The following is a 72,089-nucleotide window of genomic DNA, read 5'->3' as shown; positions in this document are numbered from 1 at the left end:
TTTCTTTTGATTTATAACTTACCTATATTTGCATTTAGCTCACATATTTGTTTGTAATGCATGTTTTAGTTTAAAGGTTTTTTCTGAATGGCAACATTGTCCAAAGAGGGGGGTGACTATTTCATTATTTCTAGTTATAATAGTGTGGTCAGCTAGTGTTTACATTGTCATTCATTGTATGTCATAATTGCTCATCAAATAAATACTCTTGACGATATGCATTCTTTTCAATTTGTGTTTATTTGTAGTATGGGAGTTTTATTATCGTAAAAATTGTTATATCCCCTCTCCTCTACTGTTTTACCCCTTTGTCTGTCCCATAAAATTTCCTTGTCATTTTTCTAAGGAACTACAAATCATAGCTTCCTGAAATTTGATATTACATTTATGACGACATGCTTTACTGTCTGATGCATTTTCAAATTATTGGCTTTATTTTGGGCCAAGTGAGCTAATCTTATCGAAACCAAACTTTGCCACACATTAAAATCAAAATCAAAACTACACACAGATGACCTGATCTTCATCATGCTTTCAATATGAAGTTTGGCGTAGGCTTTGCTACAAGTCTGGTCACAATTGGAAGAATTTCTCAATAACTAGTGGCAATATAAAAAGTGACAGATATGCATAAGAGCATTTTCATACTAGAGGTAAAAACATAAAATTGATACCTTCAACATTCTTGAACCAGATGCTCCGCAGGGCGTAGCTTTATACGACCGCAGAGGTTGAACCCTGAACGGTTGGGGCAAGTATGGACACAACATTCAAGCTGGATTCAGCTCTAAATTTGGATTGTGATTAAATAGTTGACACAGCATAGGTTTCTGACACAGAATGAATGTGTTCTAATGAACTTAAAATTTTTGTTTTCTCTTAGAGCAATTCACTATGCTGTTGAATATTAATCCTCTCAAAAAAATGTTTGAAGAAATTTTCTTTTTTATTTATGAAATTTCAAATGAGAAAAATTGAACCCAATTTTTTTAATCACATCCCCCTTTCCTTTATTCCAAAACTAATCTCAATTAAAATTTCTAATGGAGTTTGCAACAATAACTACTCATTTAAATACATCATAAAATATTAAGATGTAAAAAAAACTGCTTGTTATCACTGAATGGTAAAGATTATTTTAATTTATCAGTTGGTAGTAAAAAGTGAATATACATTGTATATTGTATATAACAAAGATTTAAGTTGATTCTGGACAAAGAAAGATAACTCCAATTAAAAAAAAATATTGCTATTGCACAATATTTTGCAATTAGATATTTCTTGCTTTAATACTATTCTGGACAAAGAAAGATAACTCTAATTAAAAAAAAATTTGCTATTTCACAATATTGTGCAATTAGATATTTCTTGCCATTGCGCAATACTGTGCAATTGAAAAGACTTGCTATTGCACAATACTTAATATAATAATTTTAGATCCTGATTTGGACCAACTTGAAAACTGGGCCCATAATAAAAAATCTAAGTACATTTTTGGATTCAGCATATCAAAGAACCCCAAGATTTCAATTTTTGTTAAAATGAGACTAAGTTTAATTTTGGACCCTTTGGACTTTAGTGTAGACCAATTTGAAAACAGGACCAAAAATGAAGAATCTACATACACAGTTAGATTTGGTATATCAAAGAACCCCATTATTCAATTTTTGATGAAATCAAACAAAGTTTAATTTTGGACCCCAATTTGGACCAACTTGAAAACTGGGCCAATAATCAAGAATCTAAGTACATTTTTAGATTCAGCATATCAAAGAACCTAACTGATTCATTTTTTGTCAAAATCAAACTAAGTTTAATTTTGGACCCTTTGGACCTTAATGTAGACCAATTTGAAAACGGGACCAAAAGTTAAGAATCTACATACAGTCATGACAGTTAGATTCGGCATATCAAAGAACCCCAATTATTCAATTTTGATGAAATCAAACAAAGTTTAATTTTGGACCCTTTGGGCCCCTTATTATGTTGGGACCAAAACTCCCAAAATCAATACCAACCTTCCTTTTATGGTCATAAACCTTGTGTTTAAATTTCATTGATTTCTATTTACTTATACTAGTAACGTTATGGTGCGAAAACCAAGAAAAATGCTTATTTGGGTCCCTTTTTGGCCCCTAATTCCTAAACTGTTGGGACCTAAACTCCCAAAATCAATACCAACCTTCCTTTTGTAGTCATTAGCATTGTGTTTAAATTTCATTGATTTCTATTTACTTAAACTAAAGTTATTGTGCGAAAACCAAGAATAATGCTTATTTGGGCCCTTTTTTGGCCCCTAATTCCTAAACTGTTGAAACCAAAACTCCCAAAATCAATCCAAACCGTTCTTTTGTGGTCATAAACCTTGTCAAAATTTCATAGATTTCTATTAACTTAAACTAAAGTTATAGTGCGAAAACCAAGAAAATGCTTATTTGGGCCCTTTTTGGCCCCTAATTCCTAAAATGTTGGGACCAAAACTCCCAAAATCAATACCAACCTTCCTTTTGTGGTCATAAACCTTGTGTTAAAATTTCATAGATTTCCATTCACTTTTACTAAAGTTAGAGTGCGAAAACTAAAAGTATTCGGACGACGACGACGCAGACGACGACGCCAACGTGATAGCAATATACGACGAAAATTTTTTCAAATTTTGCGGTCGTATAAAAAGAGAATAAATTGGATGAAAGTAGCAACCTCTGAAATGCCTAGAAGGTAGTTTACAGCAAGAGACGACAAATAGCCCTGACCTGTGTTATTGCATACAAATTGATTGAGGAAACATGTATACTAAAGAATAATTCATCATTCCCTTTCATATAAAATTTATTTAACCAATTTTTTTAACTATTGGCAAACAGGATCATGATTCAGATGGAAAAAAAATGCTTAAAAATAAAAATGGAATTGGGGAATATGTCAGAGACAACAACCCAACCAAATAGCAGGTAACAAGTGAAGGCTACCAATGCCCTCCACACTTCAAACATCAAAACAGAATTACATTGCTTACGTACAGATGAGTGGTCTAAGTTACTACTATAATCACTTGCCAGTCAACACCAAGGTTGTGAGTTTGAACCCTGGAATTTGATTAACCATTGGTAAACAAGTTCATCAGGTGTAAAAAATGCTTGCCTTCCACAACGCATCATAATCAAGCTCCAGACCAAACAAAATCATTTTAAAATGGACAAAAGTGTTCAAACAAACAGACAGAGAACAGCGGTTACTAGACTCGCTTTCCAATTAGCATCACTTTTCAATATGGCATTTCTAATGTTTTGCAGGTAAACAATAAATTTCCTGTTTTTTAGCTCACCTGGCCCGAAGGGCCAAGTGAGCTATTCCCATCACTTTGCGTCCGGCGTCCGTCGTCGTCCGTCGTCGTCCGTCGTCGTTAACTTTTACAAAAATCTTCTCCTCTGAAACTACTGGGCCAAATCAAACCAAACTTGGCCACAATCATCATTGGGGTATCTAGTTTAAAAAATGTGTGGCGTGACCCGGTCAACCAACCAAGATGGCCGCCACGGCTAAAAATAGAACATAGGGGTAAAATGCAGTTTTTGGTTTATAACTCAAAAACCAAAGCATTTAGAGCAAATCTGACATGGGGTAAAAATGTTTATCAGGTCAAGATCTATCTGCCCTGAAATTTTCAGATGAATCGGTCAATCGGTTGTTGGGTTGCTGCCCCTGAATTGGTAATTTTGAGGAAATTTTGCTGTTTTTGGTTATTATCTTGAATATTATTATAGATAGAGGTAAACTGTAAACAGCAATAATGTTCAGCAAAGTAAGATCTACAAATAAGTCAACATGACCAAAATGGTCAGTTGACCCGTTTAGGAGTTATTGCCCTTTATAGTCAATTTTTAACCATTTTTCGTTAATTAAAGTAATCTTTTACAAAAATCTTCTCCTCTGAAACTACTGGGCCAAATTAATCCAAACTTGGCCACAATCATCTTTGGGGTATCTAGTTTAAAAAATGTGTGGCATGACCTGGTCAACCAACCAAGATGGCCGCCACGGCTAAAAATAGAACAAAGGGGTAAAATGCAGTTTTTGGCTTATAACTCAAAAACCAAAGCATTTTGAGGAAATCTGACATGGGATAAAAATGTTTATCAGGTCAAGATCTATCTGCCCTGAAATTTTCAGATGAATCGGTCAATCGGTTGTTGGGTTGCTGCCCCTGAATTGGTAATTTTGAGGAAATTTTGCTGTTTTTGGTTATTATCTTGAATATTATTATAGATAGAGATAAACTGTAAACAGCAATAATGTTCAGCAAAGTAAGATCTACAAATAAGTCAACATGACCAAAATGGTCAGTTGACCCGTTTAGGAGTTATTGCCCTTTATAGTCAATTTTTAACCATTTTTCGTAAATTAAAGTAATCTTTTACAAAAATCTTCTCCTCTGAAACTACTGGGCCAAATTAATCCAAACTTGGCCACAATCATCTTTGGGGTATCTAGTTTAAAAAATGTGTGGCATGACCTGGTCAACCAACCAAGATGGCCACCACCGCTAAAAATAGAACATAGGGGTAAAATGCAGTTTTTGGCTTATAACTCAAAAACCAAAGCATTTTGAGGAAATCTGACATGGAATAAAAATGTTTATCAGGTCAAGATCTATCTGCCCTGAAATTTTCAGATGAATCGGTCAATCGGTTGTTGGGTTGCTGCCCCTGAGTTGGTAATTTTGAGGAAATTTTGCTGTTTTTGGTTATTATCTTGAATATTATTATAGATAGAGATAAATTGTAAACAGCAATAATGTTCAGCAAAGTAAGATCTACAAATAAGTCAACATGACCAAAATGGTCAGTTGACCCCTTAAGGAGTTATTGCCCTTTATAGTCAATTTTTAACAATTTTCATTAATTTGGTAAATTTATGTAAATTTTTACCAAATATAGTTCTCTGTTACTAATGGGCAAAGTTCATTATAGATATAATTGTAAGAAGCAAAATCGTTCAGTAAAGAAAGAACTTCAAACACATCACCATCACCAAAATACAATTTTGTCATGAATCCATTTGTGTCCTTTGTTTAATATGCACATAGACCAAGGTGAGCGACACAGGCTCTTTAGAGCCTCTAGTTTTTCACAGAAAAGGTCATGTCACAAGAGTATTAAATTCAGTCCTGAAATAAAGAGATAACAAAAGTTGAAAAACACAACCCAATATTTTTGAAATAGTAGACTTTATTCAGATTCTTTAAAGCAAAAATCAACAAAACAAGCTAGAGGCAAGCCTCCTAATAATAAAGATACAATATGATTATTATGACATAAATAAGGATCAAAGGTCATATTACACAGACAACTTAGTAATTTAATATCCTGTAAAAGTTACAAAACAATATACATGGACTTGCAAACGAAAAAAAAAAAGATCCCACAGTTGACCATAATTCTATTAACTGCCCTATGTAATAGTTTGGTCAATGATAAATAATGATATCACAGATATAACATGTATGGGTGTACACCTGATAGAACTTCCTGGTCTAACCTTTACATTGGTTTGTACAAAGAGCACTTTTCAGAATTGCAGCACATTGTTATGGACAATTGAGTGTGAATCACTTAACCATGAAAATGAGGTCCATGCTAATTCAACCATGAGATAAGATCTTGTACACTTAAACTAAAATTATTATTTTAAGCAAATTGTTACGGTGCAGATAAACTGTCTCGCATATCGATGTAAAGTTGAAAGTCTTTAATTTGAAAGTTTTACTACTAGTATCACATAAATTTAACATTATCAATGATCCATGTAAATAAAGTCAAGTTCAGACAGATATGTACACCTTTCAATCCCACCAGACACCAAATATATTAAACCTACTGTTTATAGTATCTGAGACGGGGAAACCAATCTAATTACAAAGCTTAACGTTGACAATAAACGAAGAAAAAAGGTCAAGGTCATAAGCTATTGCTTATAAGTGTTAAAGTATCTATGAAAAAGACCTTACCACAAAAAAATTGACTGCTAAATCATGTAATAGAGTCCATGAAATTTTCAATTCAAACATGTACACTTCACAATCATTCCATACACCTATAATGTTTATAATAACCTTCAGTATTGATCTATTTAATGAGGTTTAAGTCGATTGAAACTTGTATAATGGACAAGTAGACCTTATAAGGATCCTTTTTTCCAAATATTGAGACCCTATTACTCATTACAGAGAGAAATTCACATGAAGAAAAACAAGTATGTGTCCAAAGTTCACAGATGCCCCACTCGCACTATCATTTTCCATTTTCCATGGACTGTGAAATTGGGTAAAAATCTAATTTGGCATTAAAATTAGAAAGATTATATTATAGGGAACATGTGTACTAAGTTTCAAGTAGATTGGACTTTAGCTTCATCAAAAACTACCTTGACCTAAAACTTTAACCTGAAGCAGGGCGAACAGACGAACGAACGAATGAAAGAACAGACGAACGAACACACGAACGAACGGACCCACAGACCAGAAAACATAATGCCCCTCTACTATCGTAGGTGGGGCATAATAAAACTGATAAGCTTTTTGAAGCAGTTGCTGAACCAAAATATTGAATTTGACACATGGATATATGACAGAAAAGAAACTTTAACATAAGGCATCTGGATACCTTGGTATGAAGCATTCAGGTCTCCTACCTTGTAAAATATAAAGCTTCATAAAATAATTCATGCCGTCTCTGCAGCCATATTTGCATATGTATGTCTCACAAAGTCATAAACTAACCTTTCCTATCGAAGGTCAGTGGTTTTCACTGGGCACACCAACTTCCTCCACCAATAAAAACTGGCCGCAACGAAAAAGCCCCAAAAGGGGTGCTTAAAATTGGCGTTGAAACACAAAAAATCAAAATCAAATCGTCAAAAATATGAAAGGTTAATAATAGAGGAACCAAGAAAATCTTACCTTTCACAGATGGACATGTACACCTAACAATTACTCCAGTCAAATTTCATAGTTAAAGGTTAGACCAGAAAAGATACACTTAGAGTACAATAAACTATAAACTTGACAGCTCTTTTGGTTAACTTTATTAGATACCCCTGGTATATAAATATATATATATAATTTTTTTCAGTAAGGCAATAATATTTAAAAAGAAACTTAAAATTTTAAAATCATTTTCATATAACCTACTTCATAATTATGAAAAATATAACTTCACATATATAATTGAGAGCATAAATGTTTTTGAAAGAGCTCCAAAATTTGATGCCATAACTTTAAAAAAAAAAAAAGAAAAAAAAACCTCCAAATTATTAAGTACCGCTGTAAGACAAATAAGACCACTAATGTCTTGTTTTGGCAGAATAAAATGTCACTCATCAATAATACTTTTAAATTGAAATGTACAATTAGAACAAGAAATGATATTCAATTGTCCAGCATTTTATTCATAATCAATTATCTGAATAGTTAGTACATTTTTAAATACAAAATCGAATTAAAAAATAAAATTATTAAAACATAATAAATTGTAAATTAAACATATTCTTTCCTTGTTAAAAAAATAAAATTGCCCGATTTTAGGGAATGTTTATAAATGTAATTTTCTCTCAAATGATTATAGTTGGTATTGATGGGGGTACCAACAAAACATTTACAACTGATTTTTTTTGGTCAGTTGGTTAGATTAAATGTCAGACCATAAAAATAAATTTCCAAAAATTTGATGTATGCTTTTTATAAATAAAACTAATTTGTAACTGTATACATCTGTAAAAATGTTAAATTTAAAGACAATCTCTTAAAAAACAAATTTTATTATCACATTTGAATACAATGAGTGACAAACCCTGTCAGGCATAGCACCCTGTATCAGTTTAGTACAGCTTTGTAAACAATATCCTATTTTAATCATGTTTTAGAGCACTTTGATCTTCCCATTATAATTATATGCTATGGTTCTGTGTATATATACCCACAGTCTTAAACATTCATCATATCTATATCCTTTTTAAAAATAAAATTACATGTCCAATATATTTTGAGTCAGGTTGAAATTGCTACTTGTAAAAACATATTTATATAATTCTACCAAACTCCAGGTTCATTTGTGTCAAACATTATGATATAATGAGCACTTACTGGCCAAACTATTATGACTATTTGTCTCCCTTTTCTAAATTTCAAGCATGCAAACTGGTATTGGTTTTCATTATAAATACATTTTCATCCCTTTCTTAGATTCTACATAAGACTATACTAAAGTCAGGTCAAAGTATATCATTGCCCTTTGATATTTCATTTTTTATTTGAAATTTTGCTCCATCAATAAAAGGTGAAGGTGCAATTTTCTTATAATAGTTTTTATATTGTACAATTGACAGTAGTTCAATATTTTTTTTAAACCTTTACATGCAATAAACAGTTTTCTCAAACCTGTAGCATGGGGATTTCCTGGAATTAAAACTATACATCAACATATAGTAACAAGTTAGTATAGAAACAGATCTAATTCATAAGAGACATTGGCAATGAAAAACAAGCTTGACCAATCAGCTTGATTACTAAACATTCATATAATGGTCAAAAATAAAACTATAAAATAAATACTGGTTATAGGTATTTAAGCATCATGATTCATTGCAAATATTTGTAGCTTCAGCAACATAGAACAATACAGACACATCCAAAACAAAGTTTTATTAAACACAGTGGTTGTTTGACAAGACCCAAGTTTGGTCTTTAACATTGCACCAAAAACATTACTTTAATCATTATAATTCCTTTCAACTTTTATTGCCAAATGATTATGATACTATAAAATTGCAGATCCAGTGCAAAAATGTCGACTATCATAACATATTATAGCATAATTAGAATACTTGGTCAAAATACGAGTAACAGCCTTAACCCCTAAAAGATAATTCAAGCATTAAATATCTTAGGAAAAGACATCACACACTTGAGAGCGAAAAAGTTAGCTGAATTAAACCTTTAACCTTAATAAGATTAATTTGGTTTCAGTATTAAAAATAATATACAGACAACCAAACATATTTGGCTATGAAATTTCATGCATACAAATTAATTTTGAGATGTTTGTATGTCTGCACTCATTTTCTGGTATCTACAACTAACTACCAAAACATTAGTTATCCTCTAGAAAAATGAATATATTGCTTTTGGATAATGCATGAGTAAAAGAAACACATTATAACAGATAAACATGTTTATACAAAAAGTTGTGAATGCACTGACCAGTTCTTTTTGATTGATTCCTGTATAATTATTTGTTGTACAATGCCAATGGTGAAAATATTGTTATGAATTAAAGCTTTTGATCTGTTGATCCTGAGTAACTGATTATGTATTCAACAATAAAAATGCTATAGAAATGATATGTACTAGATGATAAACATGACTAAGATATATTGTTGTAGTATTCTGTTGTCCAAATCTATTTTTGTGTGTGTGGTTATGCTTAAAATCCAATCTTGAAAGGTGGCAGACACCCCTAAATCTGCCTCAGAGAATGCTTCTACAAACTTGAACAAAATTGTCAACAACTTTTTTGTGTGTTTATTTCATTCTAATTTTGAATGTTTCATTCATAACAAGGATCTGGATTTTTTTTCATCTAATTTGTCCTAAATCCCAATTCCACATTTAGGACAAACACATTCAGTTTAGGACATGACTGATAAATATGACCGCTTCCAGACCCTTGATCCATAATATGTATATATAGCTAGAAGATATTTTAAACTTTCATTAGACAAAAAATAAACAAAATAACTCACCCCAAGCATGTATTTATAAATTTTTGTTTAATTTGTTTTTGAAATTCAGTATACAAAGTGTTTGGCATTTTTATACCTAATTACCATATTAATTTATATTAAATGTTGGGGAAAGATGCACCACCTTAATTCAATAATGTTCATACATAAGTTTTCTTTTAGCAACATTAACTATAAATCTTTGTTCTTAACTACAAAACATTAATCTACAAATAATGCCCCCTTTTTACACAAAAGTCGGACTGATTTAAATGTTTCTATTATGCCATGAATGGCAGTATTTTTGAAACTATAATAAATGAATAAACAAGAATGTGTCCTCAGTACACGAATGCCCCACTCGCACTATCATTTTCCATGTTCAGTTGACCGTGAAATTGGGGTAAAAACTCTAATTTGGCATTAAAACAAGTGAAACTGCGAGCTACTGCTCACTGATGATACCCCCGCCGCAAGTGGATAATATTAATAGTGTAAAAATATGCAAGTGTTCGGTAAACAGGAAGTTGTCGAGTGATGAATCTGAAAACGCATCACACGGTATAGCTGACTTATATTAATCCTGAAACCAAATTTCAGAAATCCTTGTATTGTAGTTCCTGAGAAAAATGTGACGAAAATTTTGAACTTGGTTATCATGTGTAAAATCATACAAGTGTTCGGTAAACAGGAAGTTGTCGAGTGATGAATCTGAAAATGCATCACACGGTATAGCTGACTGATATAAATCCTGAAACCAAATTTCAGAAATCATTGTATTGTAGTTCCTGAGAAAAATGTGACGAAAATTTTCAACTTGGCTATCATGTGTAAAATCATACAAGTGTTTGGTAAACAGGAAGTTGTCGAGTGATGAATCTGAAAACGCATCACACGGTATAGCTGACTTATATAAATCCTGAAACCAAATTTCAGAAATCCTTGTATTGTAGTTCCTGAGAAAAATGTGACGAAAATTTTCAACTTGGCTATCATGTGTAAAATCATACAAGTGTTCGGTAAACAGGAAGTTGTAGAGTGATGAATCTGAAAACGCATCACACGGTATAGCTGACTTATATAAATCCTGAAACCAAATTTCAGAAATCCTTGTATTGTAGTTCCTGAGAAAAATGTGACGAAAATTTTCAACTTGGCTATCATGTGTAAAATCATACAAGTGTTCGGTAAACAGGAAGTTGTAGAGTGATGAATCTGAAAACGCATCACACGGTATAGCTGACTTATATAAATCCTGAAACCAAATTTCAGAAATCCTTGTATTGTAGTTCCTGAGAAAAATGTGACGAAAATTTTCAACTTGGCTATCATGTGTAAAATCAGACAAGTGTTCGGTAAACAGGAAGTTGTCAAGTGATGAATCTGAAAACGCATCACACGGTATGGCTGACATATATAAATGTTGATACCAAATTACAGAAAGGGTGGATGTGTAGTTCCTGAGAAAAATGTGACGAAAGTTTCATGGGACGGACTGACTGACGGACGGACTGATGGACGGACTGACGGACTGATGGACGGACTGACGGACAGACAGAGGTAAAACAGTATACCCCCCCTTTTTTAAAGCGGGGGTATAATTAGAAAGATCATATCATAGGGGACATGTGTACTAAGTTTGAAGTCGATTGGACTTAAACTTCATCAAAAACTACCTTGACCAAAAACTTTAACCTGAAGCGGGACAGACGGACGAACGAACGGACAGACGGACGGACGGACGGACGGACGGACGCACAGACCAGAAAACATAATGCCCCTCTACTATCGTAGGTGGGGCATAATAACTTCTTTGAGTTTCAGTCTAAACTAAAACCATGTTGTACAATAATCTTCAATTGTGCACAGATTATGAGAATTATCTATTTCACAAGGATGATCCACATGCTACAATGATAAAATAAAACAATACAATATACTTAATATACACATGTCTAGATTTTCAGAAAACACATTTGAGAAATTATGGATAAAGAGTTTTTGGCTAGTCCAAGATTTCACAATATCAGTGTGAAGCTCTTAAAATAAATTACAATATTTTCATACAAAAGAGTTAAATCTTCTTTTGTTAAATTAAAAAAAATATATATTGAAGAAGTTCATTACTATCACAGTTGTTGATGCTTACATATGACAAAGTTTCAAATTAACAAATGAATTCTCAGATCTTGGTTGTAAATCAATAAATTAAAAGTTTTTTTTGTAATGTTCATTATCAATAAAGGCAATTGTATGTTCTTACTTGTTTATATTCATCAAGTTTAATCAACAGCAGTTTTAAATCATTTCAATAGAATAAAATAAAGATGATGAATTTTCTAAATAAAAATAAAGGCTACTCTTATGATAAATATATAAGAAAATGTTTAAAGATTAAAGGCTCTATTGCAATGAGGTAAAAATAGTTGTTTTGTATAACAAAGAAAATATAAAAAAAAGAAGAAAAACAAAACAAAAAAGAATACCCATAACCTTACTTGGTATATCAATTTTAAAGCTAGTTTTAAGAAGAAAATAAAAATCACACTTCAGAATAAAAATTAAAATGTTCGGTCATCTTATTACACTTGTACATGTAACAAATCAGCATAAAAGATATGCTATATGTATAATTGATATAAATATGATATAAGGTCAGTCAGTTTTGGCTGAGATTTCTAATAATACTTATAAGGTATAATACTAAATTATACTAACAAATAATGTCAACATAATAAAACAAAAATAAATGTTTATAAAATTCTATTGAACAGTAACTTTTATAACATCTCATTTTGATAAATTAACTCTATGGTGCAGTTAATTTTTTGATAATAATCATAAAGCAATTAATTTAAATTGAAAAAAAAGTGATATGATAACTAGAATTAAACCTAAACATCCCCAACAAGTAGTAACTTATATTCCATTACTATTGAGGCCTTCCAATATGTTGGCTAAGGAAAAGAGTTTAGACAAATAAATGAAATACAGCCAGTTGTGTCCTAATGTAAATTGTGGACTAAAAAAGCAGTATATTTGATGTAAAATGACTAATATGCCTTACACATATCATTAAAATACATTTTAACTATCTAGTGTAATTAGAATCCCAAACTGTGTATCGACTGTTCAAGGGAAATAACTCTTTGTACTAATACTATGATTGGTCGTCAGCATAGTTTTCTTCATCGTCATCTCCGTACATTTCCTCTTCAGATGATTCTTCGTTCATGTCATCGATATCCTCTCCACCACTATATAGATTTTCATCTTCATCTCTCCTGTGTAATGTCTGTCGTCTATGTACTGGTTCATCCAAATCGTCATCGTCACCACTATAATAAACACAAGTTATTTTAATAAGGTTCAGAAATATGGATATGTTTTATAGGTCTATTCTATCAGTATAATTCAATTCATATATCTATACTCTTAAAGGGGAACTAGCTATGAGATATATAAAAAATCTTAATTAAGATTTCTTTGGTTCAATCATTAATGAGTGAAATAGTGAAATAATTATCCGCTAAAAGCAGCCGGTATGGTTCAATGTTGCCAAATTAAGCTAAGAAACATTGATGATGATTTATTCACTTGCAAGTGCCCCCACCATACAATTAAAATTGGAAAAGCCTTAAGCATTGTACATAAGTTTCATATCATTTGGTTGCGTCAAACTAAAATTAGAGAACGGAAACCAAAGTTTGGATGTATCGATGGATGTAAAGACAGACATGGATAAAAAAATTAATGCTTCCACTGCTACAGTAGGGGCATAAAAATTACATTGTCTAAAAAAAAATTTCTAGGATTCAGAAAGAAGCAAACAAACAGGAGAAATTCTTTCAGGCTAAGCGCATAAGTAATAAAGATGAAAGTAAAAAAGATTCGGAAAACACGACATTTAATTTTGTGAAGTCAATAATACTCTACTAACACTACTGAATGAAAACATTCAGAAAATAATTTTGTTAATAAATCTACTTCCTATATATTTTTCTATGTTAAAATAAATATTGTGTGCACAATTAGAGAGACTGATACTTAGTTAAGATAGTCTAGGAAAAAAGATATCTGATACTGTGGATTCATTATCTTTCATGGAATACTAATTTTTTAGGTAAATGTAATCAATGAATTTTAATCTTCAACAAAATACAAATTTTCTATATATACGCTTGTATACAGAATTTTCAAAAACACAAATTTGAGTATCAGGGAAAAAAAATCTGTTTACATAAATTCATAAAAATGTGTACACATGAAAATTAAGGAATCCACAATATATAGTAAGCATAATTTGTCATTTCTCTTTCTTAAATACATAAGCATTGTATAATGACACTGATATTATGTAATTTACTAATTTTGAAGAAATCTTATTCAAATTTTAAAAGTTCCTGTTTAAAACAGTATAAGAACTAAATGAGAATAATAAGCAATTTTTCTACAAAAATACTAAAGTTTTCTTGTCCTTAAGCCTTAAGCTTAAAGACACAGCAGTAAAAGTTAAATCAGGCAAAAAATAATTGTTTTCTTATGTTAAATATACATCCTTTATCTATGGATTGAGAAATATATAAAACTTTGTTTCTAAATGACAGATGCAAAGTAATGGCATAGTTCAGCAGAAACACACCGATATTACCTTTTCTTACTGTCGGCTTTCTTCCTGTAATCAATTATGTGTGTTATTTGTACAATTAGTTCACTGATATACAGTAAAATCTTGTTATAATCTCTCCTTTTGGTAAATTCAAAAGTTTAGTAAATCCCTTATTTATCAGGAGGCTTTTCTAATACATATCATATTGTTTTTATAAATTTTAAATTATAACTGCATTTAGCAACTTGGTTTCCTTATAAGCTTTCAGATTAAAAAAAAAAAAAAACTCCCAAAAAACCCATCTGTTTGCATCTAATATAACAAGAATTTACTGTCAATTATAACAAAATGTCATTTCCACAATAAAAGTACGCAAAATATTTGGATTAAGTCTAAAACCTAATGATTAATTACACAACAAACCAATTATCATAAATCAAGTATAAAGAGAAACACAAAAGTGGATAAATTGTACGGGATGTAAGTACTATACATACAGTAGATCTGGATCCTGAGCTGTCGCACCTAGGTTCTGTTGTGAGTCTGACAATGGTGGGAAAGATACCATATTCTCAGTTGTGTATTTGGTACGAGTTCTAATCAGGGCCTCACTGAACTTTTGTCCCATGTCTTCCATCATCGAGGTTGTAATATGTTGATCCTACAAAAAGAACTAATGTTTTCATGATAATTTTTTTGGGGTGAAAATCAGAAACTCATTTAGATTCAAAGATTTGTTGATGAGAAACAACCGAACAGCATAAATTAACCAATAAAGACATCTTTAACTGGCAAACTTCATTATTTCATGATAGAAATACTAAATTACCTTAAACTTTCCATCACGATCAATACCACAGTATGTACTCTCCATAGTGTAACTCCTCAGTACCCCAATCTGCCTCCATACTACAACCCTGGCTGTTGTTTCCTTAGCTTTCTCAACAAGAAAACTACAGTTCGGCCAGGAAAACACTGGAGATGTTAAGTGTAAAATCCTTGGCAGTGTCTGAAAGTTGAATAATGTTTTATTACAGTTACATATAAATCCTATTAAACTCCAAAACACACACAGTCGTTATGAAAGACAAAATATATTTTAATACAATCAATGTAAGCAAGGAGCTGCTCCTATAATTAGCCCTTTAATATATGCAGCTAATATTTTTAAAACCCAATCAAATAATTGTATTCAAACTCCAATAATATTTATCTTTATTTGAAACAACATCATTATCTTGTCTAAAGGACATTGAAAATATTGTAACTGGGTTCCTGAGCAAGGATCCGGAAAATTTTTCACATAATTTCGGTCATTTTCATATAACTTAAAAGTTGGTGCCCCTTTTCAAAACAAGATTGTCAAAAATTCTCATTACATCATGAATATGCTCATACTCGTAGCATCAACAAACTTGTTTCACTGTTGCATCACATTTACTTCATGATTTATCCTTCAATTTTCCTAAAATCGATCAAGAGCAATTAAGGGAAGGCAACAGTTTAAAATTGAAATGATTTTAATGACTTAAAACGATAAATTTCCAAGTCACACTTAAGTTTCTTTCGATTATGAAGTCGAAATTCAAACCGGATGTAATGCGACAATACTAAAACGAACAATTCCGGACTCATTTCCGGGATTAGTTTTGTTTATCAAATTCACAGGAAATCATCGTCTTTTTAATATTTTGTCTATAATAGTGTAATGATATTAATGAAAATAGTTGCACTTGCTTTATTTAGCATGAAATCATTTTGAATTTACGATTTAGTGTATAATCTTTGGAAGAGAATTTCAAGCATGCGTATTACATAGTAAAACGCATGTGTTGTGAAAAAATACTTATTTCTACGTTAATTAAATCAAGTTTAAATTTAATTTTAAATCAGAATAGACATTGTCTTAGCTGAAAAGTAATTAAATAATGAAGACAGTTGTTATAGAATTTTAATTTATTTACAATTTAGTTCTGAGCTTGTCAGGTGTGAATTAAAAACACAGGTAATGAGATTATCGATCATTAGCCAATATTCCCCTCAGGCATAACAAAAGTTATTAGGAGGGCCCTCAGGATTATAACACTATACTGGAGTGGCAGTTTTATAACAGGAAAGGGATAACAAAACAAAAAAAATAAGTTTAAAATCGAAATTAAGAAAAACGATCTTAACGAAATGACCGATGTAAAAAAAAAAAAAAAAGACCGAAATCCCAACAATTCATTTAGGACTTTTGAGTTTCCAAATCAGTCATGACTGGCATATATGACCGTTTCCGGACCCTTGTTCCTGAGCATAATAAACTGAATACTAGTCCACCCTTTCTAATTGTATGGAATTACAGATCATGTTTTTCTATTGCATAGGTTTTAAAAAATTCTCAAAATTCAGACAAAAACTACATAGAACATGCTCAATTCAAAGTGACAGAAGAAGAGTCTTTTTTTCTCCATTGTAAATTCATATAATCCTAATATTATCTGTGTATAAAACCCAAGGAGCAGTCTTTTTCCTGATGGGTCTATACCAGACTGCCTATGTGAAGATTTCTTAGCACTAACAGGTGATGTTGCAGAACATGTAGGACCAACAATAAAGACATTGTCAGCTTCTGTTTGGTTTAGTAATCCACTGTAGCTGTGTACTGTTTACCTTACGACGTTTGACAGGAATTGACTTTTTTTAGCATAATGATTTCTATTTTTCTGACCTTAACGTTTTATAATATTCAAATTACTTCATCCAAGCTGGACATTGAGAAAGTGAATTTCTCAAGTCGTATCAGCCTGGGGTTTGTTTTTCTAATCATATCCTCTCAATTGTTTTCAAATGGTTAAATTCATTACTGTAGAATTGCTGACTATACAATTATTAGTTCGAATAGGTGATAATTAATACTTCAAAGACTTGCTAATTTTTGGGGTTCGTATGGATAGTAAACCTGGCAAATTGTTACAAACCCCTGTGTTTGATCGTTTTTAAAATCATCGTTTGTTCAAAGTTTGTAAAACAAGTTCGTCGTCGTCGTCGGGAAATGCGGTCAATTTATTTCGTCTCATTTCATTAATATATATACCTGTATATATTTTTTTAATTAAAAAAATAGATGTCAATGTTGAAATCTTTGTTTATTTTGATTTTTCAAAGTCGCCATTTTGTAAATTTATTAGACTGGTCCCGCAGAGTTACTTAATACAACGGAAATAATTCATTCAGAAATAGTAAACAAGTCGATCACGTATCCGAAGTGAAAAATAAGTGGGAAATTTGATAAAAATTATGAAAAATATATAACGACGCGCTTGCGTTGGTTAGCGCTGCAGTCAGTGCAATTGAACAGCAAGAAATTGTGATAGCGCTGAAAAGCGCAGCGCTTAAACCGCCTGGGGAGAACACTGGAAATGCATAATGTAATTTAAAAAAAAATGGTAGGTGAAATACTATTAAATTGAGACTGGAAATGGGGAATGTGTCAAAAAGACAACTCGATCAAAGAGCAGAAAACAGCCGAAGGTCACCATTGAGTCACCAACACAGTGAGAAAATCATGCACCAGGAGGCATTATTTACAAAGTTAATAATACCTTATAAGCATTATCTTCCATCCTATTTCCTGTAGTTGCTGGGTTTACTGAATCATTTGGTATCCATGACATGGTAGGACTACATCCATACAGGAATATGTTCTTCCTTCTGGAGTGTCCATGGTAATCACAGTATACCTGTAAAAACATTGTAAAATTACTCCTATGAGAAATCATACTAAATTTTCGACTAATTGTGGGATTAAAATGGTCCTGAAGAAATTCTGTGTCATTTTCTTGGTCTGTATATCATATTTGTGAACATTTATATGTTTCCTTTTGAAAATTGTAAGTTTCATTGGAATTTGTCTACTTTTCTTGAAGGATCCATAAAAAAATCATCCCAAATGTGGACAGGGGTTTAAGAATATGGTGACCTGGACAGCTACTTATAGTAGAAAAGCCTGTTTTGATGTTTGGCTGTGAAGAATTTATTTAAAATTTCATCCCTGACTCCATGTTATTAATCAGTAACAAACTTAAAAAAGAACATTGCAGTGGTAACTATCTTTTAAACCCATAATAATTTCTAGGAAATCAATCTTAAAAGACAAAAACAACAAAATACAGATAGACAAATGGATGAACATCTATGTGCCACATTTACATGTATATGGTTAATGACAGAAAAGGTTGGTAGGTAGATGATTTTCGACTTACCAGTGGAGATTTATTTATCATCTGTAGATACTGTAGAAGTCCCTTGGTATGGTAAATAGTGGGGTGTAACTTAGGACAGGGATTGTCCCATCTTCTATTCAGATCTTCTGCTGCTAAAGAACATCTATGGCTAGAAATATTGAAACAATTTTGAGAAAATTATTTTTTCAAATAAAAACAAAATTGATATTCAATATAAATGGCAAACAACTTTATCCAATAAATATATTAAAAATAGTAATGCAAAAAACTTATCACAATCAAATTCCATATAAAAGTCAATCTATTTTTAAATCCTTGTATTGCTCGCGTTCTGATATGCGCAACAAATCAGAGCAGGAGCAATTCAAGGATTCGATTTTAGTTAGACTTGGCATATATTAGAAAAATCAAATTAATATATGCCAAGTCCGTTCAATGAAACAAGGACTTTCTAATAGCTTCTTGTTTTTTAACACTATTTGCACAAAACAGTGTAATGAAACAAAATTATCAGATCAATACTACAAATAGTTCCTTTTTTTAAAAGACATTGGTTTCTGAATTTCTCAAATAGATAAACACCTTCTACCATGCTTACTCTGTGTATTGTTATGTGATTACTTTTCTACATTGGCTAGAGGTATAGGGGGAGGGTTGAGATCTAAAAAAAAGAAACAAGTTTAACCCTACCGCATTTTTGCGCCTGTCCCAAGTCAGGAGCCTCGTGCCTTTGTTAATCTTGTATGATTTTTAATTTTTGCTTCTTGTGTATAATTTGGACTTAAGTATAACATCCATTATCACTGAACTAGTATACATATTTGTTATGGGGCCAGCTAAAGGACGCCTCTGGGTGGGGGAGTTTCTCGCTGCATTGAAGACACATTGGTGGCCTTAGGCTGTTGTCTGCTCTATGGTCAGGTTGTTGTCTCTTTGACACTTTCCCCATTTTCATTCTCAATTTTATTATATAAATACAGATTATCAGGTTGTCTGCTTATTGATATAATAAAATATCAGCTGAGAGTCACAATTTGAAGCTTTTTGGTCAAATGAGCGTATCAAACAAGTTCCAAAAGGCTTCATATTGTGTCAAGCAGCTGATATTTAACAATATAAATACAATGTATCACAAACCAGATAATCGATTTATCAGGTTGTATTTTGCATGATATAAACAAGTGTTTTCTTTGTTTCACCATCAGACTGGAAGATGACTTGATAAAGTAAGGTAAAACTTATCAACTTTGGTCACATATCATGATGTCACTGATATGTCCAGGTCAAAGTTATCAAGGCTATGTCAATATATAAATAACACATATCTGAGAGGGTGATAGAGCAGATTGGTACCCAGAGAAAACATTGTCAACTGCGGAGAAGCCAAGGTTGACAATGCTTTTTCGAGGGGTATCAATCTGCTGTATCACCCTCTCAGCTATGTGTTATTTAATTTATTATACTGAATGTCCTTTTATTGTCTTTTACAGATTACTTTTATAGTAAAAATACTTCTAAAAGTATTTTCTATGACGTTGCATACTGTATATAACAACATTACTGGTATTAGAAAAAAAAAGAAAGTTAGGCAAGATGTTTATTATTTTCATTTTGACAGTCAAATAAAAAAATCTGAGCCAAAACGTAGAACTCAAACATTGGAATTAATTACTTGATGTGATTTCAATTCATTGTACTTTTAATTATCGATCTTTGATTGGTTTGCACGAGAGGGTAACATTAAATTGTCACCCGCTCAGCCATGTGATAGAGTAAATTAACACCCTCGCATTAGCCAATCAAAATCTGGCATTTTAAGGTGAAGTATAATAATGTATTTTATGCCACAAAGAAGAGAGATGCAATTTTTTTAAGAGCTGAGCAGAGTGATACTTATAGTGGAATGACCAATAAATAGACATACTTTCCATTAATGACTCCATCTGGGTTTAACATAGGCACAATTTTAAAAATGAAATTTTCTCTAAGTTGTTGAGCTGCTGGTTTCTTACTGAGCAAAAAGTCAATGGTTCCTGAAATCGTAAAATAAAAATCTTATCCTCAAGCAACCCATACAGATATGCTATGAGTGCAAAGCATTTACATCACAAACACCTACAACATTTTTTATATGAGCGTCACTGAAAAGTTTTTAGTAGTCAAAACTTGAGTGTGGAGTACAAAATAATAAGCCTGGTATCTTTGATGAGTGTAAAATTATAAGTTTTGGCTGCTCTATTTAGCCACTCAAAACAATAGTATGACGCTTTATAAATTAACATACATCTTGTACTAAAATTAAAGATTTGAATTAAACTTGTCAGGCTTAAGTTTTGGCTGTAACACATTTTAAACGTAAATAAAATAGTAAAATAACTTTAAACCCATTTTGCAAGTTTGCCAACTTATACATTCTGCATTTAACATGATGTGTTCATTCAATTAATGGAAGTAAAAGGTACACAAACATTTAAAACACAAATCAAATTACCTTTCATAACCCAGCTAGAATTACTTTCTCCTGGGTGAACTCTTCCAGAAAGAAAGATATAAGGTCTACTTCCTGAAATAAAAGCAAAGAATGTATTAATATACGGAAACTATTATACACTATTCATATGGACTCAATTAAGTACAGATTTGATCTTGGTATGTTGCAGAATGGAGTTCGACAAGCAATGTTTGTATACTTAGAATAGATTATATTTTCATTATATGATCAAACATGATCAGTTTCATTTGGTTGGTGTGTTTTGCAATGGTTTACAACTACAAAAGACTGCATATAGATTTTAGTTGTAAAAGCTACCACAAATTGTTAGCACAGTGTCTCCCTTACATCCCCTATACACACACCTACTCTGGTGTCCTAGAGAAGTTTTCTGGTTTTTAAAACACATTTCTTCTTACATATAACTACATGTAGGATTTCTGTATGATGATATGAATCTCTAATCCGTATAACCATGATAACTACTAATTACTTACTATAACCATGATAACTACTTATTACTTACTATAACCATAATAACTACTTATTACTTACTATAACCATGATAACTACTTATTACTTACTATAACCATGATAACTACTTATTACTTACTATAACCATGATAACTACTTATTACTTACTATAACCATGATAACTACTATTTACTTACTAAGTTCTTCTACATTATCTCTACTATATGACTTTGGCTGAGCTGTGACAGTTAATACTGGTACATTATTACCACTAATCGTCTGACAAAATGTTTGGTTACGGAAAAATATCTGTGAATGATCAGTGGATCTATCCCATATTTGAATATGAGTCTGAAAGATAAAATATTACATTATTGAACAGCAGTTGCCTCTTACAAATGTATTTAAGTTTAGAATATAAAATATATAAAAATTATAAGCAGAAAAATTGTACCACATATGTATAGATCTTGACCTCAATTTCAAAGTAATGGTCCAAGGTTTACAATCCAAAGACCATTGCTCTTCACATTTTATGGTTAATGAGTAATATTGTAATACAAACAAGACATCATTGAGATGGAAGCCATCTCTGTGGGCCCCAATGTGAATAAAGTGTGGTAAATAATGTGTATATTTGTTTAGGGGCCAGCTGAAGGACGCCTCCGGGTGCGGGAATTTCTCAATACATTGAAGACCTGTTGGTGACCCTCTGCTGTTGTTTTTTATTTGGTCGGGTTGTTGTCTCTTTGACACATTCCCAATTTCCATTCTCAATTTTATCTTTACCATAGGACATGGGTTTTTTAACTGAAACCTAGTTTTGACCTTGACCTTTGTACAAAGAAGTCATACATACATTATGACACACCCTCTGGTGTTGGTTAACATACATGTCAAGTATAAACTTTGTAATCAGAACGGTTCTCATGATATAGAGCGGACAAGATCTTTACCATAGGACATGGGGTTGTCAACTGAATATACATGTCAAGCATAAACTTTGAAATCATAATGGTTCCCAAGATATAGAGCGGACACTATCTTAACTATAGGACATGGGGTTGTCTATTGAAATCAAAGTTTTTGACCTTGAACTTTGACCTAGAAACTTGTACATACATTATGACACATCCTCTGGTATTGAAAATATACATGTCAAGTATAAACTTCGAAATCATAACGGTTCTCATGATATAGAGTGGACATGGTTTTTACCATAGGACAGAGGGTTGTCAACTGAAACCAAGGTTTTTGACCTTGACTTTTGACCTAGGAAGTTGTACAAACATTATGACACACACTCTGGTGTGGTTAATATACATGCTTAGTCTAAAGTATGAAATTATATCGGTTCTCTATATAGAGGACACAATTTGTAAGGATGGAAAGACAGAGGGATGGACAGACAGACAGACTGATCATTATAGGGTGTCCACCATTTTTTTTTTTAAATAAAAATTCAGATGCACTTGACTTGTTGTAAGTTAGTGTAATTTTCAGATCATCATTGAAATTGCTATGAAAATATTTGCCCGATTATAAATATAGGCTACATACACCAAAAGATTTTCCATTAGCAACTTTTTTTTCTTAAACTCACCTGTAATGTTGTATATGTGTATGGGAAATGGTATGCCATGTAACATATGTCTTTGTTATGTTTGAATTTGACTGTGAATGTTGCTGTAAAATATGTCTTTCCCTTAACCCCTCCAGTAGCTTGAGCACTCCGTGTAAAATGGTTTTTATAATAGCAGATATCTGTCCCCACTCTTGACCAAAATGGCCGTCCTTCTATAGACTCTGTCACAGAAAACATCACTGGTTTCATTCCTGAAATTAATTAATATATGTTCTGCTTGAAACTTTTCAAAACATTTTAAAAGCAGAATTTGTAACAGTTACTGTAAACCAACTTATTTTCCTGGATACTTTATTTCACATTTTGCTCTTTTAGTCGAATTTGCGACAATTTACTTTCGCAAATTTCAAAATTAGTTGATGTAGTTAGATAAAGAAAGATCCAAGTTTTACTTTTTGCTACAATTTATATTCGCGTTATGTTTCTATGAAAATAAGCTGGTTTACAGTATTACTAACAATTTGTTATCAGTCTACAAAACCAATACTGGTTTCTACAATATTTAATCTGAATAAATACTATCTTTTCTATTAATCAAAACAAAATTGGTATAAACAACTTTGCAAAGTATTAGTAGCTTTACTGGTAGGTACATTGTACTTTGAAGACTAATGTGTAGATAGTTACTTTGTTGTTTACTTTGCTAACTTTCAAATCTAGTTTGTACTAAATCTATACTTACCAAAGTTAAACTGACTGTTAAGTTTCTCACAGTTGACAATATTAAATCTGTATGGTATATCTGCTATCATGTTACTAACTTCAAAGTAGAACCATTGATGGTGGTGGTTCGTGTTGACATCAGGGTTCAAGATTAAGTCATATTCGAACTCCCTCACCTAGAAATGCAAAGAAAACAAATTTTCACTCTATTTTTTTTAGTTTTTAACATAATTGTGCTTAACCCATGCTTATACATGTTATAATAAACCAATGCTGTTATTTTAATTAAGACAGTATTTGCCTCCTCAAAATGGTCAATTTACTGGCCAAGAATTTGAAAATAAAACACAAATGTGTCCATATTACATGGATGCCCCACTCCCACCATGAAATTAGGGTCAAAACTCTTTGGCATTAAGATTAGAAAGATCACATCACAGGGAACATGTGTACTAAGTTTCAGGTTGATTGGCCTTTACTTCATCAAAAACTACCCTGACAAAAAACTTAAACCTGAAGCAGGACAGACGGATGGATGGATGGACAGACAAAGGACGCACAGACCAAAATCATATTGGCCATAAATGGGCCATTAAAATACAATATATTTATCTAATAACATGACTACAGTTAAATTTTGCAAAAGCCAATTTTACTGTATAAATTTGGCATTTTAGGTGAAATAAACAATTTCAAAATGTTTAGTATGTTAGTGATAACACAACCAACATTTCTTAACTATTAAAAGTGTTCAGATCATGTCATCTTTTTCATCTGTTAATATGAATTACACAATTTTGAATGGATTGAAAAGTTTTATAAATTTTGCATCTTGAGGAGAATGTTAATGGCCCTTATACTTTTGATTAAATGCTAGAAACCCCCAACCAGTTTATTTATAGTGAATGAATTTCTACATTAACTGAAATATTGTATCACTATATATCGTGAAGATATTTTATTAATTATTACAATAAGAAAATAAATAATTTTACCCATATTGCTTTCCTGAGATTCCCACATTCAAACTGAGCATTAAATCTAAGAGAATTAGCTCCCACTGCATCCAACTGACTTCCAATTCTGAAGGAAAAAACAAGTGTAAGATTAATTAATTGTATAAAATGACACTTCAAATTTATTTAACATAACACTTTAGTCTCTTCCATCCTTAATACTCCCCTATCACCAACAAAATGAAATGGATCTCAATTTTTTCTACAGTATCAATACAATATTAACATGTTGAGAAAACTTGTACATTCATGACATCTTTGATAGTCTTTGTTAAATTTATGCACAAATTTTCTGAACTGATATGAATTTACAACTCCACACATTGTATAGATGTTTATTATGCAGAAAAAATAATTCACCTCTAAATGTTTTTTATATTTTTTATATGCTCATTTACCGCTGATCTATTAATAAACTAACCTAAGTTCATCCCTGTTACTCAGATTAGAATTTCTGTTACAATAAGTTGATCCACATCTTTTTATAGTAGCATCCACATCATAAACATCTCTATCTATCACATGTTCTGGGTGAATCATTCTGTCTATATCCTCAAATACTTTAGCTCTGTCAAAACATATACATCATTGGAATTCCTTATCATAGGTAACTCACAATCTTACTACAAACCATGCCTTCTACTAATTTAATACTTTTAAAAATTAATGAAATCTCCCATGAAAGACTATTAATTTGAAATGGAAAAATTCAAGTGCAGAAAATCTTATGACTTAAAAGTTTGAAAGTTTTCTACACCAATATTTTATCAAAGAATCAACATTAACACACAAATTCAATCATTTACAAAACAACATACCTTTGAACACCAAATTTTCTCCTGTATAATGGCTCCAAATAAGGACAACCTCTAGCTCCAATAAGATCAGGGTAGCCTATTTTCTCAAACCTATACGCTCCTTTAGTAGAACAAGCCTTGTCCTGATACACTAACACATCATGGAAATATGAATCAGTATCATCTTCTTCACCACTACTCGATCCTGTCTCATCAACGTCTTTTTGATCTTGAGAAATATTCATACCTTCAAATTCACTTTCAAACTCTAGTAAATCTGGATAGCTTGTCGTACTTGTTTTCTTTCCTACTTTTTTATTAGTGTTAGAGGATTTTTTTCCTGCTTTTGATTTCTTGCTGGTCTTTGGTTGAGATATTAATGTTTTTTTGATAGCACCTTTTTGAGGCAAGTCTAAAGAGAAGAGACTAGATCCTGTTTTCATGTTTATAGCTGTAGCTGAATCACACCGCCCCGTTCGATAATTGTCGGGATAGTCTGATTCATAACTACTATAACCACTGGTCCGTGAAGAATATAAGAAAGTTCCCTCCTTTTGATACAGAGAATGTTTAATTTGTTGAGCTTCAGATGACATTAAGTTTTCAAAGTTACCAGTTGGTATATAAATAGATGTTGGTGGAAGAAGTGATGGGTCAAGGTCATCATCTTCTTTAATCTAAAAAATATCAAAGTGATACTTTGCCACATCTTTTTCAAAAATTCTACAAATATAAGTCATTAGACAGATCTAGCAATTCTGTTCATATAAATAATATTTTATAGTTTTTAATCACATACAATAATGATAAACTATTCTTTACAAGCAATAACCTAGCTTTATAAGGTGAAGGAAATTATTTTTATTTAGAAGCATTTGTAACTAAATTTTATTGATATTGCATATTGTTAATTAGTTTTTACTTGGTTTTGTAATTTTAATCATTGAACTATAAAATGAAATTAATTATCATAATTTAATAAAATGCTGGATACAAAAATGCAATTTATTGAGAAAGCAAAAACCCATCCCTACATTCCTAATAATAAATATATAGCAAAATTTATGAATTTACAGCTCTAATTCACATCAGAAATCAGCTATGAGTCTGCAAAGTTTCATATGTCTGGTCAGTTATGTTGGAATTCTATAAGGAACTAGTATATAACTTCTGGAAACAACTTTTTAACTGATTCCACACTTTGAAATCTGCTTTGGGACAAATTTAGTTGTTAACCTTGATCAATAACCCCTTTTTATAATTGCTAATAAATTACTCAGTTTTTTTGGGGTTTTTTTCTTCACATGAGCAATGCAAACCAAGTTTAGATGTCATTTAAAGGAACACTAGTGATAGCAATAGACAACATCAGTCCTTTAAACTTTAATAGTTAAGTAAAAATAATTTGTCCAACAGTAATATCATATTGTACCTCAATTTCAAATATTTCAGGAAAGTATTTATCATACATCCTAAGATCATCAGGATTTCTTTTGAAAGGCTGTGGTGCTTCTCCTTGATCATCCTCAGTCTCTTCAGAGTTATCTGTCTTGAATCTCTCGTCATCACTGTCGATATCGTCATCATCCTCTAAAGAACTACTGTCACTGTCGGGAGTCTCGCTGGAACTTCCATAACTCATACTGCCTTCTACAAATACAGTTATCTCATTCAGATGTTAAATGTAATTACAATTATCCCAAAAATGAAGAGCTTGCCCTCCTTAACTACTTTGCATTGTGAGTTATTTAAACATAATTGAAACAACAATGCCAATGTTTACCATAAAGGTACAACTATACCTGCAAAAATTTACAATTGGTCTATATGCCATTAGTATACCATTTCACAATTCACTCCAAAGCAAATATAAAATGACTCTGCATGAAGTAATAAACTAAAGGAAAGTCATTTTTACAATGCTCACTAAAATTTTCACACACCTACATGGTGCCTACAGTAGTACTGAGTTAGAAATAATACATAATTTTAGATATTTTATTTTTTAAATTCATGTGAAGTTAACCGAGACATTAATTTGGTAAGACATGGATCCAATATTTCGTTGATGTAAGTGCAATAACTTCAGTAAATTTCAAGACAACATTCTAGTTTAATTGGATTTTTAAGGAAATGCTAATTCTTTGTCATGTTTTTGCACTAATCTAATTTTAAGAGAAAAAAAAAGACATGTTGTTTATATATTAAATAAAACAGTAATTAAATAATCTCCATATTTCAATAAATATACTTATAAAGTATAAAATTGTTATGTTACCTTGTCTGGTACTTTCAGGGTAAAGTTCAGATTCTGGCAAATCAAATTTGACTGGACTTCTAATATCACATGGTAGTTTATTTCTAGGGCAACATTTTCTCATTATCACACTGGCCAGCAGTATCAAACTTTCCATCTCTCGACAATCTATAACATCCTGGGCAGTATCATATAAAATTTGTATCCCATTAGCGTCTGCTAATGCTTTTCTTCCAGATTCTGTCAATAAATAAAAGCTTCATTAAGAACAAGGTATACCAAGAGCTAAAATCACCAAGAAATTTTTACTTATACTGTGGATTCATTCATTTCTATTGGACCAATTTTCCTGGATTGAGGAAATATTATATTTTCTGGATATTTGATGGTTTTGCCAAAGTCTGCATACAAGCCTATAGAAATTTGCATTTCATTGAACATTTAAATCATTGGCTCACCTATAAACCAATGAAATTGGTATCCACAGTATCTAAATTTCAAAAAAATCAACTTGGTATATTTCTAAGTTAAAAATACAACACTGACAAACTGATTTAAATTTTATAAAAATCTCATCCTGTTTGCATCTCATTGGCAATTGAGCTTTTACATGTATTGGGCAACATTTCAATATTAAAACTATGTCTTTAAGGTGGTACCCAACACCTTCACTAAAATTAATTTGGCTCGTTTAATTTTCATAAAATTTTGACAAACATTTTCTTTGACCCTTTGACAAAAAGATAAAAATTTCAAAAAAAATTTGAACCAACCATTTTATCAGAAAAATTACACTGGTTATATAGCAGTTTGACAAACACTAATTTTGATCATTGAGAAGCTTAATATTCCCTTAACAACACAACGTAATTAAAACGTTTAGCTTATTTTACAGAGTTATCTCCCTGTAGTGTTAAGTACCACCTTAATTATATGGCCATCAAGATTGCTATTCAAGTGTTGAGTTTGGGGATGTTTTAAGGATATTCAAGATAGCGTTTCTTAATAGGGTCACCATGTCTGTGTTAAGCATCTATGTAAAGCCTGTTTAATTTTAACATACATTTTACCAACAAAAGGTACCTTCAAAATGGGGATTTTCATGGAACAGCTCTAAGTAAGACTTAAGTAATACATGTACTTACTAAGGTTGGTGATATTTTTAAGGATATTCAGTATAGCTTTCCTGATGTTAACATGTCTGTGTTTAGTATCTAATTGGTGCCAGTCTTGGTAGAGACCCAACAAATGTGGTACATGTTCTCCCCCTATAGTTCTAGCAGCATTGTTCCCTATAAATTACAAAACAAATTTCACATTAACACATAACAAATCAACAGAGTATAATCAACAGTACACATATTTCATATTTAAAAATCATCAACTAGCTGTAACTCAAATGACAAATTCCAGCAAAATTCAGTTGTTTTCAACACCTATTTCTTAAACGATTTAGGCCATTACCATTTTCACCTTCTGGTCCCTTTTTGGCCACTAATTCAAAAACAGTTAGGACAATAACCCCAAGAATCATTCCCAAACTTGCTTTTTTAGTATGAAACCTTGTGGTTCAATTTCATAGAGATTCATACACTTATTCTCAATTTATTGCTCTAGAAACCAAATGTTTTTGGATGACAATGACAGTGACGCCGACAACGACATCACAATACCATTATACAGCCACAAAACATTTGCAGTTGCATGAATACTACATTCTTTTGCATCACTTTTCATGAATACTTACCAGTTAAATAACTTATTAAATTTGGTTAAGTTATATAAAATACTTACTAGATTTGGTTACATTATATACTATTTCCAGGGCTAATTTGAGGACTGTAGTATGTTTTCTTCCACACTGCTGAATCACTCTGAACATAGGAGGGATAGCATTGTGCTTTCCCAAATATGAGGCATTTACACCTACAATACATAATAATTAAATTTAAATGTTTAGTTCAATATATTGCCACAATTCCTTTTTTAATATGATTGATGTGCTTTGGTTTTATGAATAGACGAAAAGGATTTGTGTTTATCTTGTATATCTTAGTTCTGACCAGTCTGTTAAATTTAGATAGGACAATATCCTATAAATCATTCAAGAAACTAATTCTTTCTCTTAACCCTAATATATACTGGACTTTTCAACTCTGGATATTTAAATTAAAAAAACTTTAAGTTTTGCATTTGAAAGTTCAAAAATTCAACAATCTTGAGTGGATAACTATCATAATCAACAAGGTTGTATGGTAAAACCTATCTTATCTTTACTAATAAGCCTTTATTGATTTATTGGCACTGAATTGTTTTTCAACATTGCAATCTACATCTAGTCTTAAAAATAATTATAAGGAGATGTGGGTCAAACATCAGTGAGACAGCACACCAACAAAGTCACACAACTAAATAAAAGCATCCACACTGTACAACAAGTTAAAGGTAAATTACAGAGACAACTGACGTTAGCATCTATGAGTTTTGAGAGAGCTGAAGATCCTTTGAAAAATAAAGCAAGAGAATTCCTGTGTAAAAAGAGGGAAAAAATATATAAAGTGAGCTTTTCCTGACACATGATTTTTTTTACAAAAGTAAAAATATGATTACTTACTGTTGTTGGTGTATGATTTGAACACTTGTAACAAACATTGCAGGTTTTTAAACTGACATATATTACTCTTTATCAGCGATAGAGTAATCAGCAGTGTTCTGTGTAATCGAGCTTTGGTCGAAAATTTTCTGTCTGAAAATATAATTCATATATGTGGGAAAATTACAGCTTGTACCAAGTTATGTTTAGCCTGGAGAACCATTTCCTAAAGATTTGAAAAATCTGCAGGCAACTTAAACTTGAAACATTATGTTGACTTTTTTTGTTGTCATTCATAGTTATCTAAAATGAAAATAAAACTTTTTTTCACCATTTTAAGTAATAAAAGATATAACAAGTAATATTGCAGTTTTTTATGATTGTGCAAAAATAATGAACTTCTGACATATTAAATCGAAAATTTAATTCACTTTGCATAATATTTAATTTATAAGATATATATAGAATGGTGTATTACCTTTGCTAGACAATTTTGCCAGTACTTGGTGAGCTAGGATCAACAGATCATCATTTGTAACATTATCCTCAGTTTCTCTCACCATGCATTGTAATAAAATATTGGTAGTGTTAGCACTGACTAGGGCACTAGATCTCTTCCCAACCTCTACAAATAAATAACAAATGATAAGATCATTAATGTCTTAACAAGCATTCTATAAAATTGAGAATGGAAATGGGGAATGTGTCAAAGAGACAACAAAGATGAATGCATAATATTGGAAACTGTTTTCAATTCAGGAAAATGTTTGTGTTTGTTGATAAATGTTACTTACTTGTATTTGAAGAAGCTTTTTCTTAAAACTAAAATCAATTCTTCATGTTCTTAGCATATGATAACAGATTTTAAAATTTTTGAGATTATGGTATAACATCAAAATAATCAAAGTACATGTATACAGTATTTAAGATGCACAAATCATGACTTCAAATGCTCATGTTTTAAGGTGGATAAAAAATGGTGTTTTAGACAACAAAAGGTGCTGATAACAACAATAAAAGCAAAATAACACATGTTCTTTGGGGTGCAGTTTGGCTTTTAAATTTTAAGTTGATTAACCAGCTGGCCAATGACTTTCTTTTATACAAGTCACAAACTGGTGCTTTTTTTTTAAATTACATCATGAGGTCCCGGGGGTTACTGACTATCTGTTCAGGTATAACTGTGCCGACAGTATTTGCCAAATCATACCCTGTTCTAACCAGAAAACATTGAAAAACATACCCCGTTCTAAATAGAAATATTGAAAAACATACCCCATTCTAGACAAAGATGACAGTTGTTAAAATATGGACCCTGTTCTAACCAGCAGAACATGAAAAAGCAACCCTGTTTTTTCGGCACACTCATACCAGTAAAAATATAGGAAGTAAACACCCCCTCCCCCAGCATGAGGTACAGTTACTTTTTAAAAGGCTTGAGTCTATAAAAAATAATATATCATAATAATATCTGTTTTTTTGGACCTCTTAAAATTGTATTTTCTATAATTTCATTTTGACAATCTGAAAGCATGTTCTAATCAAATTACCTGACATTGAAGGTCTTTCTATTAAGGTTAGGTGCTAAGGATACACTTAACATAAATTTGATTGAAAATTGTCTTATATGTGTCAACTGAAAATGACCAAACAAGACCTAAACAAAATGGGAATTACTACTGTGTAACAATACTACCTGGATTAACTACTACAATTAAATAATACTAATTCATAAGCTATATAAATTCAAACATCTAAGTCTTCATAAACAATTAGATTCACAACTGGAACTCATGTTTTCCCCATATTATTCCAACAGACATACATTGTTTCTTCACTATTGGTCAAATTTTCTATATTAAAATCTCTTCTTAAGTGAATTCATACTAGATAGGTTCACGAAAATTTGCCATGGATTTGTCAGGTATTTTTTTTTTAGAAATAAAAAATAGCAACCAATCAAATACTATTCCAAACTGCAAAGTATCAAGACTAGTATATATTAACCTGAACTATTGTTTTTTCCAAACAGATCCAGAACTTTATTTGATTGTAACTTTAAAAATCTCCAGTAAATTTGTCATATAGAACTTTAAACTTACGAGTTTTTCCCAATAGTTCCAAGAGAATATGTATTATATTTACAACAACTGCTCGATCTGAACAATTCTGAAATGATACAATTAATATATATCAATATTAAATATTGATTAATACCAAAAAAGCTGTTGTGACTGTCGATAGTGTAGAAACTGGATGGTTACAATATAGATGTATCATGCAAACAATTATATAATTGAAATGCTGAAGATATCTTTCAAAGAAAAAATATTAAAAGTGTGTTATTTTTAGTTTTGAGTCTTGGCGTAAAAGGCGTTGGAGGAAGTAAAATTCCATTGAAAGTGTCATTATATTTAATTTAATATATTTGATTTACATCCTTCTTCGGACAACACTATTAGTTATGTAACTAGCACACAGTGTGAAAATAATACAATAAACAGCAGCAAAAGACAACAATACAGGCTTTGTTGGGATTATGTTTCAATTTTGGTTGTTTGTATGAGATCAAAACATAAACAACGTACTTAAATACTGAATTAAATGCCAGTATATATTACTTAACTGATTGATTGTGTTTGATTTGAAATGGATGTTACACTCACCCTTAAAGTACACAAGATTAAATCTAGCTGTGCTGCATTCTTCAGAACTGTATCTCTGTGAATTTTTTCTGAAAATAAAAATGTAACCTAAATTAATTTGAGACATTGCTCATTATAAATGATTTAGTCCTATCCTCTGATTTATGCATGTACAAAATTACTGACAATTTTTTAATATATAATTTCCTCCTATAGTTAACAGATCAAAGTTTTTGTATGATAATGAATGATAAAAGTTCCGATATAAATTGTTTCTACACCTATTGTAAATAATAAACATCATTTAGATGAAGTCACATGTTGTGCTTACAGAAAACACCAATTTTGTATTTTAAACTGCAAGTTGATGTAGTATGCCTCTTTCAAATCTAAATGCTAAAGTCAATAAAATGGACTTGATGTTACACTATTGTTTCATATAAAGGTTGGTACCTATTAAATCGTTAAATCAGTTGAATTTTTTTGCACCTGTTGTAAGTCAGGAATCTGATGTTCAAAAGTTGTTGTTTGATGATGTGGTTCATAAGTTTTTCTCATATCTTATATAGATTAGACCGTTGGTTTTCCCATTTGAATGGTTTACACAGTCATTTTTGGGGCCCTTTATAGCTTGCTGTTCTGTGTGAGCCAAGGCTCTGTGTTGAAGACTGTACTTTGACCTATAATGGTTTATTTTTACAAATTGTGACTTGGATGGAAAGTTGTCTCATTGGTATTCATACCACATCTTCTTATATCTATGAATAAATTTTAGGTTTTTTAAATACTATGTTTGAATACAATACCTTGTTGGTTAAGTAGCTGGTATATTTTAGATGTAACATATCTGATCTGTTGTAGGTCGTCTGTAGAGGATGGGTTCTTAGCAGCCTTTCCACCAATCTTATCCAACTGTTGGAAAAGTCCTATCAGTCTGGACCTTTAATAACAATTATATGTAATATAAACATGTGCGAACAATATATATGCATAGTAACCTTTCCACCAATCTTCAACACGGAGCCTTGGCTCACACTGAACAGCAAGCAATTAAGGGCTCAAAAATGACCAAGTGTTAAACCATTCAAACAGGAAAACCAAAAATGTTGTATTTTTAGTGTTGATGACAATATTTATTTTATTAGAGACTGATAAGTTTATTCACATCTTTTGGGACTTTGGACATTTAAGCTCTTGACATATTGTACATTTATATACATTTTTAGTGTTGTGTTAAAGTGTTTCTGACTCCTTGATACATATGTTTAATACATGTATCTGAAAATAAGTAGGTATAATTGGCTACTGCACACAAATGACATCACTGCTTAGAAGTTAGAATATGGTAAACAAAAAGTTGATGAGCAACAAATCTTAAAACCTGTAAACATGAAGCCTGACACGAAAATTCAGGAAACTCTTACTTTTAGTTCCCAAGAAAGTTCTAATCTATAAACAGAAGTTGGAACACCATAGAAATCTGTCTATGCAAAATAATGTATGGTGTACACCATAAACCTGTCTTTGCCAAACCCTGTATACATGTACACTACAAACATGTTTTTGCCAAAAACATCTCTGAAACATTCCAGCATGTTAATTTGTATAAGGACACACATGGATATTCACTAATAATTTATATAAAACAACTACAAAACATACTTGTCTATTTAGTGTACAATATAACAGTAAACAACATGTTGGGTCAGATTTTGTTTGGTACCAATACTTACCCCACACTTCTTTCCATCACAAGGACGCTTTCTTCAGTTTGATATTACATCCTCATATATAACACAAAGTTTTACTGAATGACCTGAAATATCCAATTCTACAAGATTTAGATTTAAAGTGTTCTAATCATGCTAATAGAAACAAACTATTAGTATTTCATCCCTCCATGTAAAGAATGGTTAAAAGGCTGATTGATATATTGCGTATCTAAATTATATTAATTTGAATTTTTTTTTTTTAAATAACCAATTTTTTCATTCACATCTGTTATAATTTATTTATTTAATCTAAATTGTCATTAGCACTTGCTGAAACGTAATTCAATATGAATAATGCATTAAATAAATTGTCTTAACTTGATCACTAGTGTTCTGACAGGTTTGTTGATCTACATTTACCTGTACAAGTGATTACTGATCTTAATCTGATATACATTTTTGTACCTCAGGTATTAAAACTGTAATCAGGAGGACCACAAAAAGTCTTAAAGTTTATGTGCAATTGGTTATTATTGCAAAAAAAGGCAATCGCTAGAAAAAAACGTAGAATAAATTTTAACATTCGCAATGACAGAAAAAAAATAAAGGATAGTTATTCGCTGTAAGGATCATTTGACTGTGGCTGGAGATATTTCAACAATCATATAACAGGTCATGGAGATCCCTGAAATTTGGTATGAGTGTGTGTGCATGTTCCAGGACAGTCTGAGCAGTTGTATTAGTTTGTTTGTTTTTGTGATTGCAATAATTTTATTTACATTAAGGTTCATCATAACAAATGGACAAATATGGCTGTATTTTCACCTCAAAAACTACTCTGTGTACAGACTTACCTGTGCTGTTTGGAAAGTTTTAATGCCTAGCATCCATTAGATATATAAAAGTTAAATGCATTTTGTGTTTACGAAAGATAAAATCTTTCTCGTTTTTGATGGGCTTTTTTTTTCCTTTCTGCAAAAATAAATAAACACCTGAATTACTTTGATACTGTTCACTCACTGACTCAGATGAACTCTTTAACTCACCTGTAGTTGTGAAGATACCTCTTGTCCATGTCAATTAAGGGCAATCAAAACAATACAAACCATTTTTTTTACCTGAGGGAGCATCTCATAGTTGTACCACAACTTAGTTAATTTTCACACCTTTTGCATGAAGGAAAAAAATGCCCATCAAAATCCAAGAGATTTTATCTTTCTGAAACACAATATGCATTTATCTTTATTATATCTAGTGGATGCAAGGCATTAAAATTTTTCCAACTCCACAGGTAAGTCTGTACTCAAGAGTAATTTTTGGCATGTAAATACAGCCATATTTGTCTGTTTGTTATTTAAGTAAAGTAATCTTTATCTTAAGTCGGGTTGCATATATGTAACACTCAGAAACGTGTCCTTCCCCCCCAAACGTGTCCGTTTCCCCCAAACATGTCCACATCAACGTCACTGAACTGCAAAAACAAGTTGTGTTGTCAAAGGGGGCCAAAGCGTGTCATTTGTATAAACGCTCAAACGTGTCCATTCTTTAATAAACCCCCAATCGTGTCCAATCCCCCAAACGTGACCATACCAAGCTTTTTATTTTACTGGAACTATCATTCGTGTTCATATTATAAAAACGTAGGTTATTTGTGTATTTTTTTTTTATTATTATCATTGTATACTCATTTTACGATCTTTTACTATTTCATTAAAAGATCAAAATAAATTACTTAAATTCTTTTTCTGTTCGCATTAAAATGTTTGTAGCATTTCACTCTTTATTATGTGCCATACGTTGTATTTTGGAAGGCAACATTTTTTCTAATTTCTGCAACTTTTATTTGAAACGGCCTTTATATTACATAACAGACATTGGAGTAGTTTCTTACTGAAGTCATAAACAAATCGGTCTTTACTCGCATTTATTTTTTTTTAGATTAAAATCCAAACTAGTGGTCATCCCAAATAACCGTAAAAATTAATGCCAAATTTTAAATTCCCGGTTTGATAATATAACCTATCTACAGTATATATCGTTCAAATAACGAATGAAATATTTGGCACTGGACGTTATTTCTCTTGTTCGTGTGTCTTTAGTGACGCTCGTAACTTAAAATTTATTAAAAATTAGAACTGTTAAAAAAAGATGGGAGGTCAATTCGACTGAAAGCCCGGGCCCACCGTGCAATATTCTGATTAGTATAAAAGGCATCATCGGAGTTTATTAGTATAAAATAATTTACATAGTAAACGATTAATTCAACTGTACTAGAATTATTTGTATGTTTTCGCTTTAAATGAGCATGAACTACTTGCAACTGGACAATAAGCAAATTAAGTCGTTAATGCATATGTTACATATTAAATTTTCAGTAATGATAATCATTAACAACCGGCATTGAACAAGTTAATGCTAATAAATTACAACTTCATCAACTGTGTCCCCCATCAAAGAACTGCCGTGAACGTTATTGATGTTGCGTTTAGGACATGTATTAGCGCTTAAAGACGCGAGACGTTCTGGTGTTTAAAAACGGACACGTTTGGGCGAATAACAATAGTATCGGGCACGTTTGGGGGTTCTAAAATCGGACACAATTGGGGAATATTGAATATTATGGACACGTTTGGGGGGAAGGACACGTTTGGGAGTGTTACATGTATACATAATAACAAAGAACATGAGCTCTTAATAGCTCTTTAAGCGACTGATATTAATAAACAAAACATACATGTAATAACATCAGAGTGATGAACCTTAATTGTATGGTATCCGGTCGTTCCGGCCCCAAACCGATTCGGCCCAAAGTCAATCCGGCCCAAGTCGATCCGGCCCACGTCGATCTGTCCCCAAGTCGATCCAGCCCCATAAGGCCAGGATTTTTTAATTTGGTGGTTTACGGATCCGCCGACCCGATTTTGCCGATTTCCAGAATAAAAATAAAATTGACTTTTCATGCTTTTTTATTTTCACCGACTCTAACAAATACATTATCCCTGAAAAATAATTAAAATCTTCTTTTTTGATGGTATGAAATGCATTAATCACTAAAAAAAATTGATAACACTTTCTGTTGTGAAAAAATAAAACTTCCAGTTTACGTTTCTAAAAATAGACAAATATATAACTGACCTTGAAATGTCGTTTACGCAAATGATTTTGCGGAACGAAATCTGTGTTCTAAATCAATTACACAATAAGTTCGTTTCCCTTATTTGTCATCAGTCCGTAAGATGCATAATCTCATAGAAATAGACTTGTCCAAATGTGGACAGGTGGAAAGCACCAAGTAAAAGTTCTGAAAATCAACAAATCATTTAGAATTTTCTTGTTTCATAGATAATAAAAAAAAAAAATATCGTCCATTTGGATAAAAAACGGGAATACATGACACAAGATTAACCCGATATTCTCGTTTTTCCAGTGGACGAGTCTATTACGTTTTTGACACGTGTGTTGAAACTTATTGTCGTACGACGTTTTTTACATTTTTTTTTCTTTATCAGTTTAAGTGCTTGAAGATCATTACTCACCAAGTTTTCTGGAATTGATTAACAGCTACGTGAATTTGTTTTTCTTGTTTGTGAAATGACGATTAATTTCGTCTTTGTCTGTGAACACCCCCCTTTTTACGGGAAATTATTAGACAATGATTATGTCATGCAATCTTTATGACAGCTGAGCAAGAATATTTCATTGAACTAAAATTTAAGAAATTATGACAAAATAGCATAACAAACATATTGTTAGAAAGGTGAAATAAATATTTATTTTGCATATTTTCTGACTTGAAAGATATTTTTTTTTCTTTTTTTTCCCGACCGACCGACCCGACTTTTTCATGGGGAAAATCCGTAAACCAACAAATTAAAAAACCGTGGCCTAATAAAATATGAATTAATTATATTGATTTTTGAGGAATTTGTCACAAATTTTAACAGTATAAATGGAATTTGAAAAAAGTGTCTGATGATGGATGACTACAGGTCAGTGAAGTATTGGAGTACCAGTTAAAGAACTATTTTAAATCGATACGAAAATGAGTGTTATTGTGTCTGTTTGTATTGCAGTTTCTACATTTTTAAATTATAAAGTTATTTTCCATGATAACTTTTACTTTGAATTTCATGGCGATTTTTCTTTTATTCAGTTCACACACAGAATAGCTAAATAAATATTTACAATCCAATGGACTTATAAAATTTAACGCATCATTATTCAATCAAATCATTAGTCTATAATTGGTTTGTTTATTCAACAGTTGTCTGATGATTGTGAACTAAGGTAATGCCACTCGTAATCACTTAATTCAATCAAATCCTGATTAAATAAAGTTACGTAATCAACAAGGTCTTTATAGTTTGATCTTCTGGTCATTGCTGGTTGGTGTATATAATAATAATTATTTGTATTTTTTTTTTCAGGTTACATCATAGGCTTCTATAACATATATAATGTTAGGAATATAAAAGAATATAAAAATATTCTATTCTATTCTATTCTATAACTTTTGGTTTTTTTTTGTAACATCGAATATAGTCAATATATTTTTCTTATTTTGAATAGTTGTGTGTAGATGAAAAAAAAAAAAGTAATATGAGTATCCATTATTCTTTATTTCAAGAAAATATCAAAACAATGACACAGAATGCATGTTTCACTCTCTAAAATATAATATCAGCACTCTTTTATAGAAAGGATTCGGCAAATCAATTTGAGAAATTTTAAGAACTTGAAAATAAAAACAAAGTTTGTATGTATCAGCTTGGGGATCGGCTTGTACCGTTCATGTATGTAACTATTTGTTATTACATGTTACACAAGATGAAAGACTTGTTAGGATCACAGTCAATTGAAAGAAAATGCTAATTACTGCTGATTAATGTTGATGTCTGAATTCTTTTATGTAACGTTTTAATTTAATTACCCAATAATCTTGAAAACTTGTAATAAAAACATAATCAACCTAGTTGTTTTATACTCATCAAAAGAAAATATTATTCAAAGGACTTTTTAAATTTTTTTACGGTACACCTTTAACATTATAATAAAAATAATAAACATTTATGAATTCCAATTAATATATATATATTTATTTTTTATTCCTTAGAAATATTTTTTATTGGGGCCGGATCGACGTGGGAAGGATCGACTTGGGACGGATTGACGTGGGGCCGGAATGACCCGAAGGCCTAGAGTATTTCTAATGTACATATACAGAACGACAATACAGACAGTTATGTTGAGTTTGCAACTTAAAAGGGGAAAACTTTATGTGTACCTCTTCAGATTTATAAACAAATTGCAAAAATATTGTAATTACATGCAGAACACCCACATAAAAACAAGGCCTACAAGGTTTTTTTTAAAACTTTGACAGTGTCAAGATTAGACCGCTTATTATAGTGACTCGTATTTTTTCGTCTCATAAGGTTAGGATGCTTTCCCACTACATAGTTGTTACAGGATGAGTGTTGTCAGACAGTTTGTTAACTTTAAAAGAAAATACTGAACTTTGACAGACATATTGTTTTTACCTGTCACCAAGAGTGGCGCCCCAGTCGCATTACTTCCCTTTTATGAAAGATTACCATGCAATCCCAAGTTTACCAACGTCACGATCATTTCAAATTTATGGAACGCTAATGAATCAGTTTAAAAGCACAATAAGTATTAACGCTATTGACGGCCCGCTATTGATAACGTGAATACAAAAAATAGACAATTGAAAAAATATAATAAAGATTTATCTATGTTGACCAGGTGTGGCCATTTCGCCTTTTTGCGTTTTTTCCTTTCACTTTGCAAACAAGAAATCGAGAAATCGAGAAATCGAGAAATCGGGAAATCGAGAAATCGGGAAATCGGGAAATCGAGAAAGCGAGAAATTGAGAAACCGGGAAATCGGGAAAACGATAAATTTATTTCCCACTTTCGCCTTTTCGCGGCCTTCACGTTTTCGCGCGTTTTGCTTTCTTTCATGATTGCTCGATTTCTCGAAATCCCGAAGTTCTTGATTTCCCGATTTGTCGATTTTTCGCTTTCTCGCTTTCTCGCTTTCTCGATTTTCCGATTTCTCGATTTCTCATGAGAGTGATATGAGAAAACTCGAAATCGCGAAAAGGCAAAAAGGCGAAATGGCCACAACTGACCATTTCGCCTTTAAGTTTGAGACTGCCCCTCTGGTATACCTTTCGTCCGTCTGGTATATTTATCTCATGTTTACATCTATTTACCTCCTGCCAATAAAAAAAAACCCTGTTTGTTGGGTTTTCTGTTTTTTTCTTTCACTTTGCAAACAAGAAATCGAGAAAGCGAGAAATTGAGAAACAGGGAAATCGGGAAAACGAGAAATTTATTTCCCATTTTCGCGTTTTCGCGTTTTTGCTTTCTTTCATGATTGCTCGATTTCTCGAAATCCCGAATTTCTCGATTTCCCGATTTCTCGATTTCTCGATTTTCGCTTTCTCGCTTTCTCGCTTTCTCGATCTTCCGATTTCTCGATTTCTCATGCCTGAAAGTGACATGAGAAAACTCGAAATCGCGAAAAGGCGAAATGGCCACAACTGGCCATTTCTCCTTTAAGTTTGAGGTTGCCCCTCTGGTATACCTTTCGTCCCTCTGGTACATTTATCTCATGTTTAGATCTTTTTACCTCCTACCAATAAAAAAAAAACCTGTTTGTTGAGTTTTCTGTAAATTAAGGTGGATCGCCAGTATGTATTTCCTCGGACAAAATTTCTGATACTTTGTCAAAATGAAGATTTTACTATGCATTTTTCAAAAATATTATAAAAGTATGGGTCACCATGCAATTTTTCAAGCTACAAGTCTTAAAATTGCTTGAATTTGCATTGATTATTTATGAAAAAACACATTTTGTGCATGAAAAGAAATCTTTGAGATAGAATATATTTTTTTTTTTGAGAAGATAAGTTTTATTATGTGCTTTTTAAAGAACATAAAAACAAAAAATAGTTTCACCGAAATATAAACAGTCTTACTTATAAATTGCAAATCTGTCTCCAAATTTGCAGATTTAGACAAAGAACTAGACCGATTGTGTACTGCGATTGTACAATTCAAGATGGCGGTATATCTACCTTAAATTTTTAAAATGGTATAATGCGATTTTCTTCTGCTTTATAGTACAATGGAACATGATAATTCAAGTGAGTTTTGGTTAGATTATTGCTAGCATTACAGGTTATATAAATGGGTACAAATAATCGTAGATCTGGACATGCCGGAATAGACCTAGATTTGACTAACTGGGCATACAGAACGTATTTAGGCTAGCAAAATGCTGCATAATTCTTATTACATGCACTGAAATATTAATCACATATTTCTATGATTTTTGATACTTCACGATAATTTATTAATTTGTACTTTAACATTTTTCATTAAACCTGAGGTGCCTCGTGATTTAATGAAATTTCGACTTCTATTGCTGATCTGTTGTATTAATTTCTCTGCAAACGCTCACGAATCAGGACAATACCACTCTTTGTACACAGTAGATCGAGTACTCTTTTAATAACTCGTATGTGTTCTGTGGATGACTTCACGGTGTTGCAAGGCAACAGGTGGTCATCATACCTATATTCAGTCCTTATTGTCCATTTTCAGTCGAAACTCGATCAACGCCCTTGATCCCACCAACCGTTTATAGAGCCACGTACCATTTCATTTTAGTAGTTGAGTTAAATATGTCTCAATGACATATTGCCCACATTTTCTTATTTGATCTAGTAAATAGGTTCGGAAAATTTCCGTTGAAATTGTTCATTCAATGGGGTAAAATTGGAAAGTTATTATAAAATTCCTTAGAACTCGAATACTTACAAATAAGTATCTACAGAGTATAAATTATCAAATTTAATATGTTTCATGCAGTTGCAAAACACAGTGTACGAAACATAATTAACAAAAAAAAGTAAACCAATGCAAGTGCGTGAACTATTGTATTTTGATTGACAATAAAAGTTTGATAACGATAGAAATAAACATATGTTTTAAAAGAAAGAAATAGGTAATCACTACAGTGATCATAAAGTGAGAATGTCCTTTTCAATTCGGTGATCCGGTACATGCACATTAAAACCATGACTGATTAAACTTATAAACAAAGGTGTTTTGAAACCATTTCAATTAGTAAAACAGAGAATCAAGGTAAATATGTTTATTGTATATCCTCAGTACATTTCTACTTTAAGTTTTTAAAACTGTCAGGAAACCTGAAAAAAACATACTTGAGGAAACGCATAGGTTTTTCATTTACAGTTTTCGACCTTTCAATTTACGGCTCTTTGGTCGGGTTGTTGTCTCTTTGACACATTCCCCATTTCAATTCTCAATTCAACAGAGATGGCGGAAATACCGTCATCCAGACAGGAGCACAATGACACAATTATAAAAGAAAACACACATCGAGCGGGCGTCCAACCTACAGTCTTCAACAATAGACAATCTATGTTCATGGTATGATACAAAAATTCAATTGTTTACAGCAGAAATGAGATTAACCAGATACTGCGCTGATATTTATAAGATTCCAAGTTTATTAAACGTAATAGACGATAGAACAATCAGTTTCAGTGCTCATTTTGTTTCAGTAACCAGCAATTAGACTGATGGGCACCGGGGCATCAGTTGGGGAAAACTTACCAAAAGACAAGAAAACTGGAACAAACTTGCGGGAACCAGAAGAGGAAGACGTAAGTCAACTATTCTATTATTTGGATTGGCTGGACCACACACTCACGTGTTGTAAAATAAAATCTGTCAGTCGGATCGTAGAAATTAAAATCAATATATTTTCTTTAATCGTTAAATTTATACTGATCTAGCTGGGTTATTTTTGCTTAACCCCGTTTTATATAAATTGTTTGCCCGCGTCACACTGTCCCGATTTTTATATACGATGGACACCCGAATGCGAAAATTGTAAGTTCGTACGAAGTTGGCCCCGATCTCGTTAAAATACCAAAAAGTGACCGAAGCAAGTACGATGAATAACGAAGTCTATACGATGGTGCCGAACTTATATACGATAGCAAAAGATGGACATATGAATGTTAACCGAAGACGGGTATTTAAGCTTCATATCTCAGCCGAAGCCTACACGATGGATTACGAAGGCTACACGATGGATTAGGAAGGCTACACGATGGATTACGATGATGGCACGATGGCCATACGATGTCTAAAAGATACGAACAGAATTTCGACAACATATCGTTTCTGTACAAGTCTGCCATGCATGGCGGGAAATCGATCTTTTTGTCTAATTCTTATAAAACTTAGTTTAATATTATCCCTTCGCCTACTACATGTAAGTTGCGTGTAGATAAAATTGTTATGGACACTCTAGAACCAAAATGCTCAAAACTTGGTATGGTGTTACTCGTTAAGAATATCTTAGGCGCTATTGACTTTAAAGTTCAAAGGTCAAGGTCACAGAGGCAGTTGTAATACAAGGCAATATCACCCTTGTGGACACTCTAGAACCAGTATGCTTCAAAAGATTTTAACCACATTTGGTATATTGTTCCTCCTTGTAATGGTCTGACATTTTTTACGTTCAAGGCCAAAGGTCAAGGTCATGCAGATGGACTTGTTTTTTCTCCTTGAAATAGCATAATACACAGGAAATCGGTAGCTCATTTGTTTACCTGCTGGTTCTAAAGACAATATTAAAGGTATTTCCAGTTACTGAATGTTTTGGTTGATTTCTAAAAAAATAGTTTATTTATCAAATATGCATATTCAATTTACCATTTTCTGCATGTGTCACATACAAATATAGGGTCCATATTTGTCCCCAATATGTTACATACGAGGGGATGCCACGCCTTGTTTGAACTGTAAAATGTGTGCACTAGTCTGAATAATCACCCATAATTATGCCCATGTTTACTGATCTATCTTAAAGGAAAGGTAATGGGTTTGTTGATCCCTTTTATTAAAAAAAAAAGCTCTTTCCAGGAGAATATCATAATAATATAGACAAAAGGAAGGATGTGGGGAAAGCAACAAATGCGGCAAAATATGACATATAGAAAACAAAATGGTTATGGAGTAAACATTCGTGTGACAACAACTCAGACGATACATAAAAAATCAGAATAATGAAGAAAAAGTTGGTTGCCCTATATACGTGTACCTGCAGTGTTGGTGTACGAGGCGCGTTTATGATTTTCATTATGTTACTTGATATGAAAAATTGACAAAAAATTATATTTTACTTGTAAAAGTAAATCCTGAGCCTGTAATAGCTGCTCTTCTTGTTCCATTTGAATTAATAGAAACAACGCTGTCGCCTTTCTTGTTCTCATAGAATCATATGATATGAGCTCCATGTTTTGTGAACGTCTTTCTTAACTGTCGCATTAGACTGACCAGTGCGTATCGCGCATGGCACTTTAAATGTATTTTAGCGCGAAAATTAAATAATTAAAATACATTTAGCTGGATTTATTGCCGTCGTAGTTCCATCTTGTCGCCTTCGTACTTTTATTCGATGGCAACACGACGGGATTACGAGGTCTTCACGAAGTCGTGTTGCCATCGTAAGACCTTCGGGTATCTTCGTGATTCATTCGTGTAGACATCGTAATGTCAAAACTGCCCGATGGAAACGACGGAAACACGAATGCAATACGATGTGCAAAGATACATTCCCGGTGACATTTCGATGGTGATGATGGTGATACGAACTCAATACGAACCCTCAACATCGGACGCACCATCAGGGATTTTTTAACATGTTAAAAAATTTAGAACCCTTTCCGAAGTTGTCCCCGAAGGCTAGAAAAAGTGGCCGATAGTTCTACGATGGTTAAAGATGGCACTACGAATAGCCCGATCTGGATACGATCAGTCCCGATTTTGAAAAATTCCATTATCGTGTTGCCATCGGCGTAAAAATCGGGACAGTGTGACGCGGGCATAACGAAAACTGACACATTCTCCATCCAAGTCCCAATGTATAAAAATTTGACAATTATAGATCAAAGCCGGGCTAACCTAAATTGGTATGTTACAAAATATATACATATATTGAAATTGAACTTGCCTTTTCTTCCATTTCCATTTTTTTTTAAAACAAATTCTGTATTTAACAAGGAGATGCATATCAGGATTGATTTTCTTTCCAAGAGTTTTTTGTTTTTGGAGGGTTTGTTATATTTATGAGAACATATGATAAATCAGTAATGATGCAATGTGTTTGAAACCATATATTAATTTGCTCTCGTTTCCCAATTAGTCCAACCAAAAGTTTAGCTTTAATGCTGTTAAATCGCTAGTTTAAGAACACACTGATTATAAAAGCGGAGCTTTCCGTAGAAATTCTGTAAAAAATGGGGTTCTTATTCTTTAAATTTAAAGAAAATCAGATAATAAAATTTGTAATTTTGATAATTTGAAAATTTCCATCGAAATTACAGCTTGTCTTTTTTGTCTTTTTGTGTTATATTTTTGTGAGTGTCGTGTTTCGTTCAATTTCATATAAATTTTGCAACAATCTTATCGTTCAATACTCTTAAGGGGGCTCGCGGGTCTAAATCAAATTTTTTATTTAATATAAGATTTCGCCATTTTTTTCTATAAATGAACTTTATCTTATACCTAATAGAAAAATAAAATAAAAAATGGGGGTCACCGATCATTTACGCTCACAATCTGACTTCGAAAGAAGCATACATTTTTGTAAAGGTACTTTTTTTCTGTTGAACTAATAGGAGAAAAAGAGGTAATATCGAAATAAAAAACGAATTTAATTACAGAAATCGCTTAAATTTTACAATTATTTAGTTAATGTATAGCTTATTTGAAAACAATAATAAAAAATATAGGTCACCGATGAGTAAAAAAAGATATTTCAATTTTAATGACAAAAAATAGCATTTTTGCACCAAAGGGAGATAATTTGAGCTTTTTTCATGATATAAACATTTTCAATGTCACCTGGGGCCAACACGAATTGATTTTTTGGAATAATTTTTGTACCACATGATAGAGTAACAACTACTAAAGGCAATAAATAAAATTTGTAATGAAAAATAAAAGTTTATTTTTTTTCTGAAAATCTTATACCCGCGAGCCTCCTTAAGCATCTTAAAAAAAAAACTGTCTGACGAGCGTATTTAGCGGAAATTAGATTAAATTTCGTTGATGACGTTGCGCTGTCTGCAAAACCGAGCATTTTACAATGGAGCTGCTTCTCTTCGTATTTTCTGTATTGTATTTATGTGTAGCTGCACAAGAATGTCAGATAGACAATATCCAGGATGAAATTTCAAGCTTAAAGACAGAATTATTAGAACTATCTTTTGATATGGGTGATATGAAAATCCAAAAAGTCGAACCAGGTAAGACACATTTTTTATTTTAAATTCTCAAAAAAGTAGAAATTGTTGTATACTAATTGTGTTCAAATCAATCGGCAGAAAACGTGTTGAAATTTTTTATCATTTTGTTTTATTCTTTTAAGAGTGGATAGGGATAGGATAACATACATTCAATAATTGGGATATCACAGTTTACTTTTTGGTCCATAATAATGAGAATGCTATTTACAAAACCTCTTGTGACTACTTTTCTGTTCACATTTTGCTCTTACTTTTTAAATATTATTAAACTATCAGCTTTCAAAATTTCTCCCTTTTTTCTCTCTCTCTAAGGACAATTAAATAATAACACTCAAATAATAAACTCACCTCAAATAATAATATAAATGAAAAAATTAAATAAAATGTTTACAATTACAATTACACTGAATTACTGTGTTATGAAATTAATAAATTTCAGTCAAAATCAATCAGCTCATGTGTGTATTGAAACATATGTAACATTACAATGTTTGCAATATCAAATTTACAATTTTACTGGTATAAAACACATTTTTTTTCACATAACACAAAGGGATAATTCAAGATGCCTTCATGGTCAATTAAAACAGTCTTGTAATTCACACTGTATCTTGATAGTAACAAATTTCTCAAATATATACAGACTAATTGGATAATCTCGTTTGTCGAAGAAAATTTCAACCGACCGAGAAATACATTTGAATTGCATTATAAAATATTTTCTCTTCCAGTCCACAGAAGAGCAAAAAGAGAAGCAGCTTTATTATTGGGAGCTCAGGGTGTGGCTGGACCTCCGGGAAGACGAGGTTCTACTGGTATGTTATTGAAAATAATTATATCGAATTAAATTTACCATATACACTTTCATACTTTTCATATACACGATGAATGACCACTACGTAAAGTTCATGCAATGAAAAGATCTTCGACATACGCCTACTACATACATATTTTGAGATGTGATACGATTGCCAATGAGACAACTACCCATTTAGGCCAAAGACAAAGCCATGCAGAAAAATTTAAGGTCACCGCATGACCACTCAACAAATAGTTAAACCAATATCACACATTTAGCTCAAAATGTCTCTGGGATGGCTAAAATCGAAACTATCAAAACGAGAAAGCCAATGACCTGTTTTCTACTACAGCAAAAAAAAAAAAAAAAAAAAAAAACACCACCCAAAACTTTTTTCCATATAATTTCAATTGAAACATTTTTTCACTTCGCTTCTGAAGCTATATTTTTCACGAATTTGACCTACCGAATTAGACTTTTTACCTTTATTTGTGGCACTTATACCTATTGTGTCTGTTTGTTTTGTTCACGCATCATTATCAATATTATTAAATTTGATGCGACTGTCGTACAAGTGAGAGGTTTAGCGCTATCAAACCAGGTTCAATCCACCATTTTCTACATTTGAAAATGCCTGTTCGAGTCAGGAACATGACAGTTGTTGTACATTCGTTTTTGATGTGTTTTGTTATTTGATTTTGCCATGTGACTAGGGACTTTCCGATTTGATTTTCCAGTATTTTTGTGATTTTACTTTTTTTTCAAGTCCAACAATATAAAAAAAGATGAATGGTCAGTGCCTAAATTACTAAATATTATATACTATTAAACATAATTACTTTTCTATTAAGTTTCCTTTGGTATTTGAATTTCTAAATTCTTTGTTTAATGAAAGAGTATCTGTGCTTTTTAATTTTATTGCATAATTCTAAAATGCCTGCAAATAAAATGAATGCGGTGTTAGAAATCCTCGACGCTTAAAAGCATTAAGATGATTGTTTTTCATGTTTGTGATTTTAGGACGTCCTGGAGCCCCTGGTGCAACTGGAAAGAACGGACCTCCCGGTACTGAAGGTCTTAGAGGGAATAAAGGACTGAAAGGCGATAAAGGTAATCGTGGCGATATAGGAATGAAGGGTCCAAAAGGAGAAGATGGACCAAAAGGGCATCATGGTACACCTGGCCACCAAGGCCATAGAGCTCCAGATGGTCGCGAGGGTCCAACAGGCCCAAAAGGACACAAAGGACAGGACGGTTACCGAGGACAAAAAGGGAAGGCAGGACGAACAGCTGTGAAAGGACAGAAAGGAGGTTCAGGACTTCGAGGTAATGATGGACTGTTTGGATCGCCAGGTGACCAGGGAGGCAAAGGAGAAAAGGGAATGCCTGGACCAATAGGAAAACAAGGAAAACGTGGCGTTCCCGGATTGCCTGGATTTTGGGGTTTTATCGGGAATAAAGGCGACCCTGGACTTCCAGGTCAACAAGGACCACGAGGACAGAAAGGAGAACTTGGAATTGTTGGCGAGCCAGGCCCTCAAGGGCCAATAGGTGGAGATATGATGTAAAATAATAAAAATTCCTGGACTTTATCAGTTTTTTCTTAAACTTTCTTAAAAAGTGAAGTTGTACCTGATCATAATAAATGGATATTCGATCGTTTTGAATGTAACTGTCTTTTGTTTAACAACACTTTATACATATCAAAATAAGATAAATAAATCAGTCAACATTAAGTCTCACTTTTCTTAGCCATAGTTACAGAAAAGACCTACAATGTAGATCATGTGGAAACAATCTATACTTGATATTGCCTATATTATATCAAATAGATGTGTTACTGAGAAGTTGCTCACGAGAAAACTGATAAAGCAGTGGCGGATCCAAAACAGTTGTAAGAGGGGCCCGCTGACTGACATAAAAAGGCGGGGGAGGGGGCTTCAGTCACGCTCCAGTGATTCCCTACATAATAAACCAAATTTTTCCCACGTATGAAATATTATTTTACTTTAGTTATGACTCGTGTAAGTCTGCCGGATCATACATCACACTATACATAGAAGTCGAACGGAGAAACCAACATTAAAGACTATATATATATATATACACTATATAAGGGTCGTGCTGATCAACCAACAACGAAACTGTCCTCAATGTGTCTAAATGTTAATGTTTATATATTTTACGATACAATAAATTATATCTAAGAATGGCGACACCCTTTCTGTGCGATACAAAAATCGTTTTAATGTGTTCACCTCAAATAGTAGTGGGTAGCGGTAGTGGGTTTAATTCCAAGCTGCGTCCACAAAAAACTTGAAAATTGGTATTTGATCCTTTCTCGCTAAACACGCGGAATTTAGGATTAAGAATAAAGACTGGTCAGCATGGAGTCTGAATCATGTGTCACGGTATGGTGACATGTTTCCTAAGGTCTGATACATTGAGAACTAGCCCAATACAGATCCGATCCGGCCGGGTAGGTCTAGTCACCACACAAAAATGAACGAAAAACAAATATGTAACACATCAACAAACGACAACCACTCGATAACAGACTCCTGACTTGGGACAGACACATACATACATAATGTGGCGGGGTTAAACATGTTAGCGGGATCCCTACCCTCCCCCTAACATGGGACAGTGGTGTAACAGTACAACAAAAGAACAAGATATTAAAATCAGTTGAAAAAGGGTTAACTCATCAAATGGATACACATAGAAATACATATAACAAAAACACAGAGTGGACGTGACCGGACACTAGCATATCACAACTGAGAGGGGAGGTAATCAACACGTTGAAGACAGCCCATGCATTCATTTCGTTTCTTTTAATCATACTAATCGCAGTGACGAAACATTGACTTGTGGGCAGATAATGCTAAGGTGACTAATATGAATTAAAGGAGATATGATATTTATGTTAATGAAACAGCAAACAGCAACCCTATCCCACACACTCAAATCTATATGTTATATCATTGGTATCGACACTTAATGCAATATACTGAATTTGCTGTGAACTATTCAGAGGTTAATATTTCCATTTTGTTAAGTTTGGAGGATAAAAAGAAAATTTTCTTCTTTTCAATATGTGTAGTAATCAACTAGCTAGGGTTGTTTATTGATAACAAAGATGACCTAGATGAAATTATCTAACTGTTTCTTCAGCGACGGTTGTGTATTGCGAAATGTTATATAGTTGGCTTTCAATTAAAAAAAAACACTTTGAAATCGCCGAATCATTAAATATATACGTTCGTTGTAATATTCTTTGACTAGAGCGAGTTTAAAATGAACGTTCTTCATTCTTATAGGTGTTGCATATTATACATATGTTAAATTTTTTCCCCAAAGAACTCAATTTCCATCTTTTTTGACAATTATTTTTATGTTGTTGCACCAGTTAATCTTACTAGATACTTTGATCACCGTTTTCATTTTTTTTCTCTCAACTGAATAAATGTAAAAGGGGTAGTCAGGTTTTTCTTCTCTATTTCTCTGTTCTAAATAGAACAATATCAATGCTAAATTGAGAGTAGGTATGCTGTCACACATTTAAAAAAGAAGGGAAGGGAAAACTGTTTTTTTTAAGTCCGTGTTGCAATGTTTGTATTTTCTTCTCTATTTCTCTGTTCTAAATAGAACAATATCAATGCTAAATTGAGAGTAGGTATGCTGTCACACATTTAAAAAAGAAGAAGGGAAAACTGTTTTTTTTAAGTCCGTGTTGCAATGTTTGTATTGTTTATTGTTTGTTAAAACAGTGCAATCCTATTCTTTTTGATTTTACAATTATAAAATTCTTATCTTATCTTACCCTTCGTTGCTGAAACCTACCATGTATTTTTCTGTTGAAACCCTTGACGATCAGATAGTTGTTTATTTCAGGTGAATGTTCCAGATATCCCTAGGGATGACATATACCCATCACCACACCCAAGTCTTATAAAGAAGAACGATATATATCAATCCTGGAAGTACAGAGATGTCGTTAACCATGTCATCAAGGTAACACACAATAATTACTTTTATCTGATATACATTATTCTTTTTAGTTTAAACTTCGAAAATCTATTCTCTTTAATACCACATGTTACTTATAGACATTGATAAAACATAGATCTATTAGCATTATCATAGATCTAAATGGGAAAAAAAATCAACGAAAGCTAAATATGAATGTATTTTTCATTTCAATTATCCTCGTCTCATGAGTTTTTGTGCTATTAAGAATGCATTGTAACGTCACAATATCTATTGAAAAATCATGATCTGACCATAAATAAAAATGGCTATTTTCATCTTCTGAAAGTGAGTTGTTGAATTGCAAAGATTTTTGTCCACATTAAACGAAGACACATTGGGACACATAGAAAAGATCCCTTGGTGAATAAGTCAGGTTCAATGTATATCGAAACTTTAGATTAAATTTGAATGTTTTTGAAATTTTAGTAATAATTTCAAGACGCTTTGTCATATATCTATTGATTTCAGGCACCACCACGTTTGCAGCGATCATTTGATGACCTGATCGCCTATTTGGCACATCCTTTTCGACATGAAATGCAAAAACTACGAGCAATCTTTGTTTGGGTGTGTACACAACATATTGACGGCATGTCATTCAAAGGATTCACAGATAAAATGACAACACAAGACCATGCAGTCACGCCTCTCGGATACTTTAAACTGATTAAATATAAGAGAGCATCATATGCCACATTCCTGGCACTTCTTTGCAGGTAATATATCTTTGATTTTATGAACCCGAACCGTGTTCTCCTGATGTTTACATAAAGGTTCAGATCAACGTAATTGACCATTGATTCAATAAAAAAGAAAAGGTAAAATGAATTTACAGACTCTCAGAACATTTGTCTTAAATAATAGAAGCAAAGTTAAAAAAAAAATTGAAATCTTTTAAATAATTGCAGCAAACTGCAATATTTTTAGATGTGAATTCTTTTGAAATTTCGACCGTTCGTTGTGCGATTTACCACACACCTTACACAAAGAATGCAATAATATGACTTGGTTTTCTATTTGATTTAACAGGAAAGCTGGTATCAAATGTGTTGTTATCAAAGGTATCTCTAAGAGTATGGGTTACAATGTGGGTGATAAGGATTTGTCAAAACTGAGAACAAAATGGAATGCAGTCTACATCAAAGATAGCTGGAGATTGATCCATCCATTGTGGGCCTGTAAGTCAGTCATAGGCAAGGCAGATTATAACTCGTGGACAGCATTTTCTGAAAACGAAGAAGAAAATGTAGAAGGTTGGACCGTTCAGAAAATTAATGATTTCTTCTTTCTGACAGATCCATTGGATTTCATACATTTCTGTTTTCCTGATGATCCTGGATGGCAACTTCTGGCCAACCAGTTCACTTCAAAGAGGTATATCCAATTACCATTCGTACAAGAAGCCTATTTTAGAATGGGATTTCGCTTACTTACACAACATTCCTGTATCTTAAAGTCAATGAATGGACAGATTGAAGTAGTGATTCGTATACCAGAAAAAGAGAAAGTTCAAATGAACTTCGAACTTTTATACAGTAAGAAAAACGTAACAAACATTGAAGGCGACCGATATAAATTAGATCGGTTTGTTATTATGAGCAATGATGGTAAAAGATATTCATTTCTAGTGAGATTTCCACATGAGGGTATTTACAAATTTTCTGTGTTTGGTGGAGGACTCAGACACTCAGTTATACCATGGTTAGCTGACTTCCAGCTTAAATGCGATAAAACTAGACTTAATGCCCAACCAATACCTGTTGCACCATGGATTGGCTTCGGTGTGACGTATGCCTTTGATGACTGTGGCTTGGCTAACCCGACAGAAAGAAATGGAGTTTTGTACATGAAAGTGTTTCATGACACGGTATTGTCCTTTGATGTTACTCGTCCAATTCAAATCGAGATGAAGCTCAAACATAATACTCTGAAGCAAAGAGAGCTTGAACATCGAATTACCTGGAAGAAGTCTCCTTCTCGTTTTGACGTGTTCGTGAAGATCCCACAGGCTGGAGATTATGTGATTAGAATATTTATAAGAGATAAAGGATCAAGAGGCAAATACAGGAACTGTATCAACTATCTGGTTACCACTGACGAACCCATCTACAAAACTAGAAAAGGCTACGAGGTAGAATAAGTTACTTATATTAGACTACAGACAGACACAATACATGTTTATTCACCTATTTAAATCTATATTAAAACTCCAGTCCTCAATTTCTCGAATGAGACCTACCAAATAAAACTTAATCACCGGGTTTATACTTATGCATGCATGACCACACGACGGGTGCCACATGTGGAGCAGGATCTAGTTGTCTATGTTGTGTGTTGTAAACTGTTGTATTTTTTTTCAAAATAATAGAGATTAATCCATTTTGTTCGTAAATTTATGTATTAGCCGAAAGTTTTGTTATATAAACACTAAATCTTAACAGTGCTATATACACTATCTTCGATGTTTTATCTACGATGAAATTGAATCAATTCGTGTTATTTGATTTTAGCATTAAAACGCAGACTGTACTTAAATAAAGGCAGCAGTATACGGCTGTTCAAAAGTCATAAATCGATCGAGAGCAAACGCATCCGAATTATAAACTAAAACCGAGAGAAACACATTCACTACAAGAGGATAACAACGAAACAACTGAAACACTGAAGTGCAACAAAAACAAATGCAAACAAACATATAAACGAACTATTTCATAACAACTGCCTTATTTTTGACTTGGTACAGGATATTCTAAGAAAAAAATGGTGGGTTGAATCTGTTTTATAGCTACCCAAACCTCCCGCTAATATAGCAATGTTGAAAAATATCACTAGAAATAATTAAATATCGACCTTCACTCCTGCTTCAACTTGACAAGCAATAAGGAATACCAAAAATTGTAATTACAACTTAAATCCGTGATGACGAATATCAAAATTAGTAATATTAATTGAAATTTATCTTCATATGTCCTTCATGAGCTTTCGCAATGATGTTATACTGATCGGAAATTATATAATGCCTAATTTTACTAAAAGTTCCATGCAAACTGCATTTGAACAAAAACAACACATGTTAATTTTTTGTTGATAGGATGCAGCAGAAAGAAACCTACGAAACACAGTTAAGGATGTAACTAGTCAGAGAGACATTAACCGTCTGAAAGATACGATTATCAAATTTAAAAAGGCTGGACTTGATGATAAGGGAGAATATACAAAAGCCAGCGTGAGACTGGAGCTATTAGAGGTCAAACAAGGTCAGTGAATTTTAAACGTCGTATTTGAGAAATGCATATGTACTAGTTATATGGAAAACGATTTGCATATTTGAGATTACACCAGAAGTAAATGCCATATATGGCTATGACGTTTATAACCAGTTACATAAGCATCTGTATTTAATTGTTTCCCGATTTGAATTACTTAAGTAGACAAATGTTTGAAGTTTTAATTGGTAGGATGATTTCATGTAGTTTTAATTGGTAGGATGATTTCATGTAGTTTTAATTGATAGGATGATTTCATGTAGCGCACTGATATTTATGTGTCAGAAATAACCGATTTGATTTTTTTAACTTAATAATTTAGTGTAACTGCTGTGTTATGTAATATACATCGATCATTAAAGTCTTTCGTGTAGATTTGAACATTATAGAAAAAGTCAAAAACAAAGCCCAAGCACCAAAAAAAGATGTTTAGAAATGCATTTAACGACAAAATCTATATCAGCATTTTCATTACTGCTGTGCACCTTGGTGATTAGAAATAAAATAATGAAACACAATTCAATAAAAACAATTAAACAACACAGTTTTTAAACTGACTCACACGATCTCTAATCAGAAAAATTCTGATAGCATGAAGATATATTGTGCATAGTGTTAACGTTCAATACAATTTTTGCTAGGTGAGGAAATAAAAAAGGGAATCTGGTAATTGTCAGAATGTCTAATTTTTTTCTTTTTAGGTTTATTAGATGGAATAAACGCAAGAAATAAGGCTTTGTTGATTAAATCTATTCAAAATGCAAAGGATGGTGGCTACAGTAAAAAGTTGGCAAAACTTATTCAACAAGCGGAAGAAACATTAGAAGAAATACAAAAGCTTGGATTGCATCCTATTCCAAATATCAACAAGAAAATTATATCTGAGCTGGTATCTTACAAAGTTCCTCACCAAATTGTCTATGACATGTCCTATGCTACATTCATACTTCTTGGAGAAAAAGAAGAAAATATAAAGGTAGGATAGAACAAGAGAAGACTTAAGATATTTCAAACTATGTTATCAGAAACCTTAAACCAAAGCCAGAGACATACTTTAAAAACAACGAAATATTTTAAAATAAGCAATTAAATACAAATAAATGCATTACTGAAGTACAAATACGATCATGATTCGTGATCCTATGTATACAATGATCTCATTTCTCATGATATTTACTGTTACACTAGAAAGTATCGAACGAGGAAATATAAATTCACACTACAACAAAATAACGCCATTGTGTTCATTTGTCGGTAAGTACTTCAGTAAACTATTCAAAGTGTCAATCTTACTGTTTGGAAACCTGGAATTGGTTTTCGTGTCATAAACATTTTTTTAAAAACAATGGTGCAAACTAAAAATAAGGGAATCAGATGCAGTCATTGTTGAATTGTTGCTGCAAATGAATGGAGTGTTAACACAATGAAATATATTTTTTTTTCATTTAATTTTAGCCGCACTTCCGCAGGTTTTTTCTCCTTTTTAACTTTACATGCGAGACTTAGTAATAGGGTAGATACTGCCATCATCATAAAACGAAATTTATCACAAGAAATGACAATTTGCCACTTGCAAACACATAAATATTTAAAATAAAGCATGCTTAGTTTAACGAATTAAATTGTAAAGTTGTCATAAACCTTGCTATAAAAAGTTGATAGTAAAGATGTGAATTTTCCCATTTGAATGCCAAGGTATTACCCTAGCCGTATTTGGCACAATTTTTTGGAATTTTGGATCCTCAATGCTCTTCAACTTTATACTTGTTTGGCTTCATAAATATTTTGATATGAGCGTCACTGGTGAGTCTTATGTAGATGAAACGCGCGTCTGGCGTACTAAATTATAATCCTGGTACCTTTGATAACTATAAGAAGGCTAGTAACCAATATTGATCTTATCTTGAAAGCTTAGTAAAAAACTGACACACACAGTGTGCAAACATTTGCGATTACATGAGTCATAGAATGTAGTGAGGTCAGTTACAATAAAACCGTTAACATTTCAAATCATGCTGTCGCATGCAAGTATTAGTTCATTAATGGAATCTATAGTATGTGAATGTATAAGTAATATCATTTTGGTGGTTAGTTTTATTGTTAAAATCGTAAAAGTAGCATATTCAATGAATGTATTTATACTTTGGATTTTCTACCACAGAAACACATATCGGTATATCTGTTTCTTGCAAAGCCTTTCGGAATTTTGATAACTCAACGCGCTTCAACTTTGTTCTTATTTTGACCTTTTAACTTTTTGGATTCAGGCATTTGATGTTTTCTTTATAAAGAAAAACGTTTCTTACGTACAAAATCACAAGCCTGGTAATATTGATAAGTTTTTAAGTCCTCTACCGACGAAGTCAAAGGAGATTACGGGTTTGGTATCCACCAGCCCGTGCGTTTTTCGTCTGTCCATTCGCCAGTCCTGTTAGTCAGTTTCCACATATTTTTACTTTCTCCTTAGATCAAGTTTGAATTTTTGATATTTGATGTATAGTTTTACCATAAAATTTACAAATAAGATTGAATTTTGTTCGGTTCGAATGATTTTTTGCAGAGTTTTGATTCCGGTCACACACAGTAATTTTTCCACACTTTTTTCGTCATTCTTGAAGATGTTGACTTATAATAATTATATAGTCTACCCAATGACAAGTTGTAGATTAGGTTTGCACAATCAATTTGTGAGCTAAATAGAATAAAATGGATTAATAAACAATACATTATCTAAAAAATGTCATTATGTTTATGCAGTTTATAACAGTATGAAATATTGTAGGAATGGGACTATATGAAAGGTCTGATGAAGAAGACGGGTCGTGATAACATAATGAATCGTTTTAAGAACTTCAGACTCGACGACGTGCCCACCAGAGAAATCGGAATTGCACAGAAATTGGTAGTTGACTACGATGAATCTCAAATTAGACAAATCAGCATTGGTGCCACATCTTTATTTAACTGGGTAATAAGTTACATTTAAGCTGAATTAAGGAAAACAAATTCAAAAGTATAAAAAAAGGTTAAAGTCATAAAGTAAGAAATCTTAAAACAAACATAACTCTAGGTTCAGATACGGTCATTAATTTAAAAAAAAAAAGGCGTCGGTGTCCATATTGTAATAACACCACCACCAAGAGTTAAGATAATCTTTAAATTTATCCAACAGAGGCTGTTTGCACAACATTCCTGACTTTGGAAGGGTATCATGTGAAAATCAATTATAGCTGCATTATTGACACCCATTAAAAAATCCACATTAACAGCATTAGGTCATACATGCGTAAATGATGATTGCATCAACGTTTAATTTAGTACACTGGAACGTGGAAAACCCTCAGTGTTTTTAGTGTTTTTCAAGGCTTACGAAAAGACAATTAAAAAATGACGTGTCAATTAAATTTCATGTCGGCACAAGTATGCCAACAACCAGACAGTTTTAAAAATGTTCTTTGGAAAACTGAGGCTATGAAATATTGTATCAACTGGGAGATATGCACTCCTTATGAAGGTGCTGCTAGAATGTTGCTACATAAAGATGGAAAGCAAACAATGGTAAAACTGAGGTAATTTTTAAGTCACTGTCGATTTTAATTGTATGTCACACTTTACTGTATCAGTAGTATCATTCAATTGCAATGCAATTGTTTCACCAAAAGAGGTCACCAACCTATTATTATTCAGTAGAAGGACAATTCAATGTTAAAAAAACTATGTTAATTTTTTGTGATATATGATTATATGATAAGACAGCCATTATTTGGTCTCATAAAACACTTTGACGACATTAACATGTTATAATAAATCATTGCGGTAAAATCCTTTTGCTTATTTCGAACTATGTGAAGAAGAGTGTATGGAAATAAGACCAATTTTACATTATTTTCCTAATAACAAGACGTTTGAAATTATATGCAAGCATCTGAAAGATGTTGCTGGAGAAATTCATGATACTTTGTGAAATTGTTTTTACAAGAAACCAATGCAATTTCCTTAATATACCCATTTCTTTCATATGACATAATATTACAAATATACTTTTGAATATTCAGTTTTCTATTTGATGACAATGATGCAGATGTTTTAGTTTTTTAAATATGAACTTTGCAATATAAACATCCGTGATCTGCATCATTTACATGATACTACTAATTAAATATTAGATGGAATGCCGGACAAGTTTTCTATTATAAAGTTTATTTCATTTTTGTGGTTTCCCTTATCAAAAACGTCACATGTATGGTATCTTCAGTAAATTGGAAAATAGCATGAAGTTATTCTCGCTGCTGACAATTTATAAGTTGCGTTTAATTGGTATTTACCAACACCTCTGCCTTTATCATTGCGCCAGGAAATAATTAAATATGTACACAGTTTAAACATAAGGAGATATGTTATAATTATATATAATGAGACAAATATCTATAGAGTTCAAACGCAGTGGGCGTAAGCAATTAAAGGTCTCCGTTCGACCTCCAACAATGAGGAGGGCCCATACTGTACTGTCAGCTTTAAAAGACCTCCGACATGAAACAATGGGAAACAATTCAAGTCTTCTTCTTTTCGTTAATTTTAGTATATTAGAAACAGTAATTATTTATTGAGTGACATGTCATTTCCTTCCTACGTACAGTCTTTTTCAAAATCCATTCTAGGTAAACATTGCTTATAAGTTGGAGGTTTGGTTAGCTATTGTATACAAATAGGTTCAACCCACCATTTATTTTCTTTAAATGCCTTGATCCAAGTCAAGAATATGTGAGTTGTTATCTACATTCCATTTCTATGTATGCTGGCGTTTGATTCTGTTGCAGTTCAGTGTTTCTGTAATTCTGTTGCTTTCCTCTTATAGTTTGTATGTTTCGCTCGGTTTAAGTTTGTTACCCAGATGTGTTATTTCTTAATCGAATTATGCCTATTGTATTGAAAGCGATATGCAACTCTTGGCTTAATTAAGCTATTAAACTCTTAATTTTCGGCGGGGTTCGTATTGCCCAGTCTTGAGTTTTCTATGTTGTGAAGTTTTGTTTGTCTGTTTATGTTTATCTTTTTCCTTTTTAGCAAAACACTTGTAAGTAAATTTTTGACTTGCGAGTTTAAATGATCTTTTGATATCTTTCGCCCCTATTTTTATCCATACTTTCTAAACACTAACTACATGCAGTTAATCTGACTAACTTTGTTGTAGCTTATAGAAATTCTGCAACTTAAATACGCAGGAAGTCCAACAGCGAGGAGCAACAATATATGATACCCACGTTGAATGATGTGAAATACCAACAGAAACAATATACAATACAACAGAGACAATCATTATTGATGACGATTAGATATTTAGATATTCAATGAGTGAAATTAAAATCTGAATTCTGATTATTTTCTTTCTACAAAGCTTGACCTTTAGTGGCGACATTATGAATTTGTTAAATCAAATGTGAAACAATCATTGCATCCACTTGTATGGAATATTAAGTTTGTGAAGTACAAAAAATAGGAAATAACACATCTATTAACTGAAAACAAATTTAAAATATTCGTATACAGTGAAACCTCTAATTATCGATCAGCGTGAACTAAAGTTTGTTCCAATGTTTATAGTGAACATTCAGTCATACAAATAAGAACCGTACACTTATCACACCAAAAGTCTTCAGTTCGTGATCATGATTGGACTCGGATTTAACAGAGTTTGTTGTAAATGGACAGTGGCAATGTTTGGGAATACTATCATGAGTAAAAAGATGGAATAATTCTCAAACTAGCTCTGAATGTTATTTTTGGAAAAGTATTGTCTCGTTATACTTTTTTGTTTTGTCTCAGGAGATTTCTAATCATACACTGATATGTACAACGCGTGGATGACCGCTAAATTTGACAGGACATATATATATATATATATATGTTTTCTCATCTACATGCACGTAACACGATATTGAATCTCAACAATTTATACTTGAAAGGTCAGCTATTTGGCACATTATAACTGTAGCATACATGGTATAACAATAAAAAAATATTAATATATTAATATTTACATATATCTACTGAGATACGTTTTAATTTGTTGATAATTATGATAATGAACTACCAGTCTCCGGGAGAGTACCATTTACCATACAGTTAATGTTTCAAATTGTTTATTATTTTGTTATTGTTTTGGGTGATAAATTCTTACACAATTAGGTTTGAACTCCATAATGCCACATTTATTTGACCATCAAGAAATGGTGACTCACTAGCAACACGTCTGTTTCGGTTCATATTTCTTCGTACGTAGAACTTTATAACGTTGTTTTATTTTTTTTTGTTTCGCAGTCTTATCCTCTTTATATACAAGTATGAGCTTCTGATCTGTGATTTTAACGATTTGCACCCTTTCACAACGTTTACTTTTCATTTATTACATCCCTTGGTAGATACCGCTGCTGGTGGACTACCAGCTCAGTAGTTAGTAAAAATATCGCGAACTAACATTCAACAGTTTCAGTATCAATCTTATTCTAGCTATCATAATTCAATATACAAAATCTCATTTGACAAACCTTCATCAACCATATACAGAGTTTGAACAGTGGTATAGTACTGTTGCCTTTATTTGTTCATTAAAGGGAATCAGAGTTATGTATGTGTTAGTAATCATAAAAAAATGTAAAAAGAACAAAACAACAACAAGCGCTCGCATGAAATAGTCCGAGTTGGATAACAAGCAAAAAATTTAAACAAAAAACAGAAGAAAGTCGGACAATACCATTGGCCCAGAAAAATATACCTGCAAAAAAGAAGTCATGAAAGCCAATATTTGACGGTGCTAGAAAAAAAAAACCGTCACAATTAATATCGCTAATAAAGTAAATCAAACAAATGGATAATGTAAATGATGTTTATAAAACTGGTTTTTATTGCTGACACATATGAAGCAATAGCGGTTTACCGATGTTCAAAAATGTTCAATCCATCGTGAATATTGAAACCGAGATAAAGACATAAAGCGGCAATATTGGTTTCTTAAAAAGGGTTAATTTATCCTGCCGTGAGTGCTTAATGCAAATGATCAATATGAAATATAAAACAATCTGTAAATTTATAAAACAGATATCTTTTCTGCGTCTTTAAGATTTGCAAACCCGGCTGGATGAGTTTTGCGTTAGGATGTAAGTGAAACTGTAAAGTTTTATCAAATATGTTAATTAGCGGGATTGGATGGTTTGTTACTACTGAGAAAGGAAGTTCAAAAGATGAACACCTAATTTTTTACGTTTTTCATTAATCCTGGTTGGAATTCATCTTAGCGAGGCAATTTCAAAGATAGATCTAGATATAGTAAACCTTTTTGTTTCGGTAATGTTCTTATTGTCAGATTCATAGGAATATGGTAGATGTGAGCACTTGCTAAAATGTTGATATTTGAGTGACAGAATGTCAATATTGGAATATGGAGTAAAATTACTTTGCAAATACTAGTAGTTGTAAATATTGATTTCGAAATCAGTTTCTTTAGCTGTTGCAGCCACACGAATATTACTTCGTTTGTAATTGGGATAATCAGTATCGTGAAAGAGTATACGGTTCTTTATCTTTGATAGATTTTCAGAAGGAAAATAGCTATATTGGGTTTCCAGGTGAACGACCGATGCATAACTTCTTTATTAATCAGAGGCTATATTACATGTATATTTAATTTTTGTTAGACATGTTAAATGAACGGGTTTTGTTTGCAACCATTCATTAGATTATTACTGAGAAATATTGCGCAAGATACTTGTGGTTGTTCTTACCTTAAATAGTGTTTATTTGATAGTTTTAAATTAAATAGAAAGAATGAAAAACAACCAGGGATTATTTTTATTTTGTATACGAACAACAGTTTTAAAAATAACAAAAAATCATATTTAGTTATTAATGAACACTATGTAAGTATTAGAATACTTTTCTTGAATAAGGTTACTAGAGTTATTTGTAGTTTATATTTTCAATGGTACTTTTGAATATATCCTAAACTCTGATTAACGAAAAGTTTGTCTTCCATTTATCATGGTTCAAAAATGTACTATAATCCTGATACCATTTATGTGATTGTCGAGAAACAGTGTTGTCTTCTTTGCAATGGAATTCATGATTTTCTCTCGCAATTCCGTCTTCTAATACCCCTGTTAAAAGTAAAATAACGATAACACCTTATGAACTACGAAAAAATAACAAATTGTACAAAACTAAAAAATGCAACTATATTGTCTAAAAATAATATTCATTTTTGTATAAGACGTATTTGTTCACAAGACAATTTGTTTTGCTTTATTTCAACTGCTCAGATATATAATTAGTCAAAATACTAACTCCCGTTTGTATTCATACTTTGTATTTCCAACGTCCAAACCAATGGTTGCAACACATGGAGCACGATTTTCTTATCTTTCCAGAGCATGCTCACGGTTTCGATGCGGTTCGTGTTGCTAATTGTTTAGTTGTGTATGTTGCATAAATCAGAGCATAATGTATAAATACCTGAATGCGCAAAAGCTTGACGACCATGATCTATATTTATTACTTTCTTAAATAAGTTTTTGTTTTTGTCAAAAATAAAATCACAAAAATACTGAACTCCGAGGAAAATTCAAAAAGGAAAGTTCCTAATCAAATGGCAAAAGCTCAAACACATCAAAAGAATGGATTACAACTGTAACATTCATGACTTTGTACAGGCATTTTCATATGTAAATAATGGTGGATTAAACCTGGTTGTATAGCGAGCTAAACCTCTCACTTGTAGACATTTTCAACAAATTATATTATATTGACATGGATGTGTGCATAAAACAAACAGACATAATAATAAAAACGTTTGAAAAAAATGGTAGCTACTAAAATCATAATTGATTTTAGCTTCGACATAATTACTATACTTTCAGAACAATACTTACTCCTTTTCGGGATGTTCTTGCACGATGGTTTGGTCGTCCTTTTCGTGTGGCGGATAATCTATTTTTATCAGCCTCGAAAATCCCTCTTTTCACTTGTCCTGACGGAGATTTATTAAAGGAGAGCAAATGTACTTTGTAAGGTTTCATGATAAATTGTTTTTGTGCTGGTCTGTTCTCTCCTGCATGTCCTCTCGATCCTCTCGACAAAATCTCCTTTCTGTTGGAGGGAAGTTTATTTCTGTTGATTGGATTGATCCGCTTACTGTGTTTAGATAAAATAATTTTAGCTGTATTTGTCATAGTTTTGAAAAGATTGGCATTTTCTTGCACCCATTTAATAATGGCGTTCCAAGCCGGACTTACAGCTAATGATTTGGCTGTACTGGATACTGACCGTTCTAAGTTCTGTGAGTTCTTTTTGGTGCCTTGTGACGATTGTAAACGTGAACGTGAAATTTGTTGATCTGTTGGTATCTGAGGTATCACTGGAGAGTTGCTGTTTGTAGAACCAACGATATTTTCGTTTGGAAGTGCGTTACTAAAATCCAAAATGACAGGCATATTCAGTTGACTACCTACCGACATTGCATTATTAGAGCCTAAATCATTCTGAACTTGAGATACAAGGTTAATTTTAAAATCTTTGTTATGCAATTGATTGTCTGTTTTGTATTCTGGATACGATTGTCGAGCATCATACCTTTCTTTGAGCGGCAATTTCATTGGATAACTTGGTCCTGGAAGATTTCTTTCTGGGTATTGAGAAGTTTGATCTGTACCAGATGATGTCTTCTGATGAGACAGTTTACCTAATACCTTACCAGTATGAGGATCTATTATATCAATTTCATTGTCCCGAATTCCAGAATCCAGCAAACGTATCACCTCCATAGCTAGTGGAGAATGTTTTGACGGAGATGGTTCACTGGCTTCAGGTGACGTAGGAAATTTACGGTCCATTGGTACGAGCTGTCTCTCAGTAATAACTAAATCTAATTTTCCAGTCTTTGGATCTTTCTCAATTGTAAATGTTGTATCAGGTGCTGAATTTTTATTTTGAATGGTGGCAGGGTTTGAGGTTTGAGTTGTGGCACTGTTTTTTCCAAAACGCCCATTGGATATTGTTTGTGCTAGCTTCCCGAAAACAGGTGTACTTTGAGATGACGCATAGCCTATGAATAAAGCTAAGACAACAAACCGCTGGATTACCCTAAAACGATAAACGAGAAGCTGAACTAAATCAATAAAGATACCCTAATCATACAAGAGATAATAACATGTATATTCAAATCTTAAAATCTTAAAACTTTGAATATAATCAACTTTGATAGGAAACTACAAAATATATGACTGTCTCTCATCGTAACATGCGAGGTTATCACCTGTATATTATACATTTCACAAACATAAACTTGTTTTTATCTAAAGTAAAATACCGTTTCAAATAAAATCCTTTTAGTTTTGGTGTGACAAAAAATGTTTGGCGTTTGTTTTGACATTTGATATTATTTTATTTTTCAAATTTAAATTTCGCTGATACTTTATTTCACATTTTAGCCGTTTTCAGCCAACTTTTTCAAATTGTCATTCACATATTTATATAAAAGAAGACCTCAGTTTTAGATGCTTGCAAAGATTTATGATAACCCATTTTTCTACAAGGACAGCCAAACTTAATAATTTTCCAGGTATATATATATATATATATATTTCTGTTTAGTATTAAATTTATATTAAGATCCATTTTGTTACATCTTGTGATTAATTTTATTTGGCAATCGCCAATGACAGTCAGCAGGGTTAAAGAACATCAATTGTTCGACCTGTTAGTCAAATGCGTTTTGTTTAAATATACTTTTTCACTTTTTTGGTCTTTTGGAAAATGTTGTTTGTGCTGTTTTTAGACCCTTTTACAACGAAATTTGTTTTACTTGCACACGTATAAAAATTGCGGTTTTTATCCAACGCAATCATAGGTTTGAACATGGTTTTCAATTTAGACTGTCGAAATCCCGATCTGGTGTACTAAAAAAATATTGACACCGTATGTTTGTGGCATAACATCTTGGCCACAAGTTATTTTTTTTTCTGTTTAGTATTAAATTTATATTAAAATCAATTTTGTTACATCTTGTGATCAATTTTATTTGGCAATCGCCAATGGCAGTCAGCAGGATTAAAGAACATCAGTTGTTCGACCTGTTAGTCAAATGCATTTTGTTTAAATATACTTTTTCACTTTTTTGGTCTTTTGGAAAATGTTTTTGTGCTGTTTTTAGACAACGAAATTTGTTGTACATGCACACGTATAAAAATTGCGGTTTTTATCCAACGCAATCATAGGTTTGAACGTAGTTTTCAATTTAGACTCGTATATATATATATTATATATACGTCTGAGTCAGTGACAACTCTACAACAGATGTATCAATCGGATCGCCATCAATGATAATGATACATGGCTGTGTACATAATGTATATACAACTCGTCTAAACATCAACCCAAAAATGTTAGATCTGTAAATTTGCTTTCGCAAATTTGTAGTTCTTCCCTCGCCGGGATTCGAACCCATGCTACTGTGATATCGTGACACCAAATCGCCTGCACTGCAGCCGTCCCGCTAGACCACACGACCACCTGGGCTCTCGAGTCTAAATTGAAATGAGTCTATATATATTACGTTTATTGAAATTTTAAACGTAAATACAGACAGGGGCATAGCGAACAAGTTGATATATAGCCATATCGAAAAAGATGTGCCAAAGAAACAACATCGTCCGAAAAGGCAAAATTAACAATTGGGAACGGAAAGCCGTCTCTTATAGAAAAACAAATTGTAGATAGTTTCCCCGTGTGAATTTGTAATGTCCAAATCGATAATGAGGGCTGTATTGGATTTATTTAAAGTAAGTTCCTTTTGAATAATTTCCGCAGTAAACTAGCAAATTATCAAATAATTTCCTGAAATATTCAAAGTTAAGTTTCATTAAAAGGAATTTACAAATATGGTCTAGCTTACATCACAAAATATACTCTTAGCAAAGATAGATCAGTGCATCTATGAAAGTTTTCTTGCATTGCTGTATCTAGATTAAAGAAATGTTATATGAATATTATGTTTAAGAAAAATAAAAACTTTCCGGATTTTTTTTCCAGGTTTGTTTTTTAGAAGCCTACAGAAGATACCAAAATAAACAAACGCCATATTTGATTTTATGCGGTTTCCCATGCTACACACTGCTACTCAGATCAAATAAAATTTTGTTGTGCAGATTGCTAATTGATAAAGTTCACTACATTTTTTATATGAGATAAACTTCTCAAGCATCTTTTCGGACTTATTTTGGCTTCTTTTGCAGGAACGAAATCAATGCTACGCAAAATATAGTTAAATTTTTTACTACTATAGCAATTTTACTGTAGATCGTAAAATTGTTTTAGTATAGTTTAAACTCTTACATCATTGAATAATATTTTAGCCTTGGAAAACTAGTGGAAATTGTACTTTGAACTTAAAACAAAATATTGAATTGGAAATTTCAAATTGACTTTTAAGGTTTGCTTGTACGTTGTGCTGTTACATCCCGATCCGCGATAGAATTCTTAAGAAGCTTCTTCGGTACATACTTTTTTCTTAACAAAGCAGGAAAGTTGCGATACACTGTTTTAAAAACAATATCCTCATACATGAATTATAAAATACGATACAAATTAGACAAAAAAAAGACAGTTTCGTTTGTTTCAAACATTTTGAGAAGCTGAATATAGAAATATCATTTCGCTATCATCAGTCAATTTGCTTCAACTCTGTCAAAATAAGAATTAAAAAAAACACCGCGGTTTTGGTATTGGAAGTAGAAAATATAATCTTATTGAAACCGTATTCATGCAACCTTTAGGTTGAATTAAGGGTAGGTAGTTGCGTATGTTTTCAACAGGTGGTTCTTTCATTAAGATGTCAACATTGATTGTGTAGACCATGAAATGCGCATCTGGTGGAAAAAATTAAATGTCTTGTATATCGGATTATTTTTTAACATAAGTAAATTATTTTAGCGAGGCTGTTCATTAACACTTATAGTTAAATAGCAAGCTATCTACATTTAGATTTTGGCATTTGACAAGCACTAGCTTCTTTTCGACTACTTAAGACTTCTTTTTATCAAATTCGGTGGAGTATTAATTGATTAACATTTTTGCCTGATGGAATTTTCATTATTAGTTCAAATTAGTCTAGCTTCCATTATAGGCATTTATAACTGACTTCCACAGTTTGTTGTTATGCTGTGCTGTTACACCAATAATAAAAGATAAAAACAAAACAAAAATGAAAACAGCATGTTTTAAATTTGATGCGTCCGAAGCGCTATTTTTCTAGGATTTACCGGCATCGGGAAAGCTCAAATCTGAATTTGTGAAAGCCAAGTATGTATATGGACCGAAAACGTTGAAGAGCTATTAATTAAATAATTCCTAAAAAAATGCCAATTCCATAATACGCCAACTTGGCTGAGGTAGTTGAAACCTTAGTTTCTGTATAATTTTAAAATTCATAAACGGGCAATTTTAGATCGTTTTTTTATAAATCATGTTAAATGTTAGAAAAGAGGGAGGAGAGATAGAGGTTAAGGACAAAAAGAAAGTTTCACCGCACAACTCTTTTTTGTGTACAAATTTTTCTTTTTCCTTTGTAGAAAAAAATCAATCGAAACATCTTATTGAGGTAATGGTAGACTGGGACTGTTTTTCTCTTATGAGTGTCACCGAAAAGAAATGCTTCGGTTATCCTTAAATCTGTACTTTATAATCACTTTCTTGATAATTCAATTAGCATAATTAGATTTACTTTACTGATTGTAGATTAAATTTATTTGATGCTCTTTTACCTACCACACTTCACCAATTTTCTGAAATTAATGGTTTTGAAGTTCATCCAAACAAACAAGAAGCATAAGGGAATATTTTAACGTGATAAGAAGGTTTCCAAACAAAATTTGAAAAAATGAGAAAATAGGGAGGCCAAACACGGGCCTTTTCGTACCTTGTCCTTTACCATTATTTTATTTTTAATTTACAATTAGCCAGACAGTATCTCTTAAACTAATATAATAAGTATACACCAACCGAGGCCGATTATTTTTCAAATACATGTAACATTAAAGAAGTGATATAAATAAAATTTTCAAAAGCAAAAACTACCAAATTAGTCAGCACTTCTGTTGAAATGAATTATCAATGATATGGTCATAACTATAAATTAACTGTTAAAAAAACTTTGAATTTTTGAAATATGAAGGCTATTCTACCGCAGGAATAGATTGCCTTAGTTGTATTTGGCAAAACCTTTAGGAATATTGGTCCCCAATGCTCTTCTACATGGTACTTTATTTGGCCTTTCTAACTTTTTTTATTTGAGTGTCATTAATGAGTCTTTTGTAAACGAAATGAGTGGCTGGCGCAAAATAGAAATTTTATTAGAGTTTATTTTCTACATTTTTTAATTTTCTCATCAAATATTGATTATCTTCTTAATACATAAAACAACCAGTTGGAAAGCGGTATTTTTAAAACTAGCTAGTAAGTGCCTAAATGTAATTTAAAAGAGTTATCGTATATTTATTCATGTCTTTCTACTTGAAATGACGTCTTTTAAAGTAATATCACACATGTCCGTTCTTCTCTTGTAGAGCACAGCCCTGACATAATTTATCATTTGAAAAATAAACATGTTTATCTATGTCAAATACATTAATTATCAAAATGAAAAGTAAAATGCTGAGATGATACAATTATGAATAATTTATACAAATTTATCACTCTTTTACGTTCTAACCTTTGACAAAAATCAAGTATTTATTAATACCGTTTGTCTACTTATTGCTTATTAAGCAATAAGTAGACAAACGGTAAGTTATGGATGTACTTTTCTTAAATAAAGTAGAAACAAAAGAATTAAAACTTTCGAATATTAAGTCTTTAAAATTTAGATTTTTTCCGAAAATGAAATTGATGAATATCTGTTTAGGTAATACATTTTCTAGAGTAAGGGAAATTATAAAATGTTGCATCAGACAATACAAAATATGATTTCGATAAAATTAATCAATATTTAATTTCTAGTGCTTAAAGTCTAAATCTTAAATTATCAACATACTAAAGTATACATTTGTCATTTTTTTTTTAAAGAGACACTCTTGAAATTGACTTTTTAAAATATGAAAACAACACAAAATAAATTTCACAGGTCCATAGCGGTTTTCCTGATTTTCCTTCATCCGAAACTACATCTCAAAGATAATTATTTGAAAACCAAGAATGTATATAAACCGAAGCAGTAAAAGATCTATATAGTTTGGAAATATTAAAAAATTATATGCTCATTTATTTCAGTTTAACCATTCGAAGCAACTACATTAAAAAAAATTGCAATCTTGTAAAAATACAAATTTTAAAATGTAGTAAAAAGTTTTTACACACTTATTCAAAAGAAAGTCACCAAAAATGATAAACAAATAAGACTTACTGCATCATGAAAACAGTCACACCACAACTAACGCGCGGAAAGGTGTTATATTATTAATGAAATGTGTGTCACCCAAATTAAAATTATGTTAATTACTACCGTCGTGACATATGGAAATAAGGACACGAGCAACACTTTGAACCTGACTGCTAGCTCATATTTTTAATTCACAAAATCAATTAAAAATATTTCTAACATATTAATTAATCTTCTAGCCAAGAAATAAAGACAAAGTTTTTTTTCTGATTTTTTAAAATACTTTCTATGTTTTAAATACAAAAAAAAGATTAATGATTACCGATAGTTAAAACAGTTTCCAACAATGATCAGATCTTTACTTTACCAGTGACAAAAACGTGATTTATTTCTTGGAAAAAAATTCAATACAAACAGCAGATTATGGTGTCAATATCCCTTAAAATGTATGAAATTCAAGTGAGTGGGATATTTTTAGTTAACAGTTCATTGTTATATAATGCAACTTACATTACAACTTACTGATGAGACATTTATTGTCATATTGCGTATTTGGTGCAGACAAATCGTTACTGTTAATGTTTATTATACAATGGATTAATATCAAATAAAATATAAAAAAAAGATCTACATGATGTGTTTACTATTACAAAATAATTGAAAAAAAATGTACGTAGTGACACTTCCATCTTGATCCTCGTGTAGTGCAGAGTTCCCACTGTGTGTTGATTCGCATATCAGGTGATGCATACATTGCAAGGAATACTTACGCAGTCAAAGCTTCAAGTTTCACTTCTTTCAATTTTGAGTTCATGGAGCTCAATAATTGCCGCAGTATTTTTGGGTTGAAACAATTTTAAGCCATTTACTATATGTAAACATCGGTAACCTACAAACAACTATATTTCTAACCAGATTATACACAAAGGGTTGCTACAATCTGGACGAAAAACCCATTTCCCATGCTTTGCTCACAATTTTCCATGCTATGCTCAGAATGTTTATATTGTGTAATATTTAAAGGTTATTTTTTGGTCACTTTCAGATTTGGTGTTGCCTTTCCTTCATCAACTTTTTACTTGCCCTTTCTGCCCATATGTTTAACATCCGTGAGCAAGGGATAAAAGTGGTTGTCAAATTATGACATGCTTGATTAAAATTTACCCGGTATTGTCTGTTACTTGTTATTTCACTATATATGTCCAATTAGGTGTTGCCATGAATATCAATTATATGGTAATTTTTTTTTTAATAAATTTACTGTTTGCAAACGTTTGAAT

At 32.0% G+C, this 72,089-nt stretch overlaps 5 protein-coding genes across 11 annotated transcripts in view; 3 read left to right on the top strand and 2 right to left on the bottom strand.

The window, feature by feature from the left end:
- LOC139521808 (C-myc promoter-binding protein-like) overlaps positions 1-217 on the top strand; it is a 46,567-nt gene extending 46,350 nt beyond the window's left edge. For all 3 annotated transcript variants that reach the window (XR_011664072.1, XM_071315443.1, XM_071315442.1), the window contains one exon: positions 1-217. This exon is cut by the window's left edge. The gene's annotated coding sequence lies outside the window, so the exon portion shown is untranslated.
- An 11,775-nt stretch (positions 218-11,992) lies between these two features.
- On the bottom strand, positions 11,993-40,479 carry LOC139521809 (cytosolic carboxypeptidase 1-like). Of its 5 annotated transcripts, none has more exons than XM_071315445.1 (25): positions 40,449-40,479; positions 34,930-35,012; positions 34,003-34,136; positions 33,218-33,285; positions 32,654-32,720; positions 31,030-31,176; positions 30,573-30,704; positions 29,753-29,884; positions 29,104-29,250; positions 27,980-28,198; positions 27,134-27,351; positions 25,723-26,378; positions 25,326-25,472; positions 24,884-24,971; positions 23,908-24,064; positions 23,184-23,416; positions 21,778-21,931; positions 21,107-21,178; positions 20,540-20,648; positions 18,634-18,763; positions 17,974-18,111; positions 15,216-15,395; positions 14,884-15,047; positions 14,429-14,452; positions 11,993-13,115 (listed from the first exon to the last, which is right to left on the bottom strand). In XM_071315445.1, exons 2-25 carry the CDS (start codon positions 34,944-34,946, stop codon positions 12,938-12,940), a joined length of 3,711 nt encoding a protein of 1,236 aa, XP_071171546.1. In that variant the 5' UTR covers positions 34,947-35,012; positions 40,449-40,479; the 3' UTR covers positions 11,993-12,937. The 5 variants fall into 5 exon arrangements, with proteins under 5 accessions (XP_071171546.1, XP_071171545.1, XP_071171548.1 ...); XM_071315444.1 differs by having other exon boundaries at positions 40,235-40,465; XM_071315447.1 differs by lacking the exon at positions 14,429-14,452 and having other exon boundaries at positions 40,235-40,465.
- Positions 40,480-43,009: 2,530 nt separating this feature from the next.
- On the top strand, positions 43,010-60,764 carry LOC139521813 (hillarin-like). Its single transcript, XM_071315454.1, has 9 exons — positions 43,010-43,086; positions 43,530-43,631; positions 51,985-52,104; positions 52,591-52,838; positions 53,152-54,253; positions 55,214-55,379; positions 56,090-56,364; positions 58,171-58,356; positions 60,580-60,764. The coding sequence occupies exons 2-9, from the start codon at positions 43,548-43,550 to the stop codon at positions 60,640-60,642; spliced, it is 2,244 nt and encodes a 747-aa protein (XP_071171555.1). The 5' UTR covers positions 43,010-43,086; positions 43,530-43,547; the 3' UTR covers positions 60,643-60,764.
- On the top strand, positions 47,091-49,823 carry LOC139521821 (collagen alpha-2(IX) chain-like). Its single transcript, XM_071315464.1, has 3 exons — positions 47,091-47,288; positions 48,020-48,103; positions 49,108-49,823. Exons 1-3 carry the CDS (start codon positions 47,129-47,131, stop codon positions 49,653-49,655), a joined length of 792 nt encoding a protein of 263 aa, XP_071171565.1. The 5' UTR covers positions 47,091-47,128; the 3' UTR covers positions 49,656-49,823.
- A 2,646-nt stretch (positions 60,765-63,410) lies between the features above and the next one.
- LOC139521819 (uncharacterized) lies at positions 63,411-70,928 on the bottom strand. The gene is made up of 3 exons (XM_071315461.1): positions 70,834-70,928; positions 64,310-65,519; positions 63,411-63,538 (listed from the first exon to the last, which is right to left on the bottom strand). The coding sequence occupies exons 1-3, from the start codon at positions 70,839-70,841 to the stop codon at positions 63,530-63,532; spliced, it is 1,227 nt and encodes a 408-aa protein (XP_071171562.1). The 5' UTR covers positions 70,842-70,928; the 3' UTR covers positions 63,411-63,529.
- Between the last annotated feature and the right edge of the window lie 1,161 nt (positions 70,929-72,089).

Source organism: Mytilus edulis, chromosome 4 (genome assembly GCF_963676685.1).
Source record: "Mytilus edulis chromosome 4, xbMytEdul2.2, whole genome shotgun sequence".
Taxonomy (NCBI): Eukaryota; Metazoa; Mollusca; class Bivalvia; order Mytilida; family Mytilidae; genus Mytilus; species Mytilus edulis.
Note: the sequence above shows the minus strand (reverse complement) of the source record. Positions and strands in the feature narration are given on the sequence as shown.

What these genes read in the sequence shown, in the direction of transcription:
- LOC139521813 (XM_071315454.1), top strand. Translation starts at nt 43,548, where the DNA reads ATGGGCACCGGGGCATCAGTTGGGGAAAACTTACCAAAAGACAAGAAA. An exon ending in GCTATTAGAGGTCAAACAAG is followed by an intron (nt 55,380 to 56,089) that starts GTCAGTGAATTT and finishes TTTTCTTTTTAG; the next exon opens with GTTTATTAGATGGAATAAAC. An exon ending in CCACATCTTTATTTAACTGG is followed by an intron (nt 58,357 to 60,579) that starts GTAATAAGTTAC and finishes ACTTTGTTGTAG; the next exon opens with CTTATAGAAATTCTGCAACT.
- LOC139521809 (XM_071315445.1), bottom strand. An exon ending in GGAACTATTGGGAAAAACTC is followed by an intron (nt 31,177 to 32,653) that starts GTAAGTTTAAAG and finishes ATTTATTTGTAG; the next exon opens with AGGTTGGGAAGAGATCTAGT. An exon ending in AGTAACAGGGATGAACTTAG is followed by an intron (nt 24,972 to 25,325) that starts GTTAGTTTATTA and finishes TTTTTCCTTCAG; the next exon opens with AATTGGAAGTCAGTTGGATG.
- LOC139521821 (XM_071315464.1), top strand. Translation starts at nt 47,129, where the DNA reads ATGGAGCTGCTTCTCTTCGTATTTTCTGTATTGTATTTATGTGTAGCT. An exon ending in AATCCAAAAAGTCGAACCAG is followed by an intron (nt 47,289 to 48,019) that starts GTAAGACACATT and finishes TTTCTCTTCCAG; the next exon opens with TCCACAGAAGAGCAAAAAGA. An exon ending in GGGAAGACGAGGTTCTACTG is followed by an intron (nt 48,104 to 49,107) that starts GTATGTTATTGA and finishes TTGTGATTTTAG; the next exon opens with GACGTCCTGGAGCCCCTGGT.